At 36.4% G+C, this 72,089-nt stretch overlaps 4 protein-coding genes, 1 non-coding gene and 1 pseudogene across 13 annotated transcripts; 1 reads left to right on the top strand and 5 right to left on the bottom strand.

Annotated features, from left to right (window-relative positions):
• Window positions 1-26,271: 26,271 nt before the first annotated feature.
• LOC127809238 (E3 ubiquitin-protein ligase EL5-like) lies at window positions 26,272-26,739 on the bottom strand. The gene has a single exon (XM_052348022.1). It carries the CDS (start codon window positions 26,737-26,739, stop codon window positions 26,272-26,274), a length of 468 nt encoding a protein of 155 aa, XP_052203982.1.
• A 9,207-nt stretch (window positions 26,740-35,946) lies between these two features.
• Window positions 35,947-50,034, bottom strand: LOC127813041 (homeobox-DDT domain protein RLT1). The gene is made up of 7 exons (XM_052353738.1): window positions 49,455-50,034; window positions 42,220-42,324; window positions 41,464-42,120; window positions 40,632-40,711; window positions 36,692-37,144; window positions 36,439-36,533; window positions 35,947-36,237 (listed from the first exon to the last, which is right to left on the bottom strand). Exons 1-7 carry the CDS (start codon window positions 49,459-49,461, stop codon window positions 36,168-36,170), a joined length of 1,467 nt encoding a protein of 488 aa, XP_052209698.1. The 5' UTR covers window positions 49,462-50,034; the 3' UTR covers window positions 35,947-36,167.
• Window positions 50,035-50,968: 934 nt separating this feature from the next.
• LOC127809164 (acetylajmalan esterase-like) lies at window positions 50,969-53,710 on the bottom strand (annotated as a pseudogene).
• LOC127789144 (uncharacterized) lies at window positions 53,515-58,795 on the top strand. 9 transcript variants are annotated; one of them, XM_052318008.1, is made up of 4 exons: window positions 53,515-53,799; window positions 55,029-56,697; window positions 56,988-57,096; window positions 58,336-58,795. In XM_052318008.1, the coding sequence occupies exons 2-3, from the start codon at window positions 55,309-55,311 to the stop codon at window positions 57,069-57,071; spliced, it is 1,473 nt and encodes a 490-aa protein (XP_052173968.1). In that variant the 5' UTR covers window positions 53,515-53,799; window positions 55,029-55,308; the 3' UTR covers window positions 57,072-57,096; window positions 58,336-58,795. The 9 variants fall into 9 exon arrangements, with proteins under 9 accessions (XP_052173968.1, XP_052173960.1, XP_052173951.1 ...); XM_052318000.1 differs by having other exon boundaries at window positions 57,473-58,795; XM_052317991.1 differs by having other exon boundaries at window positions 55,029-56,785.
• A 252-nt stretch (window positions 58,796-59,047) lies between these two features.
• TRNAR-ACG (transfer RNA arginine (anticodon ACG)) lies at window positions 59,048-59,120 on the bottom strand. Its single transcript has one exon. It is a non-coding gene; the product is annotated as a tRNA-Arg (tRNA).
• Window positions 59,121-62,942: 3,822 nt separating this feature from the next.
• On the bottom strand, window positions 62,943-66,395 carry LOC127793482 (mitochondrial fission 1 protein A). Its single transcript, XM_052324310.1, has 5 exons — window positions 66,163-66,395; window positions 64,138-64,276; window positions 63,774-63,895; window positions 63,340-63,403; window positions 62,943-63,232 (listed from the first exon to the last, which is right to left on the bottom strand). The coding sequence occupies exons 1-5, from the start codon at window positions 66,253-66,255 to the stop codon at window positions 63,147-63,149; spliced, it is 504 nt and encodes a 167-aa protein (XP_052180270.1). The 5' UTR covers window positions 66,256-66,395; the 3' UTR covers window positions 62,943-63,146.
• Between the last annotated feature and the right edge of the window lie 5,694 nt (window positions 66,396-72,089).

The following is a 72,089-nucleotide window of genomic DNA, read 5'->3' as shown; positions in this document are numbered from 1 at the left end:
TTTCTTTAAGCGCTGTTCTAGATAGATTTTTGAGAGATTTGAATATCTTGTTTTGTATCTTTCCTAGTGAGTTATGCTAGAAGAACTAGCTTGAAGCTAGTTGGTGTAAAGGATTGTGAATAACACCACACCAAGATGGGGGGTGAATTGGGTGTTTATAATTTTTAAAATTTTGTAAAGGTTTGCAAGACAAATATGAAAGTAATGAATTATAAGTAAGAAAATATAAATCAAAGTATGCAAGAGACACAAAGAATTTAGAGTGGTTCAGCTCAACCTAGCCTACATTCACTATACCTCCCCATTAGAAATTCCAATCCACTATAATATCTTAGATTACAAACCACAACCTTTTACACCAACTAGGTCCAAGCTAGTTCTTCTAGCACAACCCATTAGGAAAGATACATAACAAGATATTCAAATCTCTAAACACTCTCTAAAATCTATCTAGAACAAGTTTTAAAGAAATCTTTAAAATGAATAAAGACGGTCTTGATAGAAAAATGAGAGTAAAAAATGAAATATAAGAAGCATATTGAAAACTTGAAAGCCCAATCTCAATCCATCATTTTCAAGCTTCAAATCTTCCTCTCTATATAGGTTTTGTTGTCCTTTCTTGAAAATATAGCTATTAGAGACAAATCTAACTTGGAAAAATCAAATACAGTTAGTCATTGAAATTTTTTGATAGAAATGAATAGTGATGGCACCAATGGCCAAAAGGGGAGTGAATTGGGATATTTAAAATTTGCTTGAAAAATCTGATTTTTTTTTTTAATGAAAGAATAATGCAAGTGAGGAAAAGAGAAATGATTGGAATGATTAAAAAAATAAAGAAAGTATGCATAAGAGAATACACGGATATATAGTGGTTTGCCTTAACCAAACCTAGTCCACTACCTTAGTTTCTCACTAAGAATTTTGAAATCAATCCACTAAAAATATCCCTTATTTGAACCAAGTAGGTCCTCTAGTTCAAAAACTAGGTATACAATCCTCCTACACAAAGTAGGCCCTCTAACTCTTACTAGGAAATACAATAAATGTGAAAAAAGAGATTCTAAGAGTTTTTGCCTTTTAGTTATAAATTCTCTCAATAAGAGAAACAAGGCTTGAAGAAATATAACAATACAATACAAGGCTTTACAAGAGAAAAAAAAAATTAAGCACAATAAATGTTTTTGAGCACTTGTGAGCTTGGTAGGTGTAACGACCCGCTCTCACTTACGGGTGCCACTGGTAAATAATCGACCAGATTACTCACCTATCAAACCACAACTGAAGGGTTGGACTATGTTTCAACAGGAAACGCCCTAGGTGGGAACTAGGCTTTGTCCTTCCCTTCGCTCCACTCAAGAATCGGTCCTAACTCAAATAAGAAAAATCCAGCGGACTGAGATCCGAAACCTGAGTGAGCTTCACCTCTCTTCAGCTCGCCCCATAGCAAGCCAGAGGTGACCCAGGCACAAAGCTAGCATACAAACACTTCGCTGAGTATTGGGGATTTATGAGAACATACCTCGTTGATCTTTACTCGATCCGAACTTGGCTTCAATAACCCAAGCCATATATATAATGAACAATTTCAAAATCATTTATCATTCTACGATGATTACAACAATTAGATACAACCAACTCTCAACAAGTATACGTTTACTCAAAAGGGTATACACACATCACACTACATGACTACGTACAAGAGGTAATAAAATACAAAACTCGGGCAACACAGCTAGTTGCCACAACAGCCTCCTGGCGCCATCCCTGCTTGTATCCGGACTTGCATCATCTACACATGAGGTAAAACCTCATGAGTCATAAAGACTCAGTAAGGGTGCAATGCATGTAAATATGAGTATAATCATGTTTATGTATGCCAAATGCATGCAAATGAGGCTAGGCTCACACATCCTCACAACCCACTAAGGTTTGAGGCATCAACCTATCAGCCCCCACCACTAGTCCTCCATATGGCCACAGGTCCACTAGTTCTTGCATCACGCAAGATATAACCACTACATGCCAATGCAACATAAAAACATTATCAAACACATTTACCAACTTGCAAGGCCACCTCCACATGGGGCCGTCCCTTACCTGGCTCGAAGCTTCATCTCCGCCTCGGCACGAATTCCAGCTTGAATCTCAAGTTCTTCTAGGATCACCGTCCCTCCGGTCGAACCTAGATGCAACCACACACAAAATCCCAACTCCATTAACCTCCGGCATTAAACCAATGCCCTCAACTACGCCGCACATCACCAAAATCATCCATTAACTAATTTCAAATAACCCCAACACAGGGTTAAATCCAACTAATATTACATAATTCATTATCTCACATAATGAAAATAATTAAATTAATTTACCTCAATTAATTTAAAAGAAATAATTAATTACCTCATTCAATTGGAAGGAAAAATCGGCCAATCGCCCACGCCGACGTTGCTTCCCGAGCTACCATCACATGCCCGAAATCCCATTCTCGAGCTTCCGGTATGCTCTACGAGCCTCAATATAATTTCCAGGACTTTTCCCCAATTTTCTGGAATTTTTGGGATTTTTCATCTATTTTTCAGAATTTCCATTTTTCTTTTTCTTTTCTATTTTTTTTTTCTCCTTCCCCTTTCTTCTTCCCGCGCGCGCTGGCCCTGTTCATCGTCTTCTTCATCATCCCCCGCGCGCGCACAGCGCTTGCCCGAGCCGCCTGACGCTGCCGTTTGCTCCACCAGCCGCTACTCACGAAGCCAGCAACCGCCCCAGCTCAGCCGCGTAGGGCGGCCTCCACCGCAGCCACCATCGCGACCCCCCCCGCGAGCACGCTGCAAGTGTTGAGGCCGCCATTGCCGTCCTCCGAAGCTCGACCCAGCCATCATGGCCGGCCAAACGGCCTCTTGCTGCTGCTAGTCGCGACCCACTGGCCGCTCCACGCATCGCCGCAAGCCATCGTCGCTCGCTGGACCGCCTCTTCAGCCACCTCAGTTGCTGATTGCTGCTTCGACACTACGGCCATGGCGGAACCAGCCACTGCCCGCTGCTTGCCCTTGCTTCTAGCCGAAGCTCGGCGCTTCAGGCCGCTTCCAACCGGCCACCACTCCCTCGCGATCTCGCTCCATCGCCATCGCTGCACTCGGCCATTGCAACTGCAACGCAAGGCTGCTACCGCCATGGCCAAGTTCAGCTAGCGAGCTTTCTCTCTCTCTCTCTCTCTCTCCCACATCATCTCTCCCTCACAATCTCTCGCAATGCCTCGGCATCTCCCTTCCTCTCCTCACGAGCTCTCTACTCCTTCTCTGATTTTCAAAATTTCAGAGGAAACGCACTGTTGAAAGCTTGCTCAGCAAGCTCGCGCGCCTATTATATATATACCTCTATATCACACCTTAATCCCCCTATTTTCTCATAATCTCACTTAAATAATTTGGGTAATTACAATTTAAAGAATTATTATTGCACTTGACCCCTCCAAAGCTTTAAATAATTACTCTTAAGCCACCCAAAATCTTGATTTATTCGAAATTAATAACCGACCGCTACTTGGGAATACCGACCTCGTCCCTGCGCCTGCATGGGACCTTTATTCGATCCGAAAACACTTAAGGGTTGCCTTACATTGAAAATCGAACCACCCCTAGGGTTCCCTCAGCTTCCCGAAAGTCCCCTGCGACCATTCGGTATTGACACCCACTCGGGCTTATACAAATTTATTCCGAAAATTATTCCCGATCAAACCGCTTCCAGCGTCATTAATCTCATCTCGAGACGCTCATCAATCTCTTTCCCTTTTTCCCTGGACATCCAAGTCCCGAGGCACTCTCGGCTGCAAATTCGACAATTTTATTAATTAATTTCCCAAGGTTGACCCTTGGTCTTCCTGGACCACCCGAGGTCCTTTCAAAATAACCAAAAATTATTTATTTTCAACACCATGTAATACCGGGTATTACAGTAGGTAAACTCTTCTAAGAGCTTTAAATGATCCACCAGCCATGTATTTATAGTTGTGGATGCTAGCTTCCAAAAATTCGATCGTTTGAGATAGTTGGGAAGCACCTAATGCATCCAAAACTAGTTGTTGTGAGTTTCTGCAAAAAAGACAACTGACAGATGCAAAGCATTGATCGACAAATTAGTGCATAAATTAAAAAATGAGTCAATAGAAAAATAGGTTAGTCGACAGATACATCATAGATATAAAATAGAAATGAATTGACATACATTCTATTTGTCAAAAAATCCTAGATGATTAGTAGATAGATTAGGCAAATATTTGTAGATTAAGATCAGCATGCATTCTGTTGGTCAACAGATCAAGAGAGATCAGTCAACAGGTAGAGGCAAAAATAGCTTACGTGGATGACAGATGCATGTCAATGAGCATGCTGTCAGTCGACAGATTACAAGATATCAGTCGACAGACAAAATCCAGGATTGCCTATTAGTCGACAGATATAAGCCAATCAGGCGACATATCCTACTATTTTTGCTTTAGCTTTAATTTTCAATATTTTGAGATTTATTTGAATGTTAATACTTTATTTTTCCAATATCCTAAAACATGAATAACATATGTTTTGGAAAAGACTTTTGATATACTTTGACCAACATTTTGTCAAAACAAATAACTTAGGAACATGAATGATTTGGGGTAAAGAGTGAAAATTCATTTAATTTGGTGAATTTGAAATTGATTTTTGTTTGAAAGACATTTGAAATTGTAAACTTATTTTTGCATCATCAAAACCAAAATCAAAATATCATTTTTGTTACAAAACCAGTCTACAAAATTTTAAAAATTATAAACACCCAATTTACCCAAGATGGAGGGTGGGTGGTGCTATTCTATTGCACAAACCCAATAATCTTGAGATTTTACAAAGTATTGGTGACTAAAAGAGGTAAAGTGATCGACTAACTTAGTGCACAATGATATCCTTAGCATTTTGTTTAGATTTGGTTGACTAAAACAGGGTCACTGGTAAACAAATCTTTAGTTTGAGAGTTTTTGAAACTTTTAAAGAAAAACACTCTATGTTTAGTGTTGGTCGACCATCTGAGCAACCAGATCTTTAATTGTTAATTGTGGAATGTTATTCTAGATATTGGCAAAATCCTTCAATAAATTAAGGTTTGCAATATATTAAGATGATTTTGTTAGGGATGCATTTTGACAAAATCTAAAAATAATTATTTTGTTATCACAAAAAAATATGAATTGTACCCATGCAGCCAACAACAACTTTTGAAAGTTGTACCAAACACTTAATTAGGGTCTTTTGTTGATTGCGATTTTTTTGTGATTGTCATAAATAGAAGCCATCTAAAAAGCCCATACCAAACGAAACCTACACATCATATAAAACCCTATAAAATTAATAGACTTATGATGTTAATTTGATGAGTTGAGAAAATTCTAATGTAACACATAAAGCTAGTAGTTTAATTGGTGGTATAAGTTTGAAAAATTTACTTTTTTTCTTTAGTGTGTGGGTTTGAATCCTAATCTTAGCCCTTAGGAGTGCTTAGGTCATTCTATATATCTAGAGATATATGTAATACCCCGAGAGCCTAAGATTAGGTCTAGTATAGATATCGAGGATAATAAGGAATGAAACAACACCAGTTAAATACCTTTTGGGCTGAATATAGGCAAAGAACTCCCGGATTAAGCATGCTTGAGCTAAGGAAGCTTAAGGATGGGTGACCCTTGGGAAGTTCGAGTAGGCCCGTCAAGGTAAGTTGTTCTGGTCCTTCTTATCGCTCGATGCAGAATGTTACAAGTGCTATCAGAGCTGACCCTTAGATAAGGTGGTCTGATGAGGGCGAGGAGTGGCTCCGGGGCATGAGGGCCTGAACAAGGAGCGGCTCCTGGCAGGCTTTTAGGATGGCAGCCCCCAAAGGGGAGAAGATTTGAGACCAGTTGTAAGGTCACATAACGAGAATGTTATGTGTTCAAGGGGGGAGAATGTAATACCCCGAGAGCTCGATGTCAAGTCTAGTATAGATATCGATAATAGTAAGGAAAGAAACAACACCAGCTAGATACCTTTTGGGCTGAATGTAGGTAAAGACCTCTTGGGTTAAGGGTGTTTGAGCTAGGAAAACTTAAGGATGGGTGACCCCTGGGAAGTTCACGTAGGCCCATCAAGATAAGTTGTTTCGATCCTTCTTATCGCTCGAAGCGAAATGTTACAATATAAGTGGGAGGACCAAATTATACGTTACTAATGAGGTTTTAGTTGGCATGAGGTGAGGCTAGTTAGGTATATCAAAGTAAAAGATAATATATATATTTTTTCTATTTGTGTTATAACAAGGTAATCTTAGACCATGTTTGGGAGATATTTAGTAAATAGGACATGGAAATGATATAAAAGTGATTATAAAGAAAATAAGTGAATTGGAATGGAAAATCTAGAAAGTAAAGAGAGTATGGAAATCGATAAAATAAGAAATTATTAAATATCAAATGACAAATATACTCTTAAATCGTATTAGTCCATTGGGCAATAGGCCCGTAGCTTGGTATTGAGCCTGACCCCTTGATTAAAAGTTATCACAAGAAGCTCGGATAGCCTTTCCATATAAGCCAAGATCCTTATGCTAGTAACAAATCCTATCAACTCTGAACAACTCGCATGCTGATCCTCATAAGCCCGTAATCTCCATCAAATCTGAGATCCTCAAGGATGATCCTTATCACTACCACGCATCTCGGCCCTCTATCCTCTCATGACGATCGGCGACACATAAGGCACTTTCATCTCTATATAAACCAGCTTGACCATGGGTCAAGGTATGTTCTTTCCAACCCTTTCTCATACTCTGTTACTTTGAACCCTCATTGAATTGAGCGTCGGAGTGCTTGCAGGTGCTAGCCACCCTCGCCAAATCACGACATTCCGTCGCCATTGCAGTTAATTTTGCTAACCCCGTTGGGCTGGAAGGAACATTTGGCTACCATCGTGGGGCCCGATAAAACTTACCTACCCCACACATTGACTCCCTATAATCTTCTATACAAACTATCCATGGTCAAAACCAAAAGCCACAACAACATAGCCCCAAACCAGGAGATTCCAAACACCACCGTCAACCATTAGCTAGAGAATTCGACAACCATGGAGGCCTTCCTCCAAACCATTCGATAGCTTCAAGACCAAGTTGTCAAGTTAACCCACAACCAACAACGCGACTAACACAATAAGCGAGTTGACGATGACGTAAAGGTTAGTCATCACCAGCAGCTTCAGGCCACCCATACCCCTGCTCCTCTTTCGTTAACATCCTTGTACACTCCAAGTCACCATTTCTCAGAGTTCATCATGTCCATGCCCCTATACCAGAAGGATTCCGCTTCCCTGGCATGTTGGAGCTGAACGATGGAACCTCCGACCTCCAGGAGCATTTGACTATGTTCAACTCTTTGATGTTGTTAAGTGGAGGAACTGATCTGATTATGTGTCGCACTTTCCCTAGCATCCTGAAGAAGTTTACCTTGCTATGGTTCTCCACCCTAGAGCCTAGCTCCATCCATGAATTTTTTGAGCTCACCACACGTTTCCTCACTCACTTCTCCACCAGTCGAACTCATCATAAAACCTTAGCCAGCTTAATTAACTTGAAGCAAAGAGAGAACGAACCACTCTAAGCTTTCATGCACTGATTTAAGCATGAGGCCATCCAAATTAGGGATCCCAATCCAGTCGTCTCCCTGCACGCCGTCATGGCAGGGCTCAAGCCCAAGCCCTTCGCCGACTCTCTAGCTCGGAATCCACCCGCCGACCTTGATGAACTCCAAGTGCGAGCAGTGGGCTACATAAATATGGAAGAAGTGTCGGCTACTAGATGTAGTAACTCCCACCCACAGGTCCAGGCACATTCGAATCAGCGACCGAGGCCATCCACCAAGCATCACTGCCACATTGAGAGAGACATCAGTCGCAAAAGAAAGAATAGAGATCAAGCCAAGGGGCGAAGGGAGACAGCCAGGGGTCTCGAGCCACCTTATCTGGGCTATGATGCTTATACCTCGCTAACGACAAGGAGAGACTAGATTTTCCAAGAAATTTACAATTCAAGAATAATTCCACTTCCTGAGGTAAGAGCCCGGCCTAACCCCAGCCCCAATGTGGACACCAACAAGCGCTATGATTACCATTGCATGTTTAGCCACACAATTGAAGAATGTACCATCCTCAAGGACCAGATTGAGAAGCTAGTCAGGGGCCACCTCCTTTGGTATGTTTATAGGAGGCAGAACCAGATTAGAGAATCACGTGATGATTGACACCTGAGGAGAAGCCGTAGCCCACAAATAAGACCTAGGGTTAAAGGAAGTCAGGAATCCAGGGCGACCGACCTGCAACAGATACATAGGGTTAGCAACACAAATTTCAAGGGATTCACAAGCGGATGAGATTCCAATTCTGCAAGAAGGTGACACCTAAGAGCGATGATGACTGTTAGAAGCACCAAACACCAGCTGAGAATGATGGCTTGACACTCAGTAATCTCCTTCACCAATGAAGATTATGCAGGGATCGACCAGAACTTAGATGATCCCATGGTAATATCTGTGGTCGTGACCAACTTTGTCATTAAGAAGGTCTTGGTGAACCAGGGGAGCTCGGCCGACTTACTGTACTTGTTAACTTTGAAGAAGTTGCGGATACCAGAAGAGGACTTGAGGTCATTTAACAGAAACCTAATCGGTTTCTCAGGGGAGTAGGTGAACGTAAAAGGGTACATTAAGCTGCTAACTTGGTAGTGTTACAACGACAGCTTGAGAGTTTAGCAATCCCTGTCTGGCAAGGAAAGCCGCGACAACCAAATCACTGCCACCAGTAGCTGGTCTGTAGATCACAACATAAACATCGTCGAGCTAGATCCACGGAGTGAGCTCCATGACAATCGACCATAAGCCACAAAAGAGCTAATTCCCGTGAGTTTAGGGCCCTACTCGAAGCAGATGACTAGGATCGAAATTGCACTTCCTTATGACCTCAATGAGCACTTGACCGCATTGCTTCAAAGGAATGCCAACCTTTTTTCTAGGACACCCGTAGACATGCCGGGTATTAACCCATTCTTAATCTTTCACAAGTTGGCCATAGATTCCAATGCGAGACCGGTCATGCAAAGGAAAAGAAAATTGGGTAAGGAAAGGTGATAAGTTATAGCTAAAGGGACATTAAAGCTCATCCAGGCCGGATTCATAAGAGAAGTGCATTATAGCACCTAACTATCAAATGTGGTGATGGTGAAGAAATTCTTAGGAAAATGAAGGATGTGTGTGGACTTCACCGACCTAAACAAGGCATGTCCAAAGGATTCTTACCCCTTACCAAATATTGATCAGCTTGTGGACAGAGACTCAAGGTATAGATATCTCAGCTTTATGGATGCCTACTTAGGGTATAATCATATTCGAATGCACTCAGATGATGAAGAAAAGACAGCTTTCATCACCGAGGACGAGAATTTTTGCTATAGGGTTATGTCATTTGGATTAAAGAACGCAGAGGCTACATACTAGCGGCTGATGAACAAGGTATTTGTTGATCAAATTTGACGCAACATCGAAGTGTACGTTGATGATATAGTGGCCAAGACGTCAATAAATGAATATCATTACTTGGATTTGGTTGAGATCTTCGAGCAAATTTGATGACACAACATGACGTTGAATCCAAAAAAGTGTGTTTTTGGTGTGCAGGCTGGAAAGTTCCTCAGATTCATGCTCACCAGTTGGGGGATAAAAGCTAACCTCGATAAATACCGAGCTATCCTCGAGATGTACAACCCTAGCAATGTGAAAGAAGTCCAACGGCTAACAAGTTGGATAGCTTCTCTCTCTTGCTTTCTCTCAAACTCAGTAAACTGAGTTCAATTGCTCTTCTAGTGTTTAAAGAAGCCAGCTGAGTTCCAATGGACGAAGCAGTGTGAGGACATTTTCTAAGAGCTGAAACACCAGTCTTTCTATCCTTTCTAGGCCAGAGCCTGGCGAAGAGCTTTTGCTTTACCTCTCTGTCTTCGAAGGCGCGCTCATCTCGGTATTATTAAGGGAAAACGGGAAGATACAACGACCAAACTATTTTGTTAGCAAAGTTTTACAGGGACGTAAAATCCGATATCAGAAGATAGATAAGCTAGCTCTAGCCCTAGTTATCAAAGCCTGGAAGCTCAGACCTTATTTCCAGAGTCACCAAATCATAATGCTAACTGATCAACCAATCAGGTAGGTGCTCCAGAAGCTTGAGCTTTCAGACAGAATGATCACATGGTCGGTGAAACTTTTTGAGTTCGGCATACAGTACCAATCCCATAAACACATTAAATTCGAGAACGAATAATGGAGACCATTGCTCTGATCTGGCTAAGGTCTTGGAGCAAAACTGACGACACAACATGAGGCTAAATCCAAAAAATGCATTTTTGGTGTGTAGGCTAGAAAGTTCCTTAGATTCATGCTCACCAGTCAAGGGATAGAAGCTAACCTCGACAAATGTCGAGCTATCCTCGAGATGCTCAGCCCCAGCAATGTGAAAGAAGTCCAATGACTAATAGGTCGGATAACTGCTTTCTCCCGCTTTCTCTCGAAGTCAACAGACTATGCTCAACCCTTCTTCCAGTGTTTAAAGAAGCCAGCCGAGTTCTAGTGGATGGAGCAATGTGAGGCCATTTTCCAAGACCTGAAAAACTTCCTAACCACCCCTTGTATCCTCTCCAGGCCAAAGCCTAGTGAAGAGCTTTTTCTTTACCTCTCCATCTCCGAAGGCACGCTCAGCTTGGTATTAGTAAGGGAAGATGGGAATATACAATGGACAATCTATTTCGTCAGCAAAGTTTTGCAAGGACTTGACATCCGATATCAGAAGATAAAGAAGCTAGCCTTAGCCCTAGTTATCGCAACCCAAAAGCTCAGACCTTATTCTTAGAGTCACCAAATCAGAGAGCTAATCGATCAACCAATCAGGCAGATGCTCCAAAAACTCAAGCTTTATGGCAGAGTGATCACGTGGTCTGTGGAATTTTTCAAGTTCAGCATACAGTACCAACCCCATAAACACATTAAATCCCAGGAAAGCGGGGCAAGAATAATCTTAGAGGGGCTAGATAGGCTTTTGATCGAACAGTCCCTCCTATTCAACTTTAGGGAGAGCGACAACCAAGTCGAATATGAAGCCCTCATCAGCGGGCTAGCTTGACCAAAGAAGTTGAAGCCACTAGGCTAATCACAAGGAGTGATTCACAATTGGTGGCTAATCAAGTTAAAGGTGAATTTCAGGTAAAAGATCCCTAGCTCAGCAAGTATCTCGACAAAGTTAGGATTCTATCCGAAGCCTTTAAATCTTTTGACATTGAATATGTTCTAAGAGAGCAAAATTCAAGAGCAGACTTGCTCTCAAAGCTCACTAGCACCAAGGCTCCAGGAAACAACCGGTTGGTCATACAGGAAACTTTGAATTCGCCAACTGTTGACTTAGAAGTATGCACCGTGGAGGCAGATCCCATCTTCTGGGGAATCCCCATCATTCGGTTCTTAAAGGAAGTGGTCCTACTCGATGACTTGGAGGAGGCCAAGAAGTTAAGGAGGATGGCTAGCCTTTACACCATGATCGGGGATCAACTGTACAAAAGAAGCTTTACCATGCCACTTCTCAAGTGCATGGATGGGAGGAAAGCGGCTTATGTGACGATTGAAGTCCACGAGGGGGTCTGCGAAAGCCACATTGGGGGTCAGTCCCTAGTAGAAAAAATATTACGGGCTAGGTACTATTGGCCAACCATGCGCAATGAGTGCCTGGAATACGTAAAAGATTCGAGAAGTGCCAAAAGTATGCGAATGCGCATCACTCCTCATTAGAAGAACTCTACAGCCTCGACATATCTTGGCCCTTCTACAAGTTGGGAATTAACCTGCTCGGACTTTCCCGTTGGCCCCTAGCCAGCTCAAGTTCATTGTGGTAGCCATCGATTACTTCACCAAGTGAATTGAAGTTGAGCCCCTAACAAAAATTACGGCGAAAAAAAGTCAAAAAATTTGTCTGAAAAAATGTTATCTACAGATATGGTCTACCCTGGTAAATCATTTCTAACAACGGCACTAAATTCACCAACACAAAATTTTAAGAATTTTATAAGGAGCTCGGCATTCATCAGACCTTCACATCAGTTGAGCATCCCTAGAAAAATGGGCAGGCCGAAGCTGCCAACAAGGTCATCTTTGCCAAGCTCAAAAAGCGATTAAATCAAGAGAATGGGGCATAGCCAGAAGAGCTCCCTATCATGCTATGGTCATACCGTACCACAATACAAACATTAATGATGGAGACCCCTTTTAGGCTCACCTACGGGTCGGAAGCAATGATTTTGGTGGAAGTTGGGGAGCCGAGCCCCCAAAGGCAGCACTTCCAAGAAGATACCAATGGAGATGAGCAAAGAATCGATCTGGATCTCCTCCAAGAGGTACAAGAGCTAGCTCATATTTGAGAACAAGCAGCTAAGCAAAGAGAAATCTGAAGGTATAATTTTGGGGTTAGTCCCTGGAGTTTTGGGGAAGGAGATCTAGTCTCAAGTAAGGTAGAGATCGCAACTCGACAACGAAGCTTACCACCTCGCTAAGCTCTGAGGACAACCCTTGCCAAGGTCATGGAACGTGGCCAACCTAAAGAAGTATTACAGCTAAGTAATGATCTCATGATCATCCTCATGAATTACTTACGATTCAAAATGAATTTATGTTACGATCTGATTTCTGTTTCTTATCTAAATTCAATTTATTCTTTAATTTTGCAATTGTTGCTTTAGTTCTATTCTACGCTGAGGTTTTTCTTATCAATGAAGTTAGATGCTCCATTACATGCAATGTTATACAGCTCTACGCCAAGGTTCTCTTATCAATGAAGGTTTTCCTATTAATAAAGTCGGATGTTATTTGGTTCTACGCCGAGGTTCTCTTAAATATCTAATGTTTAGAAGATCGATTTTTTTACTCTTAAGCCATGCCCTGCTCAGCCAGGCTTGGTCAGTCTGCCCATCTACCCCCGGGCCAGTCCTGGCAGGGGTACCTCGGGTCGTCTCGGCCTCTTAAGTCGTGCCCTGCCCAGCGAGGCTTGATCAGTCCGCCCACCTGTACCTGGGTTAGTCCCAACAGGCGGACCTCAGGTCATCCTGGCCTCCTAAGTAGTGCCCTGCCCAGCCAAGCTCGGTCAGTCCACCCACCTGTGCTCGAGCCTATCTCGGTGAGCAGATCTAGGGTCATCCCGGCCTCCACAAATTACTTTGAAACAAACACTTTCCTGACCATATGATGGAAGTAAAAAGAAGGCAACAACAAATATACTACGCACAATCGAATCAACATACAAAATCAATCACAACTCAACACTTACACTAAACAATGCAAAAAATCAAGGAATGATCACTACGTTTCCCGACTTAACCTTGGAAGGAAACAAAAAGCAATAAAGCAAATACAGTAAACAAATAGACAAGGCAGAAGATCAAAGAAATATATTTTATTGCATTAAAGTCAAAATTATAGAAAAATGTCGACATATACTATGAATTTACAAAAAGAAAGAAGAGAAAGGAGTCAGGGTCCAAAAAGTCTGGGGTGGGATCGGCCATGGGCTCGACAATCACTCCAGAAGTGATCTCAAAGGTAGTCCCGAGCTCACCAGGATGGTCGGCTTCCTCCATAAGCCGGTCCCCCTCGGCCCCCAATGCCTCCATCGAAGCTTCAACTTGGCCAGCTAGATCTACCAAAGGCAAATCAACAAGCTAACTAGCCACCACTTCTTTGAAGGCGCCACAGGTCAAAAAGTCAACCTCAGGGAAAAGAACCTAAGCTTGGGACAAGGCCTTCACAAAAACCTCTAAGAATTGCTCAACAGCCTCGTCCTTCAAATTCATAACCTTGGTTCGTGTCATGGCTACCTGAGTCCTCAGCTTGGCAGCCTTAAGCTTTGTTTGGTCAGTTTAGAGGACGACATTGGCAAGGTTGGTCGTCAGCTTCACCACCTTCTCGGCCCCTTCCAAGGCAGCGATTTTGGCAGCTTGGGCTTCTCCCTTTAACACTGCTAGTTCCTTCAAACTGCGCTCCTGCTGCTGATGGTACTTCTTGAAGCAATCGTCAGCCCGAACAGCTAATTCCTCTGCTTAGGCCACCCGCTTTGGTAGCTTGTCCATCTCAGCGTCCATATTCCTTCTCAACCATTCCATCACCTCCTCACGAGCTCGACTTAGTTGCTTTGATTAGGACTGGAACTCTATCTCTAGTGTCCGGTAGGCGTTGGTGAGACGAAGGGACTGCATCTTAGACCAACGGCACATCCTCGTAACCCCAAATTCCAGCTCCTTTTTTCTGGTCGAATTCGAGGTAGAGGCATTTTTCAACAAAGGCCCCGGACTGGAACTCCTTAATCTAGAGGCTCCTTGGATTAGCCTCATTGACTTTGCAACCCCACAAGCTTAGCCTCGACAAGGTTTGTCCAGAGCCCGACAGCTGATCAATGGTCGAGCTTGATTCCTCTTCTCGAGCAGTCCTCAGTCTCTTCCACTACAAAGGGGCCTTCTCAACATTGGCTTGTTCCTTGGATAGTCAAGAACTCCCGCCTTTCGAAGAAGCAAGTTGAGACGGAGAAGCCAGGGTGGGACCCCTAGACACCATGGAGGCTTTGGATGCTCGGGAATTATTCTTTGAAACAGGGGCCTTCTCGACAACCTGTGAGTTGACCCCGAGCTTGGCTCGACCCCCTTGCGTAACGTCCGTTACCTTACCTCATCGGCAGTCATTTTGGGGGCCATCTCGTCTGAAATCGAAAATAAACAGGGTAAGCAACAACAAACAGAGTAAACAACAAGAATTAGTTAGAAAATGAGGGCACGATAAAACCAACCCATATACGCGGCCAGACCCTCTGGGTCATTCCCATATTTGACGAGAGCCGAGCTCTCCAACACCGAGCAATCCGAAAGAAGATCCATCATTAGCTGGTCCTCTAAACTTAAACATTGTATTCTACTCTCGTGATGGAACTCGGCTCCTTACTCTAGCATAAGGGGAACTTGGCGACTGCTTGATCGTCCAAAAAGAAGGCGAGCATATCCTACAGAGAGGTTACTTTGAAGTAGTCGGCCTTGAAGTTCTTATATGAGCTATCAAAGGCCTTCAGCAACTTCTTTCTTAGAAGCCCATTCAAAGAGACACAACTACCCTGGCTGACGCCCTTCAACTGGAAGAAAGAAAAGAAGACTCGCGTGCTCACCCCCTGACCTAGGAAGCTGTATAACATTTCGAAGGCTTTCAAAAATGCCCAATTGTTCAGGTATAGCTGGGTTGGGGTGACATTTAACATCGCCAACACCGACTTTGAAACTTAGTGAATGAAAGTCAAAGACAAAGACGTGTAAAGAATGTCTTGTACACAAAAATCGAACCTGAGTCTGCGACCATGAAGACCCATTCCTTTTCCCCACAGGGTCGACACTCAAATAAACCCTCGTCTTCTTCAACCACTAACAAATGAATTCGTGACCTCAAAACAACAACACTATCCGAGGAGTTGTATAAAGAAGTGACTTTGGACACATCCTTACTCACCCAGCTATAGTAACCACTTGCGCCGGAAAGTGGGTTTGAAGATGGCCTGACCATGGATGAAGCACTTATATTATCCCCAAGAGAACAAGAGAAAACAGAGCAGTCAGAAGTCGTCCCTAACTTTTCTATTTCGATTTATATTTCAACTACCCTGCTCTACACACCAAATCACTCCCCTATGCTCAACTGCAAAGCCCGATGACCAAGTGTTGAATTCCTTGTTAAGAGCTCTCTTACGACAGTCATAGAATTGCTCCCTTCCCTAGATTCACTCTCCAGACTTGTCACAACACTCGATAAACCAACAAAAAATAGTAAAAGAAAGTGGAAGATTGAAAAATCGAAAGAATCAGTTGCACAAAGTTACTTATGGAAATGAGCAAGTCTATAGAAGAAGACAAAAGGGAGTTTAAAAGTAGGAAGAATGTGAGAACTCTTGGAAAACTAGGATTTGAAAATCGATCGCAAGTGCAAAAGTGAGAAGCGGGAAAACGGCCTACAGGTGCCTTTATATAGATATCGCACGATGCATCCAACGACCAGGGATCAAACATCACCAAACACCCACAAAGATCATGCCACCTATCATGTGCATTAAACACCTTAGGTTAAAATGCTTAAACAACTCCATGTCTGCTCATGGCATCACATCTTCTGGAATGGACGCCCTAGATTTCAAAATCGCGTGTGTTACTTGTCAGAACCTCGAAAAACACCCCCCATAACCACCATGTTCTGCAACACCAAGCTCGACCTTAGCAAGCTCAGTCTTAATAAGCTTGATCCCAGTAAGCTCGGTCTTAGGTCAAGGCAAACTAAAGCGTACCACCACTTCAGCTATGTTTCTAACTTGAATCCTCGCCCAAGCAAACATCTGACCTGGGGGACTCTGGACCGTACTAGTCCATTGGGTCTTGGGCCTACAGCTTGGCACCGAGCCTAGCCCCTTAATTAAAACTTAGCCTAAGAAGCTCAGATAGACTTTCCATATAAGCCGAGATCTTTGCACCAGTAACGGATCCTATCAACTCCGAGCAACTCGCACACTAATCCTCATTAGCCCATAATCTCCATCAAATCTGAGACCTTCAAGGATGATCCCTATCACTACTGTGCATCTCGACCCTCTATCCTCCCATGACTGCCGACGGCACGTAAGGCACTTTCATCTCTATATAAACCAGCCTGATCACGGGCCAAGGTATGTTTTTTTCAATCCTTTCTCATACTCTGTTACTTTGAACCCTTACTGACTTAAGCGTCATAGTGCTTATAGGTGCCAGCCACCCTCGCTAGATCGCGACATTTCGTCGCCATTGCAACTAATCTTGCCATCCCCATTGGGCCGAAAGGAACAATTCTCATAATAGATTATTAAAAAGATATATTTGAATTTATGTCAATTAGTCTTATCCATATACGACATAAAAAGTTTTCCATCACTTTAAGTCCATCCATTCACCCAATTTAGGAGACAAAACGTTGGAGCTTTTGAGGCGATTTGGTGAAAACCTTCTCTATCCGATTATTTTCCATGAGCATTGTTATATTGCCTAACGCGGGCTTCCAGGAGGGAGGGGGCGTGTGGGTCCCACCCCCATGGGTCCCATATTCACCCTCTTAATTTGCCCATATCGGATAAATGTTATATTGTCCGACGCGACCAACATAACAACGTCGTACATTCTATTCCATTATTAATATTCCTCCCAAACAATGGAAACCTCATTTTTTCTAATTCCAATCCATTCCACACCTTTTTTTTGCCAAACATACCCTTAAGTTGGATTCCCTAACAATGCAATCTTAACTTTGAACCCAATACAATTATGCGAGAGAGCGAGCAAGAGAGAGAGAGAGCTATAGTGTGGCTTGTATCTACAGTAACAACTTTACTACAATACTAAGGTGAGCAATCAATTGATTTTCAACCAATTCATTTACCAAATTAAATTATGTGATACTATAATTGAAAATGAAATTGAATATTAGAAATACCAATTTAATTGTTTTAGCCAAATTAACATAAATGATTGAATATTTTTTGAAATAATTGATTATTTGTTAAGCTGGCAATTTTAGGTATGTTTTTAAAAATGAAACCTATCATCACCATGGATTGGCAAATAATTAATTGATGGATCATTGAGCCAATCTAACTTCAACTCTATTAATTTTTCAATGTCACAATTAATAAAATCATTTTGAAACACAAATTAGCTTACTCAAGCTCACATATGAGTAAAAAAAACTACTATAAAAGATAGGTTCACAACATACCTAACAATAGCATTGAGGAGGAAAAGGTCAAGCTAGTCACTAAAGGTCTTTTCAGTCGTAGTAATGCTAGTCTCTCCTTTATCGACGACAGTAAGCCGGTTAATGTCTTAGGAAGAATAAGCTATTCTTATACAAGATCTGGTCTTCTTTTTTATTCTGCAAATCGGATGTTTACTAGAATAAGCCCATTCTCCCTTCGTTCAGTATTTTCCATTCCCAGCCGCTTCGCTTCCAAGCCCTACCTTTCTAAAAAGCAATCTCCCGCATGCCCTGCCTTCTTTTCTTTCAAGAAAGAAATCAAGGTAGCTTGGCTTAGTAGCATAGTTGTTAGAAAGTAACTAGTCTCCAGTCATTGGGAGTTAAACCAGTTGGAAGTGAATCAGTACAATAGCAATTCAGTTAAAAACAGAAGTTTGAAAAGAGAGCTTTTCCTTTTTTAAGTACTTCCTTAATGGCCTGATCAAAATCAAACCCTAACAATAAAAAAACCTTAACTTCCAATTCCTAACAATAAAAATCAAATAACATGAATGAAGAAAGTTGGTTCAAGAGAATCAAAGAAAAACCTCGACAACTGAAAAATAATGTAAGCAAGACCCTCGTAATCAATTGAAGAAAATCTATGGTCTATTATTTGTTGTGTGCGTGTGTTTGAGAGAGAGAGGGAGAGAGAGAGAGAGAGAGAGGGAGAGATTGTGTTCAATAAACCCTAATATATATATATATATATTGTTACCCACAAAATGCCAAAGAGGATGGGTGAATTGGGCTTTTAAAATTTTAAGAAAACTCCATAGATTTTATAGAATGAAAATATTTTTAATAAGAAGTTAATCTTTTTAATATGATTGCAAGATGAATAAAGTAAACAAGATCAATTAAAGGTCAATCACAACACAAGAAGTTTTTATAGATGTTCAGCTTACTAAAGCCTACTCCTCTCTCCTCAAGGTAAAGGTTTGAAGATTTTACTAAGTATTAGAGAAATTTTCCTAGCCATTGTCAGGAGCTAGAGAACCTAATATAAATCCCCTTTCACAATAAGTATAAACTTGAGACAAGTAAATAAACCCTTATTCAAGTAAGATACAAACTACACACACAATGTTAAATACAACTTTGACTTAGAACCCTTTTATAACTACAAATATGAAGGAAGAGCACTATCCAAGTTGTACACCACACTTGAATTCTAGAGAGCTTCTTGAACACCTTATTCTTTCTCATAACTTTTAGAGTAATGAGTACGTTTAAATGTTGGTGGTTGAGGGCCTTAAATACTCCAAATAAATGAGAAAACAATCACTAGATGCAACATCTCCCTTGGTCAATTTTGAAATTGAAATCACTCCATGTTGTATCAAACTACAAATAGGAGTCATTTGTCTCTTTTCACTTCAACTTTTAAGTATGAGAATTTGATGAGGTTCGTGTGTCTAATGCGGAGGAAAGACATCCATTTTCTTAGTACAATCCGTATTCAAGTGCATATATTTATTGTGAGTTATAGGTGGGCCTACATCAGAATTTAACTCAAAAACGGTTAGTCAACAAATAGTTATTCAGTTATAATTAATGCTCAACATGTATAAAGTCGGTATAAATCTGTAGGATAAATTTTTAGTACTCACAGATAAAGCCAAGTCAAGCATTAAACAAAAAAAATACTACAGGATATAAGACGAACGTATTTGCATCATTTTCATAGTGGTTATTTGAAATATGTACGTTAAAAAGAATTTGTAAGTTCAAGGAGAAACATTAGAAAGGAACATGAAGGAAGACAGATCTGAAATCTTAAACAAATTCTTTCAGCTAAAAAATAAGAGGTAGGCTGTCATAATACATATTTGTGTAAGACATTAATGACATGGAAAAAGCTACAATCATGTCTTTTGTTAAAAGATAAAAATTGTTTGTCTTTAAGGGAAAAGAGAAAAAAATCATTAAAATGGCTAAAATAGTGAAGGTTAAAAGAAGAAAAACAACAGCCAAAAGATAAAGAATGAAAACTTTTTGAGATGATAGCATTTGGTCAGCTAAATCACAGTTTTGTCAACTAAACAATTTTCTTGGATAAGCCAAAACAATAATTATTTTAGATGACTTTGGTCGACTAACATATAGCATATGGTCTACTAGATAGCCATTGATAAACCTCACTTTAGGCTACTGGAAGACTTTCGTTGACCAGACACTAGCCTTTGATCAACTAAAATTTAATATTAAAAAATATAAATAACTTACTGTCCAATATTGATTTATCAAAGTTAACATTTTAGTCGACTATAAATATGACATTTATGTGTCTTGTGATTCGAAACAAAATTGATCAACTAATATGAGCAAAGTAGTCGACTAGAGAACTCCATAGTGACATTTTTTGCATTATGTTGAGATTTAGTCAACCAAACCAGACTAGTTGACTAGACTTTATTATATTACAAGATTTAAAACTCTTATTCAAACCCAAGCATTTTGTCTAGAGTTGGTTGATCAAAAGGATACATATGGTCAATCAAAAGGACATATTTGGTCGACCATCCTAGCAATCAACAACATTAAATGGTTTAGGCTGATAAATTTTAATGAATTTAACTAGAGGTACATTTTGAAAAAAAATATATATTTTGTTATCATCAAAATGAATTGTACCCTTAAGGCTATATATATATATATATATATGTATATATATGTAGGGTAATGGGGTATTTATACCTTAGGACTATATATTTTGTAAATATGGGATAAAGAAGAATATTTTTGTAAAATTAACAAATATTTTGGTGTATTAAGTTTGTAACCAAATTTTAATTCTAAAACCAAATCTAAAATAAAAAATTTAAATTTTAAAATATGAAAACCAAACATAACCATAAAATCTAACCAAATTAACTCTTTGTAACTTCATTTTTTCTTGATAATGCTCACCTTATACAATACAAAGGTTTCTACTTTGCTCAATTTTGGTTCTTCCTTCTTCTTTCTTCACATTATTTTTCTTCTTATCTCTTTCTTGATTCGTCAAACCCGAAAAAAAAAATGCACTAGACACATGCCAAACCCATAAAGAAAATCTATATTCAGGTTTAACTCCCCCCCCCCCCCCCCCCCTTTTGTTTGTATCCATGTTTTATTCCATTATAGGTACAAACTTGGATTTAGTATTCTCTTTCTTCCTATTTTCTTCTAGATTTGGTGAACTCAATTTTCATTTGTATTTTTTTCTTATTTCTTTTCTAGTTTTAAGGCAATATGGAAGGGATGGGGAGGTCATGTTCCCTATGAGGAAGGTAGGTTTTGAATTCCGTACCTCAATTGATCACACCAAAAAATCAAGAGAAAGAGAATATAAAAACTTGACGTGATTTGGTCTCAACAAATTTACATCCAAGATTCGTAAAAATAGGATAAATTCACTCAATATAGTTTCTGAACGAAAAACTACAATTCTTTACAATCCTTTAGGTAACTGGTCATTTACTATCAAATGATTCTGGTTATTGGATCATGCATGCTCACTTTGTCTACCTGAGATACGTGCATATTAATGAGCAAGTACTCAAATGTGATTAGGGTTACTAAAATGAGATCATTCATACATCTAATTAGTTTGAATTTGTGAAGTTATACCTAACAATTGAATTTCCTCCATTGACTCGAATTCCCTAACACTTTGGTCTTATCAGAAAATTGGGTTCTCTTCATACTTTTCTAAATCCTTTTTTGAGTCATAATTTTTTGTCTTCAAAGATAATGAATACCCATTTACACTCGATGTTCTTTACATTAGTTTTCCATTTCATAACCAAGTTGTTCTTCATTTATACTCTATGTCATTTCTCAATACCAATATATTTGTATTAATGAGAGCCTAGCTCCCTTAGCGAAATAATGCTGGCATCGAAAGCGATAACATTTACCAAATTACGTCCACATGGAACAAGATGAGTATTTTGGAGTGTGAGTAGTCTAGAATCTTGACCTAATTGTAATTAGATTAGAAGTCATGTATTTATCATGATTTATAAATATTTGTTTCCTAATCAAAGTAGGACTATGATTAAAGGGTGAACTCTTTCATATAAATACATGCTGATGCATGGCATATGAGACACTCAGAAATGCATATTCTCTCTAACTAGCTATTTGAGGCCAACCACCACTAAATGTTTTAGAACTTGAGATGTGGATGTCAAAGGGGACTCTAGTAGCCCTCCTCTAATGTTCGTAATCGTTTGGGGTTGTTAAGCAAGAAGATTCGCTTTTGCTTCAGGTTCTTGAATTACAAACACATTAATTTGATGATGTTGAAAACTGACCACCAATATATTTAATAAGAAAGGGATCATACCAAATGACAAAAATTCCAATCAGATTGCAAAGATGTTGGTAAGCTACAAAAAAGAAGCTATGAGATTGCCGTGAAGTTGATTGAGAAAGACACTCCAATACCTAAGCTAAACGAGTAGTGAGAAGAGGGACTAGGTGTCTAGAAATAGTTTAAGGTTGAGAATGAGTTGAATGCTTGCCCTAGAGAGGAGATTCTCTTTTTTTTTTTTATAACTATTTTATAGTTATGTAGATCATCCTTAGGTTAGAATTGAGTCTCTTTGTTCGTTAAAATCTAGGAATCGTAATCCCAAACAAATTATGAGAATTAATATTTTCCTTACAGAATATCTTTCTAAGATTTAGGAGAACACGTCTATCCTGAGTTTATAAAGATTTGAACTAATCACTAGATTTTACTCACAAGTATTCAAAAATTTCTTTATTCAAGTTGTGAAAGATCCTTTGTAGAGTACAAAGGCCGATCAAGGCTTGTTCTATGGGGCAAGTCTCAGTAGGGCTTGACCCATGAGCCGATTCATTCTCAAGTATCATCAACATATCTCACACTAGAAACGTTTTTTGAAAGCTTCACTATGCAGCTTTAAGGGGGCATCTCTAACGCCTTCAATGTTTAGCTTTAGTTTTTCCCAAATTAATGTAGCCATATTAATCCCCCGATCAGTTTGTAAAGTATCAAATATAACTTATCTTTATAAATATGCATGAATGCAACTGAATTTGTCACCCGGATATTTTCAACAAATTAAATCACATATCCCAATATTTGTTCAATTTGCTAAACGTCTCCATCATCAACTAAGCTAGTCAAATTTGCTGGGAAATCATAATCAATCTTCATCCTTCATTCTTTGTTGTAGTTGTTTTAACCTCTCCAAGTCTTCTATCAAATTTGAATTATGACTTCTCCTCATATCTTAACTCCTCCCTTGGAGGTACACTTGGATATATCTCATCATTCTTTCATTCTTGTATAAAATTATTATTATATCATCTAAAGATGCCAACAGGAGCAATGTATATTCTTTTTATCTTCAAGTTTTTCCCCTATTTTTAGCAATAGACACACTAAGTGAATGCATTGATATAATACTGTAAATTATCTCATTCTTCCATTATGAGCAAGTAAAAATATATCTTCATGTTATTGTTATCAATATGGTTCTGCACATGTTGATTGTCCCCCAAAAAAAAGCTTGCACAAAATCGTCTTTGTTCCATTCTGATTAAGATGTTGGTCCACAAAACAGTATTGAATAATATCATAATGGTACTGGCAGTGGCAACAAGACCATTCTTACATTCAGAAATCTTTTGAAAGGTACCATCATCCTAGACATAAAGGCTTGCTATAGAAACTGGTTATGCAAATTGTTTTGGCTTCACAAAATCTTATTATGTTATAGTATATAAATATATATACATATCTTCATAATGTTGTGTTTGTGGAAACACACTTATCAAACATGTTTTAACTATTTTATTTATGGGTTTAGAAACAGAAAGCATAAAGGTGGTCTTATAGTCATCAAATAAACTACCCTCATAACTATAAAAGAATTTTTATAATCAAATAAATTACCCGTTTAACTTTAAAGGATATTTAAGATCCCTTAAAATGTTAGATGCACTCCATTGCTCCATGCTTGTATTTTTACTAAATTTACACTCAACATACTCTATTTTTAATCTACTTAATTAATTATTCTAAGGTTTTTCTGTTGCCCAAAAAAATAACCCAAGGGAGACGAATTGAGTTTTATAAGATTTAAAAATTTTCTTTCAAAGTTGAGTTTAATATGTGATTTGTTGATGGATAGATAATAGCAAGCAATGAAACAATTAAATACAAACACAAAAGATTTTATAGAGATTAAAATTTAAGATTCTAATAAAAAGAATGAGAATAATCTTAGTTTTTATACAGGAGCAAATAAGAACCCTAACAAAGCGAGACCACCTCACATGCAAGTGAATTAATACAAACAGATTTACAACCCTTTTACATCAAAACAAAGAAGGATTTGCAACGGCAGTGCTTCACACTTTAATGTTTTAAGAAGCCTTGAACACCTTGGTTTTGAATGCACAAAGAGCTGAATAAGTTAGTCCAAATGATTGGTAGATGAGCTGCTTTTGCAGCTTTGGTTCTAACTGTTGGAGGTAAAACAGATAACTTTTGTTGAATTTGAAACATTCTAAATCCCTATACAAAAACAACTTTGTAGGGGAAGATAAAGATCATATAGTCTTAACTTCATACAGAATGAAATCAAATAATTAATAACTGACCATCCATGTTTAATGACATGCAAAAAAGGAGAAAGAACAGTTTGGTGGTCTGCTAGGACTTCGCCACAAAATAGAAATGAATTTAAACATTTGATATGCGAAAAATATAAATAAGGTTGAAGCCATATTAACTACTTTCATAAGTACATGGAAAGGGTACAACTATAGAGTAGGTTATGACTTGCAGAAATGAAAAGAAAAAGAACATATGAGGTCATAATAATGTTTTAAACTATTTGTGGCTACTTTGGTGAAAGGCCTAATTGCCTTAGTAACACCTCACAAGTTTGTCTTTTAGGTCAAAGGAGGAAATCATAAAGAAAAAATCATGTAAAAATAGTTTATAGATGTTTAGAATGAGATATGAGATATGAGAATAGCAAATAATACAATTTCTAAACTTAAAAATTTATTTTTGACAGAATTTGGTCGACCAATCCGGCCTTTCAGAATCAATTCTAGACGACATTAGTTGACCAATCAAGCCTCTTTGTAAAAATTGGTGATTGTTCCCTTGAAGTTAACATTTTCCTTTTCATACTTTAAATTTAAATTCCATTTCTTCTTTTATTTTATTTATGAATATTTTTACCTATATACCTAACTAGAGATTGTCCATAAGATGACTTGGCTAAACTTGTCTTTAATTAACCCCCAAGGGATTTTACCTTTGATTTTATTAATATGTTTTATCTCTCGTAAAAATTAAGAGTAATATTATATTGAACCTAATCACAATATAAATTGCTACTCACATATATAATTTCTTGTCTAAAACCAAGATATATGTTGTTTACCAAATGATATATCATTAGAATACACGTAACCAAAATGCAATTAAACCAAAATTATTAAAGATTCCCATTTTTAACCATATTATATATTCTACTACTCCTCAAGCTCTCCCTTTTCAATGAACCAGCTATATCGACATATATATATTTCATAACATAAAATACACTTATTTATATGGATGATGTTTGTGCTCAGCAACAAAAAAATAAATAAATAAATACATTTGAGAAGGACTATATACATTTTACAAAATGTCTTGTATGCAAGTATGAGATGAAGGTACTTCAACAACTTTAAATGTTACACATCATCTTTAAATTACAATTTCAAAATACTTTCACTAGAAGAAAAAAAAAGGCTTTTTTCAAGTAATTTTAGCCTAAAAAAATGTTGAAATTTTTTCCCAATGTTTATAAATCTGAAGAACCATTCTTGACACCAACTTTTACTAGAGTTTCTTGCAAATGTCACAATAAATGCCTAGTCTGGTCGATTATTCCTATCTAAGTGAATACTGATTATATATGTGGCCGAATATATGTAGCCAGGCTTGCCCATATTTTGTGAGATATAAGAAGATTAATATTACTGAAAAAATAAAATTGGGGCCAAAAAATACCCCGAAAGTGACAACCCAAAAGTTCAATAGAAATCTGAACTGCCATGATGACCTAACCAAAGCTACTGCTATAAAACCAACCTCTCAAAGCACAAATTAACCAATACACCTCCAAGGAGATTGCCCCACTGCTAACATTTATATAATACAATTCCACCCTAGTTTCTAATAATTAGTTTGATTATAATTTTGTTTCTTAATTCTAATTAAAATTCTCCAATTGTCTGTAATCATGCATGATCGATCTTATAACCATTATAACTTGAAATAATTATCACATAATCAAAAATTATGATCTCTTTAACTTATCGAAAAAATTTCAACAATTGACTACATGCAGAGCCCTACACAGAGGGCAAACGCCCTTTTGCTTAAGCCACTTGAAGATGCAGTAGCCATGAAACTTGTGCATGCAATTGGCCATGGCTTTGACATCCTCATCCCCCACCTCCATCTCCTCCTGGCACACCCCGCACACCTCCCCTCCTCCCTCCTCTACCGACGCCTTCCTCAACCCTGCCACCACCGGATCCACCGTCGCGGCCATAATCGTCGCCAGCTCCTTCGACACCCCAAGCGACGCCTCCACCATCGCCGTCTTGAAGTCCCCGTTGGTGGCCCTCGCCTGCCGAAGAGCCAGCTCCGCCGTCATCCCTTCCAGCCTCGCCAGCTCCCGCTCCTCGCGGCCCAGCTCCGCCGAGCCTCTTCTTCCCTGATCGCCGCCTCCGCCGCTTTTCAGTCTGTCCAGTATCTCGGCCATTGATTTGGCTATCTGAAACTCATCCATCGGGTCGATCTCCAGCGATAAACTCAACGATTAACTTTGATACTTTGCAACGCGCATACATATATATATATATATATATATAGACATGCGGCGGGCGCGGGAGGCCGTATGGCGGTGGCCAGAGACTGCCTTGGAGGGAAACAAATATCGTTATAATAATGTATATATATAATCCTAAATATGAAAAAACAATAACTTTAATACTTACATTTAATTGCTTTAATTAATGAATTCATTATTAATAGTTTTGTTCCCTTATAAAACATTCGCGGAAGTTAAATTAATAATTAAAAAATCTCTTAAAATTATTTTAATGAGATTTTTCTAATATATAATTTACACATATTTTGTCATAACATGAAACACGTTGGCGTCTGAAAACTGATGGCGGGGTCAAAGGTAACATATGAAAGACAAGACCGCGTTTGGTCATCGTTCGCGTTGACTAAGATACCCTAAAGTCAAAATATTCGCATAGGGATGCCAATTTTCTCTTCTGGAATCAATTAGGGTTAATATGAAGCCATTTTTTTGTGAATATCACAATCTTCGGTGCATTACTGCATTATGGGTATAAAAGAATTACTAAAAATTCATACCCACAAAAAATACACCCATTTCAACTATGTTAAAATAAAGAATAAATTATAATAATTATTTTTAAAATTTATCTTAATTATAAAAATTATCACCGCATTGAATTTGAGAGAGCTCGAGAAAGGGTTTCATATATTTATAGGATTCATCTACAATAAATCGAGATGTTTTTGGCATAGAGAGGAGGAGAGAATGAGTATTAGTGTAATTTTATTAAAGGTCTAGGAGAAAATGATTTTTGAGATAGAGTGTTACCAAAAATATATGAAACATTTGTAATTTGTTTTTAGAAAAATCGTAAGAAATGAACTTCGTTAATGATTATAAAAATTTATGAGGTACTATTATAATTATTCAAAATTCTGATGGTTGGGTCATTTAGGAAAAAAATTTATGTGGTGACTAATTTTGAAAATTATTTTATGAGAAAATGTTGTAAAAAAAAAAATTAGATTCAAGATAAATTCGATTAATAATTGAGTATTAGCAAGAGATATAAGAAAAATAGACTTTGAAAGTTTATTTAATACAGTGAGTAAGTGTAAAATTAAATTAAAGTTGATTATTAAATAAGTTAATTGTGTCAATCTTGTCACCTAATGCATATTTTTGTGTAGTCCGTTTAATCTATTTAATCCACAATAAACAAATATAAAATAATTAAAATTATATACAAATAAGATATAACTTTGATGTTTTTACATTAGATTTGTAAATTGTTAATTTTGTTGCATATTTTTTATGTTAAATTATGTTATGTTATTTTTTATGCTAAAATTTTAATTTTTTTACAAATTAGTTTCATAAAGGTTACTTTAGACATGTAGTATTGTCATATTATTAATCTTATTATGATGCTTCGCTAAATAAGTTAAATAGGCTGTGTAATGTTACACATATAATATAATATATAGGTTGTGTTAGTATTTAAGTTTTTTGACATATTTAATAATTATGTTAGCTTGTTTCTTTGTTATACTCACAATTTTTGACATAACACAAACAAGTGTTTCATGTTATTCTCATGTAAAATGATTTAGAAACTAATACATGTTTTGGGTGAGATTAGTCCCTTGAATAGGTCTAGACACCTACTATTTCAAGAAGATTTAGACTTTAGGCATATTATTAGCATTACATATTGGTTTGGTTGTTGAGTGCATAGTTAATTAGCTCTTTGTTTTATATAAATATTAAGGAGATATGTTGGGGCTATGCATGTGAGATTTAAAGACAAGAATATCCAAGTTAGAGATTATATGTTGACATTAATTAGGGGTTGTTATCAATTCAAGGTGGGGACATTCATGGTCTAAGACTCTAAGTGACCTTGAAAATGTGAAAAATGTGGTCATGGGATGCATGTCATGTTTTATGTGTTTAAATTTACTGAATTTGTAAATCTCATAAACACATCTCTATCATTTTCAAATGTTAAAATACAGGGTTAGGTGCAATGAATGGATGTAAAAACTATTTTGTGGGGGCCTTTAGAAGTGTTATATTTTGTTTTGGAAGGTTATGCAAGAGAGTAAGAATAACAGGTCAACTATTGTGTTGCAAGAAGGAGCACAGGTGTCGCCCGACCACCGCACAGGCTAGTTGTCAAAACTCTTTGTTCGTGACAATCAAAGTGAGTTATCGAACCGCGAACAAGGTTGATAACATCTTGTGAAGGATGACAAAGGGAACTAATTCCTCTACAACGAAACAATAATGCGAAAAAACCTAAAGGAGCAGATAAAAGACAAGGAGTTGCAAACATTGTAATGGAGCAGCTTGACAATATTAGAAGTGGAAGTATAGGTACCCATATTTTTCCACCACAACATGCATTTTATAAATATTCTATTCCTAAAATAGAAAGTTCAAAACAATTGAGATTTTTTTGAAAATTGGACGCAATTACTAATTTATGATATGGCATGTACAAAATGAAAACTTCATTTTCGATTCTACGATAACTTTTATGAAAGTCTTTCATTTGTTTCTCTTTGATGGAAATTTTATTTTCCCAAAGTGTATCGTAATTTTTGGCCTAATTCATCTTTTAATGATCGATTCAATCTCTGACCAAAAAGATATATCTTGGTTATATTTCATCTCTTCAACAAGTTTAGTAATGAGCATAACGACAATAATGTTTTGTTGGAGAGAAGAACCTATGATTAGTTTTTCGAGAAATTTTCAAACGAACAATTTCAACGAATAGTGTTGAAATTCTATTTTAGTTAAGGAAAATATTAAGTTTTAAACACTAAGAATGATTTGATAAACAAATATTATTTCATATTTTCAACAAATTTAGTAATAAGTATAATAGCCCTATCATTATGTTGAAGAGAAGAACCTATGATTAGCTTTTTGAGAAATTTTCAAACGAACAATTTCAACAAATACCATTGAAATTCCATTTTAGTTAAGGAAAATATTGAGTTTTAAATATTAAGAATGATTTGAAAAACAATTATTATGATTCAAATGAAAACTTATCTAATAAGGTTATTCAAAAAAATAATTATTATAATATTTGTCTCACATATAAGTCATATGACAAGGTGAAAAATGTGGTTTTGGGAATGCATGTTATTTTTTATGTGCTTAAATTTACTGAGTTTGTAAATTTCATAAACACATCTCTATCATTTTAAAATGTTAAAAAGAGGGTCAGGTGCAATGAATGGACATAAAAACTATTTTTGGAGGTCCTTTAGAAGTGTTATATTTTGTTTTGGGAGGTTATGCAAGAGAGTAAGAATAACGGGTTAACTGTTGTGTTGCAGGACGATGCACGAGTGCTGCACGGGCTAGTTGTCAAAACTCTTTGTCCGTGACAATCAAAGTGAGTTATTGAATTGTGGGCAAGATTGATAACATCTTGTGAAGGATGGCAATGGGAGCGAGTTCCTCTACAATGGAACAATAGTGAGAGAAAACCAAAAAGAGCGGATAAAAGACAAGGAGGTGCAAACATCGTAGCAGAACAGCTCGGCGGTAGAAGTGGAAATGTACGTATGTAATACCCAGGAAATTATTTGAGGTTATAAACGGCATTTAATAAAGGGCATAAATGGAATTTGCGAAAAAATGAGGCTATAGGGTACACTGACACAGCTTTAGGCTACCGAATTGGATGAAGGGAGTACCCCAGACCCTAGATAACCAAGGAAAATGGTATAGTATCAACAAATAATTCGAATTATGATTTTTAGTGATGAAAGAAGTGGGATTGAGAACAATTTTCTGTACAGCTATAGACCAGGCTGAGAAAATTGAATCGACGTAGGAGACATCCAAAAAATCAACGGAGCCTGTCAAGGACCTATATTTTATGTATAAAACAACCCTTAAGAGATTTCGGGTTGAAACAAATAGATTTAAGGTCAAAACAATCAACCGAGCCTAAGTGCAATTTTCTAAATTTGCCTGAGGGATGTCAAAACAATAATTTTTTAGGAATTTCAAGGGTCAAATGAATAATGTAGGTCTTGTGGGCCTTAATGGTGGTATTGGATAGTTTAGGGGTGTTGAGAAAAGGGCAGAAAAGTCATTTGAAGAAAACATGAGGCTAAAGTGCAATTTAGCAAAAATTGCACAGTGTGAACGCAAGGAGGATTTCGGCCGCCGCAAATCACCGCACGTGGAGGCCAAATCCGGCGATGGGACGGCCAAGGGTGACCTGGGGGAGGTAGTGACCGGTGCTAGGAGACTTGGGGACCAAGTTGTGGCCGGTGATTGGCCGGATTTTGGCCGATTTTCGAGTATAAAAAGAAGGCCGAGGGTTTTGGTTTTTGGCATCAAGATCGACCGTGATTTTGAATGATTTCGAGAGAGTGAATAAGGGGGTTTTCATCCTTGTGTCAAAGAAAAGAGAATGGGATCATTTGCGGGAATTTTGGGTGAGTTTTATGGCCGATTTAAACTCGGCCGAAAGGGTGGTGGACCGCCACTGGCTGCCTGCAACTGCCCGTTAAGGGGCTTTTCTGGTGTCCTTTCGGCCCGAAAATGGCACCACATGGATCAACTTTGAGAGGGCTTTCAGGGGGTACCATCGGATCTGGAATCGGAGTCGTCGCCGGCGGCTGGAAAATTGGAGAAGATGGTGGCACGTGGGCTGCACGCGCCACATACCAACCGCACCTACGGGCTGAGCACGTGAGGGCACGTGACAGGGTCAAAATCGATATTTTCAATTCTAGTATTTTTAATTATTTATTTTAGGATTTATCATGTTGAAATATTTTGAAAAATATTTGAGGAGATAATTATTTTGGAATTATCAAGATGAAAATTGGGAGAAAAATAGTGAAAATTTTGAGGAAAATAGATTTTTAATGCTTCCTTAATTGAATATGGTGTTTAGGGAATATTGTGGCTCGAGGTTGGGTATAAATTCGAAAGTGTGTGATTTGGCACACAAATTGAGGTCTGCACGAGGATCGAGGCGATCCGAATATGTTCGAGGTGAGTGGTCTGACTCTAGTTGTACCCTTGTTTTGGATATGTCTTTGTGTAAATGTAATGAGTTCAGGTGAACTAGTGACACGGTAGGGCACTCGAGACTAGAACTCGGGATGCTATGCTTACGCGTTTTGTTCGTGTATATATGGCATCATTTGCATATTGATCATGTGGTATATTGCATCAACTATTTTTACTTGCAAAAGAGTTGGTGCATGGCATGTGATTTTCATGTCATCGGGGCATTGATTTTTGTGTCGTTGTTGGGTCCGTATGGGACGAGATGGGGTCTACTTGAGAATGGGGCAAGATTAATCCAGGAGAACGAGTGACACGGTAAGGCACTCGAGAGATTAAGTATGTCGTGGCAAGGTCAACCCCAACGATGTGTGGAATGGATTTTCCAAGGGAGCTTGAGTATGTCAGGGAGATTTCTCAAGTTAGACGTGTTGTATGTTGTCGTTTTTGTCTGTATATGCCATGCTCGTATGTTTTTCATGCATTATGTAAACTATTTCATGTTGTCACTTAGATGTTTTGTCATCTAACCTGAGTTATGCCCCTGGAACATTCAATATTCCAGCCAGGGACTGTTGCGAGGGCAAGGACATGACTGGATGAAGGTCAATGGTGCTTAGATTGATAGTCATTGTAACATTTTGGAGTTTTAGTATGTATTTCAGCTTGTGTTTGAATAGTTGTACGATAACGTTGTTATCATTGGGTCATCTGTATTACGTATTTTGTTATGGAAATACTATGTAAGAACCTCGGTGTTTGATGTTAATGTATTCGTTGTGTTATGATATGTATCGTTTAGTTGTTAAGATTAATGATCTTGTTAAGTTAAATGGGCAAGACTGGGGTTTTCGAGATCTTGTGTGTGCATGTGAAGGTTGTTCATGAAGCACCGCACGTGATGATGTTATGAAAAAAAAAAAAAAGATTCCCAAAAATACCCTTATAGTGACACGCCCGACAAGGCAGGGTGTTTCAACGTATCCATAGTTTTCCACCATGATATGCATTCTATAAATATTCTATTCTAAAAATAGAAAGTTCGAAACAATTGAGATTTTTTTGAAAATTGGATGCAGTTACTAATTCATAATCTGGCATGTCCAAAATAACAACTTCATTTTTTATTTTACGATAATTTTAATTTTTATGAAAATCTTTCATTTGTTTTTCTTCAATAAAAATTTTATTTTCCTAGAGTATATCCTAATTTTTGGCTTAATTTGTCTTCTAATGATCGATTCAATCTTTGACCAAAAAGATATATCTTGATTCTATTTCATCTTTTCAACAAATTTAGTAATAAGTATAACAACCCTATTATTCTGCTGAAGAGAAAAACCTATGATTAACTTTTCAAGAAATTTTCAAACAAACAATTTCAACGAACAATAAAGGAAAATATTGAGTTTTAAATACTAAGAACGATTTGATAAATAATTATTATTTTATCTCTTTAATAGGTTTAGTAATAAGCATAACGGCTCTATCATTCTGCTGGAAAGAATAACCTATGATTAACTTTTAAGAAATTTCCAAACGAACAATTTCAGCGAATACCATTGAAATTCTATTTTAATTAAGAAAAATATTGAGTTTTAAATACTAAGAATCATTTGATAAATAATTATTATTTTATCTCTTCAACAAGTTTAGTAATAAGGATAACGGTCATATCGTTCTGCTGGAGAGAATAACCTATAATTAGATTAGCTTTTTGAGAAATTTCTAAACAAACAATTTCAATGAATACCATTGAAATTCCATTTCAGTTGAGGAAAATATATATTGAGTTTTAAATATTAAGAATGATTTGATAGACAATTATGATTCCATTTCTTTAACAAGTTTAATAATAAGCATAACGACCCTATCGTTCCATTGGAAAGAAGAACCTGTGATTAGTTTTTCAAAAAAAATTCAAATGAACAATTTCAATGAATACAGTTGAAATTCTATTTTAGTTAAGGAAAATATTAAGTTTTAAATATTAAGAATAATTTGATAAACAATTATTATTTCATTTCTTTAACAAATTTAGTGATACGCATAATGGCCTTATCGTTTTGCTGGAGAGAATAAGGCTATGATTAGTTTTTTGGGAAATTTCCAAACAAACAATTTCAACAAATGCCATTGAAATTCTATTTCGGTTAAGAAAAATATTGAGTTTTAAATACTAAGAATGATTTGATAAACAATTATTATTTCATCTCTTCAACAAGTTTAATAATAAGCATAATAGCCCTCTTGTTCTACTAGAAAGAAGAATCTATGAGTAGTTTTTCGAAAAATTTTCTAACGAACAATTTCAACGAATACCATTGAAATTCTATTTTAATTAAAGAAAATATTGAGTTTTAAATACTATGAGTGGTTTGATAAGTAGTTATTATTTTATCTCTTCAACAAGTTTAATAATAAGCATAATGGTCTTATCATTCTACTAGGGAGAAGAACATATAACTAGTTTTTCGAAAAAAATTTAAACGAACAATTTCAACGGAACACCATTAAAATTTCACTTCTATTAAGGAAAATATTGAGTTTTAAATATTAAGAATGATTTGATAAAAGTTATTGTGTTTCAAATAAAAACTTATCTAATATGATTATTCAAAAGAAATAATAATTATAATACTTGTCTCACATATAAGTCATATGAGAAGGTGACCAATTGTAAAAGTCATGAAATTAATGATTTTGTTGCGCGATTTAGTTTATATGTCAAAATATAAGAACTGAACATTATTAATTATTAAAAAAATCCATATTTTTCTCATTTATTAATGGAGATAAATGGACAGGTTCAGGTTCAGAAAGGGACATTACAAAACTAAACTATCCAATCACTGCCTTTGGACACAATTTTGATAAAAGCTCACATAATTCTTAGTTATAACATACCCATAATAAGGGTGCATCATATCAAAATCATGCTTAGAATATAACATATGAGCTTATATTAGGATTTTCACCTAAATAATGAGAATACACTAAGATAATGTTTATTAATTAAAATATAAGATATGAAAAAGTATTTCAAATTTTTGTCCTTTTCAAGGTGTTTGTTAAATTTTTTGACGACCGTTTGAAAAAAAAAATCATGTGACTTTTTTTTGGATATTTTTTAGATATATTTATTTTTCATTTTTTCTCAAAATAAATATATCTTGAATCTTACAGATAAAAAAATAACACATATGTCTTCCAATGCATTCCAAAAAATTTAATAAAAATCTTAAAATGATTTTCAAACTTATTTTGGTAATTTCATATTTTAAATTAAAAAACATTCAAATCTTATTTTGATACAATTTTATCTTATTCATTTTAACAAACATTACTTAAATATTGAAATTTTCTCTATTTCCTTTGAAATAACAAGTATTTTTCAAATTAGATGTTTCAAATCATGAATAGATCACTTTGGGAGTGATAATCATTCATTCATTCATTTCCTAAACCTAAAATTATTTCCAAGTGGAGTTTACATGTAATATTGCCCCAAACATCATACAATTTACTTTATGTATACTAATATGACAATCATATATGATATGTCTTTATATAGATGATAGATGGGACATGTGAGATATTAACATGAAAATCAAAATTAACTGCATTCCACTATTCAAATGAAAATCAAATTAGATAATCACCTGTAATTAATCAACACAACTTTATGTCAACTACTTTTACAGTAATACACATATTGAAAGATATACCAAAATGAGAGATGAGATGATTGATATTTGCTTCATTTTTATTTTTGTTTTTGTTTTAGATGAATATGCCCCTCCAAAAATCCAAATTATAAATTAATGATATGGAAATTTTATATTTCGCCTAATAAATATTAACTTAAAAAAAATTTAACCACAACACAACAACAAGCCGCTCCCATCACTAATTAGCCACATCATTTTTTTGGTACAAAAATCTCCATAAATATAATATTTGGTGAATTTCCTTCACAAGAAGGCCCCACCCATCACTGCCCATCATGCAATTGAAATCTACAACCTAACAATTTCTTTCAGTTTTTGGCTTCTTTTCTGTTTTTCCTCTTTCCACCTCACAGAGGTTGCCTCTGAAAGAAAAATGCTGCTATGTACAGACAGACAGAGAGACAGGTAAGCGCTGAAGGGTAAGGGGACTAGTCAAGAGTAAACAAATTGGTTGCAGCAATTTACAGAAACATCAATCTGTGTGTTGCTTGCTACTCACAATCCTCCCACCAAAAGAGCTTCCCCCTCCACTCCTGCATTTTAATTGCAAAACACAATTTTTCCACAAACTGTACAACCAAATAGGGTTCTTCATTTTTGTCTCCCTTGCTGGCTGCTTTCTCAGTCATCTGATGAACAAGTCTCTGCGGTTTCATCCTCGCTGAAACTCGACGGCATCTCCGCTGCAGATCTGAAGAATATACCCACAAATGTCAGCAAGCAAGAGATCGGGTAGGAAGGATACGGTGGTTTATATATGATAATAAGAAAAACCCGAGTGGTGTTCTTGGATCGAATGGTAAACTACAACCAACCATAAGAAGGGAATTGAAGCAAAGGAGGAGGGAATGTAGCACTTAAAGACTGAGGGATAGATAATTACACTACTAACCTTTTCTTGTGATTTGTCCATGGTGCTGTCTCCGCCATCGATGCTTTCCCTGCAAACTGTTTCTTTGGAAACCCATCCTGCTCCCTCTTAGCAACCTGCAAATACAAAAATGTGAACTCTAATATGAACTGTTGATTTGACCAAATTGCAATGCTCGTTTATTACTCTCCCTCCTCCTCCATGGAATATATCTTGGAGCTACAAACTCGTAAAAACAGTTTAGATTTAGCTTAAAATAAAGGTTAGATTAGACCTTGGTCATCCTTTTAGAAAGCCTTCCATCCTCCATCTTAAGAGAATTGCTCCGCTTGTATGTTATATCTGGATATTTAGATTCCCCTGGACTTGCATCTTCAGATTTGAACCATAAAGGCTCTCTTTGTCCACCAGTAACTTTCTGGCTATAGGGACGCAGATGGTGGCTAGAAACAGAATCCAAAGTCCTTCCTTGAACATCATGTTTAGCCCTCATCCTACCAGGCCTGCTGCCATCATAAACTGACCTTTCCCGAGGAAAACCTTCATCAATTCCTATTGGTAAATTCCATCCAGGAGGATAATTACTATGGTTCTGTAAAAGAGGCTTTGGGCTAGATTGGTGGGTGAAACAATTTTCACGATAATCAGACCCAGGCATAACCCTAAAGCTAGTCACATGAAAATCCGAGTCATGTGAGATCATCTTGGAATTGTGTCCTTCACACCTCTGTCAGGAAAAGAAAAATAGCATATAACCAAATCTGTAATAGATTAAAAACAGGGAGAAAGATAGAATGATGATAATGACATGACTGAAAGTAAATTACAATGTAAATTGTGTTCAGCACTTCAGTAGAGTTGTTAAACCGCCAAAACTTGTACATCCAATTATGTGTTTGAGCAACTATATTTCCGCCCCATTCTTTGTAGCATACTTTCCTCATTTCCTTCTTTTTTCTTCCACGGATTGTTGTTAAAAATTACTTACAGGATCTCTGGAATAAATTACAACCATGCCAACGACAGACAAGGCTTAATCAGATCCTTCCTCCAGAACTGTATTGCAGATCAATACTACCTATATAATTTGCAAGTGAGCCAAAAAGACAAGGTTCATATCTTTTTCGGCCTTTTACCAAAATCATACCTCAGAATGATGTCTGGCCAGGTTCCATCCCAAGTTAGCAAATTATTTCCATTTCATTGATACTCAAAGTAGAGGAGCTTTAATCCATAAAACTAAAAGCAGACTACAGGAGGAAATATATACAATCTTTATGCTAAGGATTTCCATGAGTACTTCTTTTGACAATATTACTAACATTATTTTCCCCAAGAGTAAAATTCCAATGAAATAAACTGCAGCAAACATTAGCCAGACGGCAACACCATCACCAGACCAAGCCTTAATCATACTAGGTGGGGTCGACTACATTGAATTCTAGCTTGCAATCTTGTGCCCACCTCCCCACCAAAAAAATAAAAAAGAAAGAAAGAAAAGAAGAGAAAACTGCAGGCTTTGCCTAATACCATTTTAAAAAGTTGTAACAAGCTTTCTGATAACTTGTATTTCATTACAATGGCATGGGAATGCATACAGGCACGTTAGATGACATGATCATTTTAGTATTTATGCCATCGACATTGGCTCTATTCCATATCCTACCCAACATTATTTCCATTATAGTCCCCCGACAGTCCATTAAAGGAGAAATACGAGAAAAGATATGGCATAATCCAGCCCTTGTCCTAATAGTAGAACAAAATCAACTCAAGGAGTCTGCTTCCCTGTAAAAGAACAAATAATTTGTTGATTGGGACAGCTCAAAGTGAGCAACTGGAGGGTGGTGATTGAATTCCTAAATTTGGACCAAAAGATTCAGGCTTCATACCAGAATGCACGGGGGGGTTCTAAAGTTTGCAAGCTGAAATATAACAGAAAAGTATGGTTAAAATATTAAAGTAGGTGATGCATTTGGATTTGGATAATGTTTGATTTGTGAGCCTTTAACTAGAATGACAGTAGAACAGAAGCAGCAGAAAACAGAAAACAGAAAATAAATATATCACAAAGAAAAGAGAGAAAAGGAGCTTCTCAAACATGCTAAGTAGAGAAGCCTTAAAGACTGCTGGACTTTCTAAATGCTCTGTGGTGAACATGTTGGACTCACAATTCATGAACATATAATATATATATATATATATACACCCAATAAAAGATACCATAGTAGACTCCAATTATATTCTCAGAACAAAAAACTGTAAATGAAATTCTAGTCAGGTAACCAATAATAACAAATGATATTGAATGTGCAAAACCTTTTACAACTTATACACCAAAATAAGTTAAACCAGGTCAAAATACATGTCCAATTGTATACACATACACAACTTACTGAAAATTTCCTTCAACCCTAATAGAACGTGTTAAGACCATTGACTTTTGTATATTCTTGATTACGTCAGGAATTACAACAAATTCAGGGACAGAACTTGAAGCAGTACCAAGACTGCATGGGGTTACCTTTACAGTGTCTTACTGCTTAAGAACTTCAGAATTCAAATCTTATACGGTTTCTATTTAATTAGGCAAGGTACAAATTTTTGGGATTTATTAATAAAATAAGGTGGGAAGGTCATGGTTTTGAGTTGTAAAAATAACCTCTTTGGAAAAAAAATGCATGGGGAAGGCTATGTAAAATTACAACTCTCCCCCATCCCTTGAAAAGCAGGGAGCCTTGTGCACTGAGGATGCCTTGATAAGATAAGGTGTCCCATTTCTATGGAACAAGAAAACTTTGTTTGAAGGTGTAATTTTTAAGCATTTTAAGAAATTTTGTCCAACACTGATACGAAGGCAAATTCTTAAGATATAAAGTAATGTTAATTATAATAACAATTGTAGTTATAGACATAGGAGTTACAAAAATAATTTGATGATGGTAATACGCTACTACTTTACTGCACCCAACCACAATTACCTACAACAACAACATATCCAGCCTTTATCCCATTATGTGGGGTCGATTACATGAATTCTAGACCACAATTACCTAAATGCAACAAATACTTAAATGTAATCTTCCAAAGCTTCTACCTGTTTAATCAAGCAAACTTAGCCTAATAATGTGCTACTTTCTCTACTCCACTTATTTACACTATCATTAAAGTAGTCAGAAGAGGAGTTTGGCAAGGCCAAAATTCATAAGCCCTTTCACTCTACTAAAATTACTCTTATGATACAACAACATATCAAGCCTTAATCCCACTAGGTGAGGTCACATAGTAAATTATAAAAAAAAAAAAACTAGTATTTTAACTCTTCCTTGACTTACATGGTATGCATAGTAGCAAAAACAATATGTAAAAATAACTGTCACCTCCACTTTTTACACTACCTGCCTATTAGAATCCCACTCAATGACTATAATACGTATTTTAACAATGAAATTGAAGGAGAAACCTCCCAGTTGATGGTTGGCCAAAACGAGTTATTCACACCAAGATGCCAATATTCAAGTAGATCTAATTTGCCAGACTCTCTAGCCACAAGCAGCAGATGTACATCCACTATTCACGATCTTGATCTGTCAGCCTTCACTTTTTCTTCTTTCATAACCAGTTAAATTCACTCTTTCTATGCACAAACATACTCATGTATGCTTACGAATTTGTATGTGCCCATAAGTTTTGTTACTATAGCAGACAAATACGAATTTTAAACTGATTATGACTTTGATTTCAGAGGTTTAGTTTAGCACTCAATATTTCACCAGATCAATTTTTGATAATACAGAATATTACAATTGGCCTTTTTACTAACATAATGATAATGCAAATTTCAACAGTCAATTAATACTTTCTCTATTATTACTTATTTATCAAAGTTGAGAAACCCAAAGATGCACTAAAAGGTGATTACCACACTTTATTTAATTTTATAAATTACAAACAATAAGTTTATTTGAGAGAACAAAATTATAAAATTCTCACATGCACAGTGCGTGTGCAAGCCTACCCTAGTTCCATGATATGGAAATGCAATGCATTAGGACATGATATCAAGCATGTGCCAGGTAATTCAACTATCCAAGCCAGATCTTTAAATCTTCAAGAAGAAACATATCTGGATAAGACAACTCCTTTTCAAAATAACTATAGAGCACCAAAATTTGCAAAAAACTGAAGAAAATATAGTAAGTCCGTCCTCTTACCACACCAGACTTAGGCTTGATATGGGTTCTGGGAGCATCTGGTGAATGTTGTAGATCTTGATCACCAAGGTGGTAAGGTTCTGCCAAGGAGTTCGCAACAAAGTAGGTAAAGGACCCGAAAATAATATCTAAAATTCAGAACTATCAGACTTGCAGGACTAAGACAAAAAAATATACCCAAAGAATTTAGGAGTAAGAAACAGAAAAAAAGATAAAAAGATAAAGAAAAGAAGGGGAAAAATAAACTTTAAGTAGCTCAAACAAAAGAGAGCACAAGACCTCATGTAAAACTGGTAATAATTTATGAAATCATAAGAAATTGCAATTTAGATGCCAGGAAATGGTTACAAAATTCATCTAAATAAGTTGGTAAATAAACAGATTGCATCCAGTAAGAGAGAAGCATGTAAAATAAAATACTACACCTAATTGAAAGACAAGAACCCAAAATATTCTATTAAGTGGAACTGGAATTCATTTTAAAAACCAAATCACAACAAATACACATCTTGAAATCGGGTAAACTACACAGAAAGTTTGCCAATTGCATATGATTACTAGAGTGTGTTTCTTTGCTTAGCATAATCTGAAAGTCAATTGGTTCCACATTTAAAGTGTCCTATTGTTTCAATATTCAAACAGCCACCAATACATAGTTACATACACTTAAAACCAGTGTAAGATTACATACACTTAAAACCAGTGTAAGACTCAAAATTTTTAACTGAGCATAAGATCCCAAGGAGTGCGGGCACCTAAGAGAAGATATCATATATATTTATATTGTTTATTTTGGCAATGTAATTTTATTATAATGATTATAATGATGTACCATTGTCTGGATCAGTAATTGAAGACTCAAATGCATCAGGTGGAAGCGGGTCAAATTCAACACCAAGTGGTGGACCATCCTCCAGATAATGACTCCCCAGCTGCCTCTTAACAGCAATAATAGCCGGATGTTCAACCTGACCCTTCACTTTTAGATATCCTGAGGGCCCAGTTCTGGTTCTTGTGCCCATCAAATTAATTGGCACAATATTTTCATTAGATTTTAGGTAAGCTGAAGTAGCCATATCAAGATGAGCCTCATTTTGATGATGAGGCCTATGTTGTAAAGGCAAGCTCCTTTCTGAAGATGTACCATCTGCATCACTAAAATTTCCATCTTGACGATGCCCATGGTCATATGCAAGGTCAGTAGGTGAATTATCTTGGCCACTAAACCTTCTACTTTCTACCTCCCTAGGATCACAATGCCTGTTATCCCCTTGTTTGGTGCTGCCACAAGAATCTTGTCTATGCCCACTGCCATGATCCTGTATAATACCACTTGAATGATCATGTCTTCCACTTGCAAATGCTTCACCATATAATGATTTCTTGTCCTTCAACCTTCGATGGCAAAACCACCCAGAAACTTGCTTTTCTGTCAATCCTAAGGACTCTGCCAGTTGTGATTTCTTTTTCTCTGAGGGATATCTGTGTTCTGAAGAAAACCAAGAAATGTATTTTTCATATTAATTTCAGGTAGGAACACAAGTAATTTGGCTATACACCAAGATGTGGCAAGAAAAAGAATGCATACCGCTGTAAAATTGCTCTAAAGCCTTGACCTGAGATGGTGTTTTGAGCCTTCTTTTCTTGTTTTTCTCTGGAGGTCTATTATCTTCAGAATGAACTTCAAATGACTCTGAAATATGAGTAACAGGAGGTACATGATGGTTAGTGTACAAACAATGCATGGCAAGTTAGCCTGTTGATGTCAACACAATTACAATGTTGTTCTGGAAGGGAATTTTGGTTTCATACTTATGACTAAATAACATACTAGCAGAACTGAAAATGTCACATTACTTCCAAAAACAACAGTTATACATATAGAAATAATGAAATATTTGTAACCTCACCGGTGGCGGCAATTGCATTAAGTAGCACAACTAACAAAAACTAGAAAAATTTGTGAAGTCTATGTTTAACAAATGAAAGCCTCCCTGTCAAGTTTGGATGTTTGTTGAGGCCAAAATTCCTCCTAGAAGGAACTATAGCCAGCAGCAGAGCACCAACATTGGCTTGTCTGTAATTAGATAAATCCATTCTTAACAAGTATGATTTGCATTAACTTAGTAATTGACCAACTATTCTACCAAATATAAATTTGTCAGACAACAGAAGCCCTCCAGTTCCCTGAAAAATCACCGTTAAGTAATACATCAAAGTTCAGCTGTGCATTTCACTCAAATAGGTAGCGATAGCTCAGCAGTTAATTTGTCTACACTGGGTAAAAGTGTGCCCATAAAGAAATGAAAAGATCAAGAGTTTTTGCCCAACACTACCAAAAGGATTCTAGAAAAGATAAACCTATAAGGATACCCATCTTCATTAGTTTATCTTCTTCTTTTTCTTTTTTTTGTAAGGGGGGAGGGGGTCGAGAATGGGGAAAGGAAGAATCTAGGGTGTCTAAAAGAAAATTGAAAGCACCTTAGGACATCCATGGACTTCCAGCTTTTCTATCCACAACATAAACCAAACTTATAACAATGTTACTCCATGTTACTTTTTAAGCATATACTTCTCATTTAAGATACAGAATGGATCATCTGAAAATTTTTTAGAAAATATATATACTTATACAACAAGATATTAAGCTTTTACCACACTGTAGGGCTGGCTATATGAATTCCAGCTCAAAAATTACTTCTACCTATGGTCTTATCTTTTCTAAGGCCCTTATAGATCATACATATCACACCGAAGTGTCTCCCACCAAGCTTTTCTTGGTTTTCCTCTACCTCCATTGCTAGATACTTGTTCCATTCTAACCACTCCCTTCACAAGAGCCTACGTTGGTTGTCTTCTTACATGAGCAAACCATTTCAATGGTATCTCACACATTTTATTTTCAATAGGAGCCACTTCGACTTATTGCAAATAACCTCATTTCTAATAATTGTAGTACGGCCTCAAGCCTTTAGGTCTTGCTTCCCCTTCAATACTTCTAGAAATAATGGGAGTGATGTAATTAAACTAACAGGTGTCACGACCCCAAGGAATCCCCAGGGATATAATAGTCATATGAATTATATATTTCTTATTTTGATTGTATTGATGTTATACCTATTAGTATATCCAATTGTAAGCCTATAAAAAGGTTTGAGTAATTAGAGAATGGGAAGTTTTTTAATGATAATTGAATTCCATTTTCCCTCTCTCAATTTTCCTCCATTCTCTCTCTCTCTCTCGCTCTCGCTCTCTCTCTGTGTAAATCTTCTCCAATTCTTGCTATTTCTTCCTCTCTTTCAGTCTAATCTCCCTCCATTTCTTCCAAATTTCCTTCCTAAACCCTAGGGTCGTAACATTTGGTATCAGAGCCAACGATTCTCAATTATGATTTCAATCGATTATGAAAAGGCAGAGGTGATTTCCAGTGCTTTAGGCGAGTAAAATTCAACCGATAATTGAAGCAGATTCAAGCAAGAAGGATAGGCGCCAATGATTCTTGGCGAATTGTAGGTGAAGCTAGTTCCGTAATTGGATCTAACTTGAATTTTGAAGGTGACGATCCTCAGTTGTTGAATTGGTTCTAGACGATTCAAGAAGCGAGACATTGGAGGTGTTGGACGGTGATTGGGTGAAGTGGATAGTGATTAGTTGTTGGTATCAGGACTCAGCGACATTAAGAGTAGATGGCTCGAAATTGGAAGGCGATCGTTGAATCACTTCGACTCTAGTGATGATTCGAAATTAAACGTTGTTGTTCCAACGATTCGGAAATTGAAGCGTATTGGAGGGACGCTTGGCGATAAGGAACGTGACTAGAAGAGACATGGCATGGAAGCAGACCAGGCAAGTCCTTCGATTAACTTTTGGTGGACTTGAAGGCGCGGAATAGGTCGGGCGAGCGTGGAACCCCAACGATTTCAATTGAGATTTCAGTGAGTAAAGAAGGTTGTCGATTACAAATTAGTTGCAAGTGACGAAGCCGAGCGAAGCAATTTCGGCTCGGAATTGAAGACAACGCAGGTCGAGAGAGTTCCGACAGTGATCAACGAATTCCGATTGATTTCTAGCAACCACAGAAACCAATCGTATCCTTAGAAAGACTACAGCAGAGCAGGATCATGACAACTTAGCTGCAACAGATCCGATGGTCCTCGACAGATCAACAAGGGTCAAAATTGCAGGCAACGCAAGGCGAGCGACTCTCGGAACCGGTCTAGGTCATTGCATGTGACAGAGGTGGGGAGGAAGGCACGATCGGAAACGGTTCATAAATGAATTCCGCAAGCGACGATTCTCAATTGCCTCGATTTTGATTGTGATTCTCAACTTAGTTTTAGAAGTTGAGAGAGAGGTGAGTTCTAGGCAAATTCTAACTTGATTCCGGCATATTTTATGGGCTACAACAAAATCGACCAACGTAGGAGGCAAATTTGGAGCTGAACCAAGTTCGGAAATAGTAGGCAAAGTAGATTCTTAGAAGGCAGAATTGTAGCAGCTGATTCTCGGCTACTGCATCGTTACTCAAGCTTTGCGGCTCGGAGTTGGGATGGTCAAACCACCGCAGGTGACGATATGGATTGGACAGTGATTCTTGAAATTTTGACAAATTCAAGAAGTTAAACGAAGAAGAATTGGACCTCAAGATTGGTCTCGGTGGCAATTAAGGTGGTTATTAATAGTGTACGATCTGATTTTGAATGAGACTCTGGAAGCCGATCGATTCTTCATTGTTGCATTTCAGATCCAATGATTATTGAACGTTGTTCAGCAACAACTGAACTTTGGAGGTTTTTTCTAAATCAGAGATTAAGGAAGATTGTACAGAACAACGATCTATGGAAGATCGATTTTATGAGGTTATTGATCAATTTAAGAGGTGGAATTCTGAAGCTAGGAAATCTAAGGTAATGCAAGAGGCAATAACCCACAGCCGAGAGGATAGTGCGGCCAACAAAGCAAACATGCATTGGGATCTAGCTGCCTCTCAAGAAAGAGTGCAAAGAGACTTGGAGAGGCATCGAAAGATGATAGAGCAACATGGACAGCGGATCAACAACATGTTCAACATGCTGTCTACGCTACCTCAATTCCAACTATCACTAGATTTTCCTCCCCAAGCAGTCGCTAATCCAATTCTGCCCAAACATGGCAGCGTCCCTATGACCTATGGCTTGCAAGAGGCAGAGGAACTACCGGCCTTGAAATCGAAAATTTAGGTAAGAGGTTCATCTTCCCTCACTCCCCATCACACCCCAATGCCTAGAGAAGGGAAGGCCAGGGGGATTGATATTGCTGGAAATTTACATGATCAATTTGGGAAGAAGAAAACATGACTAAGGTGACTAAGGAGTTCAACAATGTAAGGTAGGAGGGATCAGTGGCAAATTATTGGGTTAAATTTGAGGAGCTAAGGCCCCTAATGTGGAGTGCTCAACCAACCCTGACGGAACACTATTTTGTATCAAGATTTGTTAGTGGGGTGAAGGACAAACTGAGGTTAATGGTCATTGGTCAAAATGATGATGCCTACAACTGTGAAAGAGGCGGTCGAGAAAGCAAGGTTGCAGGAAGTCGCCTTGGAAGCCATCTTTAGGAAGCATGGGTTGCAGCCTAACGAATCTACGAAGAGTAGCAAATAGATTGAAGGAGCCTCTAAGGCTGCAAATTATGACCAGCAAGAATCTGACGAAAATTTGGAGCTGAATCGGCCAGTTGTAACTGAAAACTCCAGCAATGAAGAGAGATCGGACATAGATATTAGCGAAAATCACAGCTTATATTTGTAGGAAGCTGATGGAGTAGCATCGGAAGATGAGGATGACATTGCAAATGGGTTCCATGCCAATGACGAAAGACAGCCATGCAACAAGGACTTGGACCAAAGGAAGAACCAAGAGGCTGAGGACTTGCACAATCCTGTAGCTGTTGTGAGTGACAATGTTGTTGTTACTTCAAAGGGTGTAGATCAGTTACAGGTGCTAACTCTAGTAGAAAAGGAGCAACTGAAATTGACTAAACAAGAAAACAGCCATGGGGTTCAAAAGAGGAGGGAAAAGGAGGTTGTTGCCACACGGTTCAGGAGTTCAGATATTGGAGAAGGGATAATTGACATGGAGGTCCTGAAAGTCTCTATTGAAGATAAGGAAGGAGAAAAGGTTGTGAAGATGGGAGAGGATGAGACTACACCAACCTCGAAGTTTGAAGATTACAATAGTTAGGGAATTGGTGCTTTAATCAAAGTGAATGCCCATTGGAGTACAATTCAAGGTTGGTTAGAGATTAACGGAGGCTACTTGTTCTTGGAAGAAATTTTTGTTGAGGGGAACAATACTCTTGCTGTTTTGTTTATTCCTTTTTCAATTGGAGAGCTACAACATCAAATCAAATTTTGGCCTCCAGCGAAGTTGGAATTCCTTTCTATGATTATGGTTGCAGCAATAATGGATCAATTGGAACCATTCTCAATGGAAATCAAGATGAGGGGTATGGCTGGACTTGCTGTTACAACAAGTCATAGTACTGAAAAAAAAGACACAGAAAGGCAAAAAAAAAAAAAAGATAAGAGATAAGAACGAGAACATGCGAAGAAGAAACTAGGTTGTTAAAGTTGGAATTGGCTAAAGAACAGAGTCAGCAGCTGCCAATTCTTGGGGACAATAATTGTTTAAAAATGAGGGGATTGTCACGACCACAAGGAATCCCCAAGGATATAATAGTCATATGAATTATAGGTTTCTTATTTTGATTGTATTGGTGTTATAGCTGTTAGCATGCTGTTAATATATCCAATTGTGAGCCTATAAATAGGCTTGAGTAGTTAGAGAATGGGAAGTTTTGAATGATAATTGAATTCCATTTTCCCTCTCTCAATTTTCCTCCATTCTTTCTCTCTCTCGCTCTGTAAATCTTCTCCAATTCTTGCTATTTCTTCCTCTTTCAGTCTAATCTCCCTCCATTTCTTCCAAATTTCCTTCAGCCAAACCCTAGGGTCATAACAACAGGTTCCACTTAACTCATCAGAGGACAACAGTAACATAACAGCTTCATCAATAGAAGTGTTTATAAAGGACATGACATGATGAGCCACCAGCCCCTGCCAAAGTTGTAATATCTCCTCAAACAAAGTGCCTCTTGCTAAATAATGAAATAATTTAATGTATCCTTACAATAGAGCACTTGAATATTAGAGGCTGATCAAAACAATTTCATGCTTTCCAGTTCCATGTAAGAGCAAGAAGAACTCACGAATGATATTATTTCTTAGTTCACCAATGAATGACTAATTATAAGTGCTACCACCCTTGTTTCATTATTTCAACAAAAAATCCATACACCCTTCCCAGTCAAAGTATAAGCAAAAGAAGCCTGTCTATGATGGCCCTTTCTCATTTGGAGACAACTGTACTAGACCCAGAATTCACAATCAATCACATGAGGGAAAGGGCTAAGAAAGAGTTTCAAGTATTGAAGAGCAAAGGAGTCTTTTGACGACCTCCTCTTCGCAGCTACTATAGCATGGGAACATAGAAGGACTTGTTTTCTTATTTGGCACATAATAGGTTTATGTCAGCTACATTTGTTCCTTTGATTAGACTCTATGAAGTATAGAGATCAGATCCAAAGAAGGGTTGAAGCTTATCCCCTAGAGTGCACATGGCACATCTGAAGGAGTATAGCGCTAAGAAGCTTGAGGATAGTGTTTTCCATACTGAAACAATTTTTGCATACATGCCACATCTGAAAGAGTGTATCACTCAGAAGCTTGATGACGGTGTTCAACATACAATCCATTTTGTTACATTTTGGATGTCAAGGCATTTCCTAAATCTCTTGCTCTGACAAATCTACAAGAGATCAGAGATATTACTTTGAAGTGGGATATATGTTTTCCATAGGTGGCTTCCTTTTTTTCCTGAAAAGTTTACATGTTCTTACCTCCAAAGAAAAAAAAAAAGAATCAAACTATCTAACAAGTTAGCAGGTCTTCTAAAAATAATGTTTACCTTTCTAAACACCATCTCATACTTGTAGGCTTGGGAACAGACCAACTTACATTTATGTTTTTAAGAAGATTGTGGGAGAACAAAGTCATACGTACTAACAACACAGTTTATTCTTACTATTTCTGTTTTGCTAACTAGGTCCAGCACTGTTTCATAGAGCTCCTACCTCATTAAAATTTAAGTTAGCATCTTTCAAAGCAATCACACTGCAATTTTCCTATAATTCAAATGCTTAAGAACTAAATGAACAAGGATACAGTTATGCATCTACAAGGTCACCGGGATCTATACAATTATTGAATTACAAAGAAAGTAGGATTCCATACCCAACCACTGAACAACACAAAATCATCCCATTGTGGGTAGACCAATAGATCATTTCATCATTGACAAATCTTCATTCATTACCAAAAATTTTGTTAACTTGTCAGTAAATAAAAACACACAAAAAATCAAATTGGAGGCTGAAATAGACTGATTTCGGGCATAGATCAACTAATTACATTGTTGTGATGTCCAAGCATTTGCCAAATGAATCGACTAATGAAAACGGTGAAGAACAACGCTCCCCCCCACGCCCCCCCCCCCCCCCCCCCCAAAAAAAAAAAAAAAAAAAAAAAACTAAAAGACAACCCTGAATTTCAGGCAATTCTTGCGGCACAAAAACGAAATCAACAGTCAACGAAAACCCACATCAACAATACGAGAAAGAACAGAATATCATTGTCCATGCAAAGGCAGATTCAGACCAAAAACCAACAGCAATTGACTTCAGTGACCGCGATCTGCGGTGACAGGAAGGAAACTTGGAAAATACCTTCCATCGTCGAGTGATTTCCGGGTCTTTGGCTCTTCTCCCTTGCGGTTACGGGTTTCTCCCCAATTGACTCAGAATCCTATAATCTCCGCCGCTTCAACAGAGCGAGAGAATATGCTTCGATAGATGCATGGATTTCTACTCAAACACGGCATTACCCTTCCCTTTCCCTCACATAATCTCCCAATTGGCAAACCCCATAAAGAGGAGAGAGAGAGAGAGAGAGCATTAAAGGGCGAAGGTGGAATATAAAGAGGGGGGCAAAGGGAGATTGTGGTTTTTGTATTTGTTTGTTGCCATAAACAGATTGGTTGATTTCTTCTTTAGTTTTCCTCTGTATGTATCAAATCCAAACCTTTTTCACTAAAATGGTAATGGTAATGGTGCCTTGCCTTCATTGCATTGTTTGTGAAGCTTTTTGGCTATTGGCAGCGAAAACATGGCTATTTCGACGCCCGGTTACATGCTCAAATGCACGCAAATGCTTGTACCTTACTGTTGCAAAAGCCGCACTTCGGCAGCACATGACATGGGGCCGAACTGCAGCTCTTCTGGGTATCTCCGACCTCATTACATTTACAAGGAATTTCTGTAATCTCTCTTTCATTCATTCATTTTGGGCTTTTAACATTCTCTCACGACGTGGCATATTTATATTTTTATTTTATATAAATATAGACCCAATCACCTTTCCTCTTTTTTTTTCCTCCCAATAATATATATATGTATGTATAATGTATGTAGTACCAATGAGAATACTTTTTTCATTTCTTTTTATTTGAAGGAATTTGTAAAATATAATTATAATGATTATTATATATACATACAAACACCGACGGTGAAAATTATAATGCTGTCACTGACAAGTATTGCGTCTATCCTACACAAAGAATTTATTATTATTATATAATAAAACAAACAAAAATTCAAACATTTATTTATATTATATAATAGAAAAAAAAGATTACGTGGGCTAGCCTAATAACTAGACCCATCACCCTATCAAGAGTTAGCTACCTCCTTCCCACAACTTGGATCTCATTTTTTAATACCGTAAATGAGTCGAGTTATTTGATATTTATCATAATAAGAGTTCGTTCATATTCAGTTCGTGTAAAATTATATCATGTTAAATTTTTAAATTTAAATTTAAAATTATCCCATATTCAAATTAACAAACTAATAAATAATTTGACTAAGGATAGTTTTACTTTTTAAGTAAATGTTCAAAAATGCTCTCTTTGATCTTTATACCGATGAGTTTTTTTTCTATTTTATTATATAATTATTTATTGTTATTAGATGTTATAATATATTTAAAATAAAAATAAAATAAAATTAAAACCATTTAAAATTTTGCAAGATGTAAACAAGACTAGAATTGTGATAATTCTCAACTTTTATTAATAGTACTAGAAAAAAAATGAAAAATTTAATGAATTTAGCGTTGTCACGCCTTATTTCTATCATATTCTAACTAATTCGAAATTCGTCTAAATAAAGTAACAATGAAATTAGGGTAAGATGTCTTGGATAAGCCTTCCAGCCATAATTAAATAAGCATGTTGAGTTAAATGCACCCCGTCCCAACTGATGAATTCGTGTGGGTTTGAACAAACAGGCACCTCAGGAGCTCCACAATTCTTGGACAAGTTGAAATTATATTCACCTTCAATGTCACAACATGTTTTTTGAAAAGATGTGTCGTTAAATCCTATTGTCAAAATAAAATGAATATAATTAGTTAGCTATCTTACAAGTAATCTATAATTCATATTGGTGGTGAAGGGATACTAACCAATATATGGGGCCTCATTGAAAAGCCATTCAAAAGCATTATAGTAATCTCCATATACAATGACACTGTTAGGAAATTCATGTTTTAACTCTTCAATGGCTTTCTTTAAGTGATTATTGTGATAGATTGACAAGTCATTGAGTTGTTTCAAACAATGATGCTTGTCATATGCTGTCGTGTCATTGGTCTCAAAAGCAGTGAGATAGATTGGGAAACAGTCTATTGAAAAATTACCAGGAACCACTACTCGAACAGCCCCATATTGAATGACAGTCTATACACATAAAAAAAGAAAAGACAATTATATTCAAAGAGATTAATAAAGAATGATTTGGATAAACTTTAGAAAAAATAAAAATATAATATGTTTTAAGAAAGGTTCTTACTCTAACAGCGTTAGTAATGGCTTTTATGACATCAGATACAATATCTTGAATCTCTTCACTAGTTTTACCTCCCAATAAAGCATAATTATAATCATTACCTCCAATTTCTCTAACCATGAAAAGAGAACTCTTAAGCATCTCCAAACAATCTGTTAATAGAGATCATTAATGCATAAAAAAAAAACTCTCGATACAACAATTCAATAATTTTTATATTAATAATAAGGTATAATTTAGTGAAGCCACTAACCTCTTTAGTTATGACAAGTAGAGTTAAAATGTGCAGACATCCAACCAAGTTGCACATCAAGTGAACTATTCATAACCATAGTTGAAATATTTTTCTTGGCTAGAAATTTCACGGGCAATGCTGTAGAGCTTGCAACTGCAAAATTTACTCCATGTCCAAAGTCTCCACTTGTATTCATGTATGGGTCTAGGAGGGGTAAACCCGTCGCCATCGCTGTAAAAATTTTAGAGTATATAATTTGAATAATGAATTAAGTAAAATAAAATTAAGTGCAAGGGAAAAAAATTTGCATACCCAAATAGTCGATCATCAACAATCCATTCGAGCAACGCCCAGTTGCATTCTTGAAATAAGTTTTCCCATAAGGAAGCTTAGCAAACGATGTTCTAGCACCAATTGTACTCTTACGAATTAAATTACCTGTATCGAATATTGAATCTCCTAATTGGTATATTCGATCAAAGTGACACATTGACAATGGATTAGCATAAACTGGATAAGAAGGAAGAAACACGAAGAACAAGAATATCAATAATAGGAAAGAAGAAACAAATGATGGAAAATTGGCTGCCATAGCTCAAGAGAATTAAAGAAGAATAAAGAAGTTTTGTTGTTGGAATAATGTGACTAAAGGCTTTACCAAAGGGTTTATTTATAGAGAATTATTTGAAATCCAAATTATACTAGAAGTATATATATATATTTTTTTCAATTTTAATTAGTTTAAATTATAATCCAAATTATACTATAATTACTCATATCTTCAATTTTAGTTATTTACGTTATAATCTAAGTATGTATAAGTTAATGTGGGGCTTATTTTTCTAATTGTAATTGGAGTTGGAGAAGTTTAAAGTTTAAAAAAATAATAAATGCATATATATATATATAAATAATATATATTTGGTCTCGTAACTCAGCCCAAGCCATCTAAGGGCTCAACTTGGCTTGAGCTTGCGGGCTCTTGGGCTAAGTTGATTGGGCTCAGTCAAATTTTAATTTTATAAATAAATAAAATTATAAATAATTCAATTTTAAATTTAAATTATTGATATTTAATTTAATAACTATAATACTTAAAAAATTATATAAAAAATACCACAAATTTACAATGAGAATCAATAAATTCCAAATAATTTATATTTCATATATAGTTTTACACTTTTTTTTGTAAGAAAATTTATATCTTATATACAAAAAGACATAGTCACATTAAAAAAATTATAAATATATAAATAAATATCTATCTCATACACAAATATTGGAATTTGAATTCAAAATATGAAATAATTTTTAAATATTTATAAAATCTAATCAACGCCAGAAGGTTTGATTGCTGGAAATCAATTCAAATTGCTGCCACTCCACTCTAAGTGGTTCAATAATTTTTGTTATTTTATAAAAAATGAGAAAAATAAATTTAGCATTTAATTTTAAATTCAATTCATAAAGTAATAAAGATTGAATAAAATAGCTTAACTTGATTTTATTTGCAAATACGTTATTTTTGAATGGACGAAAAAGTTCCATCTCTAGAGACGGAATTAGAGACGGAAAATATCCGTCTCTAAGCCCCGCGCGGGTTTTCTTCTCCCCCTGTCGATTTCTGAAGCATAGTCTAGAATCTCTGCCGCCTCCATCATTCGTCCTCCTTGCCATCGACGCCTTGCCGCCTCCTCCTTCTCGGCCATTCGTCTCCCTCGCTGTCGACGCCATCCTTCTCCGCCATTCTGGCCGCCTCCGCCATCCGTCTCCCTCTCCGTCGACGCCTCCTTCTCGCCATTGTCACTGCCTCCGCCGCCTTCGCCGCCGCCTCCACCATCCGTCTGTGCCGCTGTTCTATTTTCTTCTAAGTGGGCCGCAGTTCCTCTAATGATTCTGTCATCTAGTAAAAAGACTCCCCCATCAACGGTAGTTACTCTACCTTAATAGAATAGCTTATTCAGTCTTACAAATTTGATATACCATAATAGAAGGATGTTGTGGAGATTCCTTTGCCATAGAGTTGGTGGTTGATTGAGGATTGAAGATTGAACATGTTTTCATTCCTTTGAACATGTTGATTGTTATATTGTTGTGTTTAAAATTTTTATTTATTTTGTTATTTATCTTTTTGTTTGTGATAAGGATGTCTATGTTTGTTTGAATAATATTGTTGTATCTGTTTTGAGAATTTATGATTATATTTGTTATATTTTTTTGTTATGTAAAAATAAGTTTTAATGACTTTAATTAAAAAAAAAAGTTTCTGGCAAGCTCGAGTTCGAACAGAATTTTGAGCTTGAGCTCGACTTTTTCTCTTCCATTCTTAACATCTCTGTTAATGTTCCTGCTCTTGTTAAGTTAATAGAGCGGCTCCAGCAGAACTGAAAACTTGGATGCTGAGTCAGTCAATAGAGCAGGAATCCTAGATCAGAAGAAAGACCAGCCAAAACCCCAGAAATCATTCTGATAGTGGAAAGTATTTTTCCCGTCTCCTTCTTGTAATTGCAGATTACAGTCGGTTGGTGTTGGTTTGTAGACTGAAACTGTCATTGCATGCAAAGTAATCTTCTGTTCTTTCTCATTTTATTGATCTTATTTTCACGCCACAAGAGTTATCTCAACTGAATGGGTGTCTTTCAGTTTAGGGTTTTTTTAGTTGTCTTGTACAATGATTGGATTAAATTAATCCTGAATCTTGAGAAAGTCACAAATGAAATAGGGATAATAGGCAAGGGTAACCATATTAAAGGACATTTCAAGTTGACAAAATAAGATGGGATTAATTCTAAACCATCGTGATAATGGATGTCATGACACTAAATGCCACCATGAACTTGATTCTTACTGAAACAATCTGATAGAAGGTTGGAGCTACTGTTGGTGTTGTTGCCATATATTTACTTCAGCAGGAACAAGTCTCTCTAAACAAACAACCTTCTATATTATGTACAAAGACAAATTTATTTTACTTTGTTATCTGTAATCGTATATGTCTGTCTCTGAACTCTTATTGATGCTTACATATATACACAAATATGTACATAAGCATGCAATATCTAAGCATTACTGTCTATATCTATCTGCATCTGAGTTATATGCTTCCATTTTCCATACAGAGATAATTGTTTTATCTTGTTTCCGTTTTTTTGGTTTAGACTATAAAAGAAACAAAGACAGAGGAAAAGGAGCAAGAGAAAAAAGTTTGATCTGAACAAAAGAAAGCAAGTCCAGCTGCAAGAAAACAGTGGACAACTACATTAAACTGCAGAGCTGTATCAGGTGTAATTTAGGCCCTCCAATCCATTTCTGCAGCTTCATAACAGGAAGAGGAATCTCTTAATCTGCAGGAGACCTGGGGAGGCACTTCCTAAGCACCGATGTTGCCATCTAATAAAAAACATGCTTAACTGATAGATCCCCAACTGACTTTCAAATATGATTGAAGCAACAAGGTATGAAGCTGGGAGCCCAATTGAGGTCTCCCTTAGAGAAGCTTTTAATCTCCTTGAACCTCAACTTAGACCCCCATTTCCACTCAAAATTCTGACACAATCAGAATATTTAAACCTTAATAAGGCTATTCTTTATGGAATTTTATGTGAACCCCATATGGCCAATGTTCATATTAAGCACTTGCATGGAAAAGTAATAGATGGTTACAGTTTTTTCACAAACACCCTTACAGAGGTGGTTAATGATTTGTATAAAAAACTTATTGATTCAGCAAAACATCAGTTGATTTGGGTGACTACTGAAATGGTCTGTGTTTCAGCTATGGGAATTGATGGATTGTTGGTAGCTCTGCTGAGGCAAATTGTTGCTGGGGATTTTAGTGAAGGAAATTTGTGGTTGTGTTCGAAGTTGGTCAGCCTGTTTTTGGCCAAATGGGATTCTTTATTGGAAGAAGAGCCATTAGTATTAACAAGTGCTCTCTATACATTTCTACGGTTGTTGAATGATCATTATAGGTTGTCTGGCAATTCAAGATTTGAGGTGTTGAAGCAAATGGAGATTGATTTTTGTGTTAGAATGTTGAGGGAACAGTTTCATTTGAGTTTCAAAATAGGTAGGGATCTCATTCGTATCCTACAAGACTTGGTTTATGTTCCTGAATTTCAACCTGTATGGAAGGACTTGCTGTTCAATCCTGGTGAGTTCAAAACAAATGAGTTTCATGACATTTCACAGCTTTACCTGTCAAGGACTTCAAGTAGGTATTTTCTTCTCCGGATCACTCCGGAAATGGAGACCCAATTGCGGTTTATGCTTACACATGTGAAGTTGGGCAGTCAGAAGAGGTACCAAGCTTGGTTTGCAAAGAAGTTTCTTTCTACACCAGAGAGAGAGACTCTTGTAATTGACATTGTACGGTTTATTTGTTGTTCACACCATCCACCAAATGAAATTATCCAGTCAGCTGTTATCCCTAGATGGGCTATTATAGGTTGGTTACTAAAATCTTGTAGGAAAAATCATGTTGAAGCCCGTGTGAAGCTGGCTCTATTCTATGATTGGCTTTTCTATGATGAAAAAGTGGACAATATCATGAATATTGAGCCTGCAATCTTACTTATGGTGAATTCAATTCCTAAGTATGTCGACATGACTCAAACTCTTCTTGAGTTTTTATACATTCTTATGGACAACTATGATGTTGGAAGGAGTAATCTAATTAATCATGGGGTCTTGTCAGCTTTCTGTGTCCTTGTCGGAAAAGGAGTAGTTCACTCGCTAGATGTTTTGACTAATTGTGATGCACTTTCTCCCTTTCTCAAACAGAGGCTTGTGGTGTTATTATCTGGCTTGAATGCAAACGTTCCAAAGGTATTGCAGCCTGCCCATACTGTGCAATCCTTGAATTCGCCTGAGCCATCCAGTCTGCAATATCAATTATCATCTAATGGTGTTCCTGGTACCATGTGATAAACTCACTACTTGTTAATGTTGCATGACTAGCAAAATTAAAGTTACTACTTCAGAGAATTTGGTGGGTAGTAGATCATATTTTTGATTAATTTTGTCTTGTTACTGGTAATCTGCATGTTAAACGATAATCGACTATGTTGGGCTTACAATAATTTTTGTATGTTTTAATCTGTTTTTCATATTTTCAGGTCTATGACCAGTGGCAGATGTTACGACTAGGCTTTTCATTTTTCAATTGTGATCTCCATTATCCTGGACTATGTAGCCCTTGATAACTGGCAACTATGCTGATCTCAGGTAATTTATTTCTTTAATTTGGTCTTTTGACTAATTCACCTGCTCATTTAGAATACCACAACTTTTATTATATCAGGTGAGGAATGTTTATGACAATATTTTGCAGATCCTAGTTTGGCAGCAACCCAAACTAGTATGCTGTCTCTATTTCGTCACATAATTTCCTTTCAGCTTCCTCTTTGCCTCTAATTTTCTGTAGACCTAGCTTTAAACAGAACACTCTCATCTTTCATGTTGCCCAACTTTTCTCTTGTTCAATTATGAGCCTTTGAGATGTTGTATATTAATGCATAGTCTTCATTTGATGTAATGCAATTTTCTGACTTTGTGTGTTAATTGAATTATATCTGAGTTAACCTATATCAATATGAAACAGCTAAGTTAGCGAGCAGATTATGGAGTGCCAAGACAACATGTTGGACCTGGAGGGCTACTGCTTGTAGTTACTATTGTCAAGGATTTCATATGCAGGGAAATCGCCACCTCAACATGAAATCATATTACAGAATCAAAAGTGAATTCCTCATCCACTAGTTCATCTCTCTCATTGTCAACTTTGGCTCTATCCATAACCCTCTGTTCATTTTTTGCAATGTATTTGAGTCAAATCTGAAAAATGCCTGGCATGAAGAAGGGCACTCTAAACTGGTTCCGGAATAGATACTTGTCAGGACACCTATCAATGGACTTCAGTTGATGCTTCATAGGAGCAGCGTTTGAATTGGATACCTTTTGTCTACACCTTGACATGGAGGCATTCATGGTTGGGCAGCACCTTGCTCTTAGCCCATGTATAGGCGTGAAGGAAGGGCATGCCAAGGCAAGATACAGGTTGATGTGTTGGGCAACACCAGCCACTATACCCTTGCTAGACATAGGTGGTGGAGAACCCCCCCCCCCCCCCCAGCCAACACACCCTATTGATAGGTATAGGATGGGATGATATAACTTTTTGCCTTACGATGGCATCATCTCACAGCCTCCCTTCACATCTATGAACGGATTGAACCGCAAGTTCCCACCCAGCCATGCATGCCTCTATGTCAAGGGCCTGACACCTAAGAAGCACATGTGCTTCTAAAAATGTTGTACTGTTGCAGACATCAGCACTCAGAAAACACTTATCTGGACACCGTTTAGTTATGTTATTTTTTAACCTTTTTTCTGGCTTTGGACACACTCCAAGTGTATGAAGTTTGATTTGTCTCCCTGAACATGTTTTTGGCCTTGTGGTGGCAGTACCACTGGAATGAAGATGATGGACGGAGCTTCTTGCGGTTTATGCAAATGGAAGTGAATACCGGTAATTGTGATATGTAATTCATACTCAAACTTGATGATGATGATGCAAATTCATAAGAGCAAGGCTAGTTGTAACTGGTAAAGAGAGAGAGCATTTTGAAGTCAACACAAACCAGAGCTAGGAGCACGAATGTTCTTTGCTGGCCCCTAGTCGGTGTTCGTCCAGATTGTCCGACACTTTTTTTTAATCACACAAAACTACCCGTGCCGATGAATGCAACTGTAAGGGTATTGCCTTGTATGTATCTAGTAAGCTAGCTAGCTAGCTGGCTGGCTCCTCTTGTCTTCATTGTAATGTCTTAAAGGAGGGACAGATATTGGATGGGTACCCATTCAGTTTGTATGGTATTAATTTCCCTCCCTGGTGTTATATGATATGATGAACATTATCTTTGGATATCTAATATCTACATCTTACTGGTTTTAACGTTGAAGTGCAATTACCAAATGAAATGTCAATTCAGATGCAGATATATGGCGTCTCAGTTGATATTTAATCGAATTAATTACTACTGATGATGCTACAGTGAATCTTTTCTACTTGCAAAATAAAAAGAAAATGGAAGTAAGGAGGGAAATTACTTTGATGGCAAAATAATAATAATAAAAAATATTTATGCTCCAAGAGCGCTTCGCCTTCTTGCTTCTGCGACTCCACTGGGGATCGAACCCAGAATCTCTGGTTCCGTAGACCAGCGCCTTATCCATTGGGCCATGGAGTCCTATGTTCGTTCGTCTGCAATACTTATCTCAAAACAATGTCAAGTTTGGACTTGGCAACACATTTTTTCCATTTTGACTCTTAATTGATTAATTGACTTAATTTTTTATTTTCGTATTTATCAAACAATGAATATATTATATATATCTATCAAATATTTATCATTTTAATTATTCAAACACGTGTTTTTTTAAGTTCATGTTTCAAGTCTATATTACTAAGAAATATTAAGAATGAATATTTGTTTTTTACTCAATTGGTGTGGAATATGACATGTTATTCTACAAGTAACTAACTTGGTCGATTATTGGGATTGATGTCTCTGTCTGCAATTTGTGGATAATTTCAATGAGACATTTTATTCTTTTAATTCTCAATAACCCTAAATTATAATTTAGGGTTTAGGATTTAAATAATTTAGGGTTATTTATTAGAGCAATGCATATGTCCCTGCCCCATTAATTTCAAATAATACAATAGTGGCATTTGAAGCTTTACACAGCTTAAAACGTAGGCGCAGGAGCAAAATTGCGGCATTGGTGCTTAATTTAGATATGAGTAAAGCCTAGGACAGGGTAGAATGAGAGTTTCTTCGACAAGTGATGACTAAGTTGGGATTTAACAATATGTCTATTGATCGAATTATGAGATATGTTTTGACTATTGCTAAGTTTCAGCTATTACTTATTAGTTATTCATTATACTTCTTAGTTTACTCCATTTTGAGGAGGCCTTCAATAGGGTTCCCTTTTATCCCTATATATCTCTTTATTATTATTATTATTATTATTATTATTATGTGTATTGAATCTTTGTCGATGAGATTGTCTAAATTTCAAGTCAATGGTACTTTATCAGGTCTTAAATTAAATAAGGAGGGCTCCAACAATTTCTTACTTGGTTTTCATCAATAATAATTTTGTCTTTATTTGTGTGGATGAGCAATCCATTTCTAGGTTGAAGGGAATTTTCTGAAATTATTGTGTTACCTCGAGTAAGTTGATTAGTTTTGAAAAGTCCACGATGTTCTTTACAAAGCGTTTAAAGCAACAACCCTTTAATGCCCTAGAGGACAAAGTATGAGATTAATGGTTGGCAAGGAAAGCTTCTATCTATGGGTGGGAGGAAAGTTGTTATCAAGGCAGTTGCTTGGGTAATTCCAATGTGTGTGATGTCTTGCTTCTTGTATCTTTATGTAGGGAGATGGAAGCCATGGTTAGCAGGTATTGATGGTGTCAGGGAAACCTTTGAAAATCTATTTGTTGGAAAAGTTGGGATTTCGTTGGCTGCATAAGTTCAATAAGGTTATTGCTTGCCAAACAAGGGTGGTGAATTCTTTGTCATTTGGATTCTCTTGTGGCACAAATTCTAAAAGGCTAGTATTTTCTTGATTGCTTGTTTATGGAGGCTTCTAGGTAGAAAGGCTCTCTACCTTGGTACATGTTGGAGAATTGGAGATGGTAGACAAATGTCAATTTGTTATGATGGAGAATTGGAGATGGTAGGCAAATGTCAATTTGTTATGACGCATAATTATCTCATCTAAATACTTTTAAGGTGATAATGTCGCAAATGTGATAATGTCACAAATGCGGAATTATAACTTTATGAGAATGGGCAATTCCCCTTTCCCCCTTAATTTCTAAAATTGCCCATCATTATCTTTTATTTTGTGTATAAATTATTATATTCTATAATATTTGTTCCCCCAAGATAAAAAAGATGGGGGCAATTAAGTAATTCCAATTATGATGGGAGAGAGAACTAAAAAAAAAAATTGTAATGTATTAAAAACAAATTTAGTATACAAGCTTAGACTTCTGTGCTCCCAACTAAGGTTCAAGCTCCGCCATTGTAATGTCACATTTTTTTTTGTCAAAGGATGCATGTGTAAGTGTGCTTCTTGACCCCCACCTTTGATAATAATGGCACGATTATATTTGACATTATTTGGAATTATTATTTTTGTGCGGTCTTTCGCTGTTCGTACCCTCAATTTTGGTAGAAGATGTTATATTTGACATCACTTTCATATCATTGATGCTCATTAGGTTTAATCACTTCTAATATGTCCTAAAATATATATAATTTTAGTAATTTTGGTTAGTTTATATTATAATCGAAAATCGACTAGAATTATGTATATTTTTAATTTTGATTATTTTATATTATAATCCAAGTATGTATAAGTTAGTATAGTGCTTATTTTTCTAATTGTAAATGGATTTAGAGAAGTTTTAAGTTTAAAAAGAATAATAACTATATATATATAAACAATATATATTTGTGATACTTTTTAAAGAATTTTATAGTAAATATCTATAAATTTATCTCGAAACAAAAAAATAAAATTTTACTTAATAAATATAAATCTTAAAGATTGAAGCTTGAAAAATATGAATAAAATGAGCGAGAAAATGAGTAAAAATAAAGGATTGTGATAAAAAAAAATTATTTAATATATAACAATGCTTCAGAAGCTTTTGTATGACATGGGCTAATATCTATATTATAATACTTTATATATATTATAAGTAATAACTAAAAAAGATACAATCTAAAATAAAATATCACAAAAACATTTTATGTAAATAATAATAATACTTTATATTTATTAAAATAATTAGTGAAAATACCCAACATTATAAATTAAAAAAAGATAAATTTCACAAACTATCCCTAAGGTTTAATGAAAATGTATAAATCACCCCTATATTTTTGAAAGTAGCACACACCTTATTTGACTTTCTAAACCATATACTACTTAACCCCCTCATCATTAAATAAATATTGTTATCTTTATTGAAATTTCCTAAATACCCCTTAAAAAATATCCCTCTTCTAATTTTACAAGATTTTTTGTACCATAGGCATTTAAAATTGATGGTTACAAGGTTTAAGGGCAAGGTTGGGCCTTAAATTAGGCATGTACCATAGGCCCAACACAACTAGAACTTCTTTATGTTTACTTATTTTCTAGCTTATTATATTCATATTTTTCAAGCTTCAATCTTTGAAGATTTATATTTATTAAGTAAAATTTTATCTTTTACTTTTTGAGATAAACTTATAGATATTTACTATGAAATTCTTAAAAAGTATCTCAAATATATATTGTTTATGTATATATATATAGTTATTATTATTCTTTTTAAACTTGAAACTTCTCCAAATCTAATTACAAATAGGAAAATAAGCTCTATATTAACCTAAACATACTTGGATTATAATGTAAAATAACTAGAATTAAAAATATACATAATTTTAGTAGAATTTGGATTGTAATTTAAACTAACCAAAATTGAAAAATATATATATATATAATTCTAGTAGAATTTGAATTTCAGATAATTTTCTATAAATAAATCATTTAGTGGAGTCTTTTAATGACATTATTCTAACAAAAACTTTTCTGTTCTCTTTTTTTCTTGAGCTAGGCAGCCAGTTTTCAATCATTTGTATCCTCTTTTCTACTAGTAATATTTGTGTCCTTCACGTTTCTTCGTCTTTATCCAGTTCATGCTAATCCACTGTTAATTCATAACTGATGCCAATTTTAATTTTTAATTGTACTTTTAATTTGCCAGGAGAAATTTATCTAGTAAAGCATTAGTCAGCTCAATCAATGGACCAAAAGCCCCCTATGGGCTTCAACAAAACTGCATGCTCTGAAAATAAAAAATAATTCAATACATGTATCATAAATCAATACATTGATTTACGATTAATATCACATCTATCTGTGATAATAAGATACCACACTTGAATTAACAGGTGACCAAATGTGGAGAGAGAGAGAGAGAGAGAGAGAGAGCATGCCGGGTGTTCTAGCAAGTAAGCATTATGCATTATTATCAAATCTTCTTCACATCATATATGGTATGAACACAAGGCAAAAAAAAGAACCAAGACAGCCAGCTAATTAGAACCAACGAACATCTAGATACACGCTCGGAGAAAGACAAGAGATACACGTCGTGTATATATATGTATAGGAGGAACAGTAACCCCCGACGGATGGTTGTCATCAGTTCTTCCGGGTCAGGGCCGCCGCAACACCGCCAGCCAACAGTCCTACGGCAGTTGCCGCGATGCCTATTCCAATCACTCCATCTGCATTCAGCAAACAAATTGAAGTTGGGGCCACATCTAGGCACTTGTTTATTTCATTCAGTTTTGACACAAATTAGAAAGAAAGAAAAACCGGAGCTGGTCATTACCTTTTGTAATCCGATCTTCAATTGTCTTCTTTAGCCTCAGGGCCTGCCGCCAATCAGGAGCAATCTACATATTCAATCCAGTTTGTCAAGAACAAACTTCACAAACAAAATTAGGAGAAATAATAGAATGTGCATAATCCATAATATTATTCTATTATATATATATATATATAGTTTGTTAGTTAGTTAGTTGAAGAATGATTTTATTCTGGAAGATACACTGCAAATCAGTATGTTGTGGTAACTAAAAGACCACATGTATCACAGAAATCCAACATGTCTCGCAGCATAGGTTGAACATCTCATCAACTTAAGGGCAAACAAGATAGTGGAGATGTAGTTAATATAAATTGCAGTGTCGCAATAACACTTAAAAAATTATTGGATGCTGACACACGATCCTAAATTAATATATGAGAATACAGATACCATACCTGCAGACATCGTTCAACAAGCTGCCTGCTCCTTGAATACTCGCCACTTCTATAATATCCAACAGCCAGAAGATAAAGCTTCTCTCTCATCACCAGAGGGCTGCTAATGCCTGTCAGAGAAGCTGCCAACAAGAAAATTTTCAAGTCTCAAGGTAAATAGTTGAGAGAAATACACACACAGTGTTCACAGCAAAAGAAAAAAAGAAGCAAACTAGGTAAAATGAAGGAATAAATAACAATAGACAAAAGCAAAAACAGACACCAGGGCTCAACTGCACCCCAGCAAGTTACTATAGGTTATAAAACCAAAAATCCAAATCACACACACACGCAGGGATACTAAATTCCATGTGTTGCCTTTCACCTTCAAGCATAGCTATGCCACGCTGCACATCTTCTGGTCGTCTTGAGTGAACAAGTGCCCATGATAACCTCATAATACATTCACTTTTTAGTTCATCAGACGAACCTTTCTCTGCCTCAGCAACCTCACGCTCACAACCCTGCAAATATATTAGGTAAGTGCCAAAGAAGAATAGAAGTAGCATAAAATAACTCATGTGATAAAAAGGGCCTCAAGACAAAAATTTTGTTTTTTTTGTTGGGGGGCGGGGGGTATTTGTTAAAAGAGTTCAATCCACTAATTGAAGTAGAGAAAGTTACTCCTGGAGAGTGGTTGAACAGCTTTTATTTTTATTTTTTATATCTTGAAGGAGGCGATCGAATAGAGCAATGGTCAATAGCATCACTGTTAAAATAATGCATAGAACTTCTCTCTCTCTCTGATATCCTATTAAATTGATAAAAAATTAATGATAGTTCCCTGTAAGTTGTAACTGATATCATGTAAATCCATCGATAAAGGTTTCATCCAAGGGGGCGTAAGCACACACCCTTGCATCTGTGCACATGCATCATAATCTCTAGGTAAACGATATCACCAAAAGTGGTTCCAGTTTCATGAGGAGACACATGGACAGCGGACCATAATGTCCTACAAGTTCCTCCTCTTACAGATACATTTGCAAATTCCAATATCAGACTAAAGTAAATCATCACTGATAAAACATTTGGAACATCCAACTACCACCATCCTCCCCAAACAACCCCTGCATACCAGCCTCCTAATATCAAAAGCCACCACCGAAGCATGTCCTCCTTGCTAAGCATGATACCATTCAGCTCAAGGATTAAACTCAATTACAGAACATAGGTAGGCAGCAGGGCTGGGAAGTGTGTGTTTGATCTAAATGGAGATGAGTGTTAGGGGCTAGAGGTAAGTGTTTGTCAAGAACTGGTAATACTCCCAATCATAAAGACAGACCACAAACTTGACGTTTGCCATACTTCTTGTAGCAAGATCATCTCACCACCCTTGCAGCACCATGGAACTGCTAATGCTGCCTACCCAGCTTTGAAGAAGTTAGTATTGCCCCCCGGGGGGGGGGGGGGGGGGGGGGGGGAATAATAATAATAACAATAACAATAATGAACGTCAAGGTGATGATGTATCTTTATCTCAACTAGTTACCTAAATTACTGTTACTGGGATATCGCTCTTGTCTTGACCCATACAAGGTTAGAATTATCTAAATGTAGCAAATTAACATAGATCCCAGCAATTCTAGAACGAACCTACCTCTTGCTAGCCCAAAGATGTAAAGGAAAAAGTCTGGCAGCAACTGAAGCCCACAACAAGCATCAAACCAGATCCCACATTAATGCCGCTACTAATCTAAAAAAATGCTGAAAATATCATTCTGCACCTTTACAATCCCTTTCCACAACCAAGCCCCACAAGGGGACCTAATAAAGCCCATAGACCAACCCCCTCTAACAGTGCCATACTTACCCACAAGGACCTACTTCCAAAGACTTTACCCTAAACCTCCACAAGCATTTCCTGAAAACCTCACACACAATAAATGATAATAACTCCAGTCTCAATTAATAAAGGATACTTGAATCAAAAACTAGGCCTGCTCTTCAAGCTACACAATTATAAATGATAATAACTCTATTTCCAATTAATAAATGACAATAGAAACATGAACTAGATACGCTTTCAAGCTCGTAAGGTTAATGCTTCACATCACCGGCACCAAGGACCATACAAATCCATCACAAAGACGATACATAAAGAGCACATCCATCCAAGGGAACGGATTCATGTTGATAACACGTACCCAGATCCCCAAAAGCCATTTGAAAGACTGATATCTAAATTGAACATTCATATCGAACCATGCTGAAATAGTCGAACGAATAAATAACCATTTGAAAGATTGATACCTAACATGAAGAGAATCTCACTCAGGAAACCCTAATTATTTTAGATCAAACATAGCAAGGAAACCCAATAATAGAATCGAAGAAACAGAGAAATTACAGCGATGATGTCGGCGTCGCACCAAGGGATCTGATCCCCGCCGGAGAAGAAGTTGCCGACCGATCCAAAGAATTTCCCGATCGCTGCTTCCATTGCACTTCTTACGACCACCACCAAAAACCCGCAAGAGCAAAAGCAAAAGGATTGTGAGAGCAAAGCAAATACGATCTTTCTAAACGGACTCCACCCTGCAAATGCAATTACACTCACGTGCCTAAACCAATAGGCGGTGAACGTTGGCGGGTTCGGGCCGGACTTATAGGCTTGTAGCGCGTATGTATAAATATCATGTCAAGGCATGGTCCGCGTGGGGACGGGTCTAAGATTTGTTTTCTAAATCTTACCCATTAAGAATGAAAATAATTATTGAATTAAATTGCAAATCGACATATTATTTAATTATAGAAATATATTTAAAATTTTGAATATATATATAAACTTAAAATATATAAATATATTTTAACTTAAAATTATTTTAAAACTATCTTACTTTTACATTTTATAAAAGAACTTATATGGGTCCAGTAAACCCATGAAACAAAAAAAAAAAAAAAAAAAGAAAGAATTTTTTTATTAACTACTAATGCTGAAAGCTCACAAGTCATTGGTGGTGAATGTCATCGTTAGTGAATCCAGAATTATTAGAAGAAAAACTTTCCAATCATCTTATTTATTAATGTCAGTCAAACATATATAGTAGTAGTTTCTATAGTTAGTTTATTAAATTATAGGATTGATTGAGACAGTAATGCTTCATATGGTTAGTTTACTAAATTATATGACTGATTGTGAGAGAATTATAAAGAAAAGTAAAAAATCATAAACATAGCAACTTCTTAAAAATAGAATTATCTTAATAGGATTTCCATGAAATTGGTATTATTCAGGGATTTTTTTTTGAAATCCAACATTCCATCTCAAATTGGTGATAAATATATATCATTCTCATCTTGCTTATAATTGATTTGAATCCTAGTCTTAGCACAAGTTTCATAAGGACATATGCTTATTGAGATTTCATAGGATCATAAGAGAGACTGATACCTCTATTTTCAATATCTTTTTTGATGGAATTCTAATAAATCTTTATATGTTTCATTTGGTCACGTTAAAATATATTATTTATAGTATTGATGGCTAACTTGTTGTCATTGTATAATTTCATTGGAGCAAATATAGGCATTTGGAAGTCCTTCATTAATCTCTCAAGCCAAATTACCTCGCATATTCCTTGAGTAATAGTTCAAGATTTTGCTTTTGCACTACTACGAGCTATCATAGATTGTTTCTTGCTTCTCTATGTAATTAGATTGCCCCATAAGTTTATGTAATAGCCGAAGGTGGAGCTACTGTCTTCAAACTCAATCTGCATCTACAAATCCCACAATTCCTTTGTTTTTGCCTTTGTTGAATAAACCTTTACCTAATATCCCTTTAAGATACCTAAGAATATGACATGCAACATTAAGGTGTCTTTGAGTAGGAGAATACATAAATTGACTTGCCACACTCATAGCAAATGCAATATCACAACGAGTGAGGGATAGGTAGATTAGTTTTCCTACTAAATCTTGATAAATCCCTTTGTCCATTAGGGGTTACTTCATTTTCTTCTTTCCACTTCTAGTTTTTTTTTCCCTAATGGTGTGTTGGTTGATCTACTCCTAAGTTTTCTTGTCTTCTTTAAAGGTCCAAATTGTACTTTCTCTCAAAAATAAAGATATCATCTTTACTTCTAGCCACCTTTATCCCTAGGAAATATCTCTGATTCCCTAGGTCTTTAACCTTAAAGTAAACCCTCAACTGTCTCTTGAGATTCTCTATTTCTTAACTATTATCTCTTGTGATTATAATGTCATCTACATATACGATCAGGATTGTTTTCTTTCCATTTGTTGTATGTTTTGTAAATAATGTGTGATCAACTTACCTATGTTTGTAGTCAAGTTGGTTCAGAATGGTGCTAAATCTCTTGAATCATACCCTTGGGGACCTTTTAAGGCCATACAAGCATTTCTTCAAATTACACATCACACATTTCCCTTCTTGTCATCTGTCTCAAACATAGGAGGTATTCTCATGTAGATTTCTTCTTCTAGTTCACCTTTTAGAAACACATTCTTGTCATCCAATTAGTATAGCTCCTAGTCCAAATTAACAGTGAGTGATAGCAAGACTCGTATTGAATTTAATTTGGCAACTAGAGCAAAAATCTCCTTGTAATCTATCCAATAAGTCTGTGTGAAGCCTTGGGCTACTAATTTAGTTTTGTACCTCTTAATGCTTCCATCTAACTTGTATTTAACTCTGAATGCCCACTTACTTCCAATTGCCTTCTTACTTTTGGGTGACTACATAATGTCCCACGTGATGTTTTATACTAGTACCTTCATTTCTTCCATAACTGTTGCATTTTACCTTGAGTATTGTAGGGTACATTGTATATCTCTAGGAATCTTTATCTCATCCATGCTAGCAATGAATGCCCTGAATTGTGATGACAATTTCGAATATGTCAAATGATTAAAGATATGATACTTAACACATGATCTCATCTATTTTCGAAAAAACTATCAAAATGTATATATCATCAACCTCCACGTGTACCTCTATGTGTTCCTCTACCACTGTTAGAACGAGAGGTGATATTCTTCTTCAAGACATTGTTTTTCATATTGATATTTTCAAATTCATTCATCAAATCATTGAATGCATCATGCAATTCATCAAGAGTAAAACTTAAAATTAAATCACTAGAATGGGAAGGATTCTCTTCTATGTTGGTCATAAGACATAGATTGACCACTTCGTCCACTTGAGATTTGCCACTAGAGGATGAATCATATGTTTTCTTCTTGAACTTCTTTCCATACCTCTTAAATGATGGACACTCGGATATGATATGCCCGTACTTTTGACATCCATAACATTTAACTGCATTTCTATATTTCTCCCCCTCAAGCTTATCTTTCTTCTTCCTTAGGTTTCTTCTTTCTAATTCTTTCAACATTTTTCTACTAAGAAACTTTTTGAATTTCCTAGTAATTATCATCAAATCATCATCATCATCATCTTTATCATCATCATCATCATCATCATCACTAGATGAGTGTGAAACTTTGAACAGAAGATTCTTATCTCTATTTATCTCATCATTATCTCTCTTTAACATGATCTCGTGAGTCATGAGAGATCCAACCAAATCATCAAAAGATAAGTTATCTAAGTCTTTAGCTTCTGTTATGGCAGTGACTTTGGATTCCCACGATCTAGGTAAACTTCTTAGAATTTTTCTAACTCTTTCTCCATTTGTAAATGTTTTACCTAAGGCCTCTAAATTTGTGACAATATTATTAAACCTAGTAAACATCTCATTAATAGGTTCCCAAGATTTCATAGAAAAAAGTTCATACTCATGAATTAGTAGATTTACCTTTGATTCCTTGACTTGACTGGTGCCTTCATGAGTGACCTCTAATTTGTCCCAAATCTCCTTAGCCGTTTTGCATGTTGAGACTCGGTTAAACTCTTCGACACAAAGAGCACAAAACAAAGTGTTCATGGCTCTTGCATTTATCTCCATATCTCTTCTTTCCTTTACTGTCCAAGTCTCCATATTTTCCATATTGGCCAACGTAACCCCTTTAATGCACTTGGCCCCATATTTAACAATCAACCCTGCTAACAATTATGAGGCCTTTTAGAGTAAACCAAGATTAGTTTTTTAGAAAACTCTTCTTCGTTTTAATCGGTCATACTGGTTTGGGCAGAGATGGTGGCTGCTTTGGTTTCGGGCTCGGGGTTGCCATATGAGATGAGAGGTAGGAAGTGACATGGGAAGAGAGATAATGGACTCCCAATGACTCTCTTCACCTAATGTCTTCCCCTGAAGAGAGATATTGGGATAAAAGGGTTGATATTCAATGAATGATACATCACATGATCTCATCCCTTTTCGAAAAACTATCGAAATGTATATATCATCAACCTCCACAGGTACCTTTATGTGTTCCTCTACCACAATGTCATTTAATGCACTTGGCCCTATATTTAACAATCAACCTTGCTAAGAATTATGAGGCCTTCTAGAGTAAACCAAGATTAGTTTTTTAGAAAACTGTTCTTCGTCTTGATCGGTCACACTGGTTTGGGCAAAGATGGTGGCTGTTTTGGTTTCGGGCTCTGGATGCCATAGGAGATAGGAGATAGGAGATAGGAAGTGATATGGGAAGAGAGATAATGGACTCCCAATGACTCTCTTCACTTGATGTCTTCTCTTGAAGAAAGATATTGGGATAAAAATGTTGATATTCAAGGAATGATACATCACATGAAATAAAAAATTTATGGGATAACAGATAATAACGTTTGTATGCTTGTTAAGTGGGGGAATAGTGAACAAACACGCATTTGATGGCTTTAGGCTGAAGTTTGGTGTGGGTAAGATGATAATTATGGACAAAAACAATACAACTAAAGATTTTTAGTGAAAGAGAATTAAGGATTCTAGTGTGAGGGAAAAATCAAGTAAGGTACTCAAAGAGGTTCAAAATGTAAGAACAATGGAAGGAAGGCTATTAGTGAGATAAGAGGCTGTAAGTATTACTTCCTCCCAATACAAGTTTGGAATAACACTGGTAAACAACATGGAGTGAGCAATTTCAAGAAGGTGACGATTTTTTCGTTTGGCCAACTCATTTTGTTAAGAGTTGTAAGGACAAGAGCTTTGGTCAAATATTCTTTATTTGGCTAGATTATGATTGAATTCATTTGAAAAATACTCTCGGTCATTGTTGGAATGAAGAACATGGATTGAGGATTGAAATACAATGAAAACCATTTTATGGAATTTTCTGAAAACTGCATTAGCTTTAGATTTTTCTTTCAAGAGGAATACCCAATAAGGCCTTGTATGATCATCTAGAAAGGTGATAAACCAATGAGTGTTGGTTAGGCTTGGTGTTCGTGCTAGTCCCCAAATGTCACTGTGTATCAAATGGAATGGTTTGGAATGCTTGTAAGGACAAATGGGGTGGGTATTTTGAGATGGTTTAGCAAGAATACAATACTTACAATAAAAAGAATTTCATTCTTTATTGATAAAAATGTGAGAGGACAATGCTTTAAGGTAGTTAAAAGTAGGATGCCCTAAATGCTTATATCATAACATAATTTTAAAATATAAAATAGCAGAAAAAAATGATTTATTAAGTAACCTAGATCTAGAGGGATTACAAGGTCTTGGAATGTAATAAAAGCCATTATTCTATTCAACATTGCCAATTGTCCTCCCTAGGGAGGCATGTCTTGAAATTCACAATGAGATGAAAAAAATGTCACCATATAATTTATGTCTTTGGTTAACTTATTAACAGAGAATAAATTGTATTTTAGTTTCGGCACATGTAAAATAGATTTCAAAATTAACTCTACCAAACGAATTGATCAGTCCTATAGCCAAAGACATCGCATCGTCAACCATTGAAACATTTATATCACGATCACATGCCTCATATGTTGATAAGGCATCCAATGATCCTGTCATATGATCTGAGGCACCTGTATTCATAATCTACGAGTTTGCAGTAAATTTCTAAGAGAATAAGGATTGTTTTGTATTACCTTGTTTAGGAAAGGATGTTGTTCGTTTAGGAACTTCTATAAAATCAAATATTTTTTACATCTTTGTCTAATTTAGTTGATGATACAAGAGTTTTAGCTAGTCTATTGACAAATTCAGATTATTAGACTTCCCAATTTCTGAATCTGCAATGTAAGCGAATTTATTTGATTTCCTTTGACTTTGAAGTTTCTAGTTAACTAGTTTACCATGGATATGCCAACATGTCTCTTTTGTATGATATAACTTGTTGCAGTGATCACACTACTGTTTATCTTTTTATAGCTCGCCACGTAGTGATGAAGTA

This window comes from Diospyros lotus, chromosome 1 (assembly GCF_014633365.1).
Source record: "Diospyros lotus cultivar Yz01 chromosome 1, ASM1463336v1, whole genome shotgun sequence".
Taxonomy (NCBI): domain Eukaryota; kingdom Viridiplantae; phylum Streptophyta; class Magnoliopsida; order Ericales; family Ebenaceae; genus Diospyros; species Diospyros lotus.
The sequence above is the reverse complement of the archived record's forward strand: the minus strand, read 5'-3'. Positions and strand labels throughout refer to the sequence as shown.

Coding starts and splice junctions, on each gene's coding strand:
- LOC127793482 (XM_052324310.1), bottom strand. CDS start 66,255: ATGGAAGCAGCGATCGGGAAATTCTTTGGATCGGTCGGCAACTTCTTC. Junction 64,277..66,162: donor GCGACGCCGACATCATCGCT/GTAATTTCTCTG, acceptor ATATATTTGCAG/GGTTGTGAGCGTGAGGTTGC. Junction 63,404..63,773: donor TTGTTGAACGATGTCTGCAG/GTATGGTATCTG, acceptor TTGAATATGTAG/ATTGCTCCTGATTGGCGGCA.
- LOC127809238 (XM_052348022.1), bottom strand. CDS start 26,739: ATGGATGAGTTTCAGATAGCCAAATCAATGGCCGAGATACTGGACAGA.
- LOC127789144 (XM_052317976.1), top strand. CDS start 55,309: ATGATTGAAGCAACAAGGTATGAAGCTGGGAGCCCAATTGAGGTCTCC.
- LOC127813041 (XM_052353738.1), bottom strand. Junction 40,712..41,463: donor AATTACTGATCCAGACAATG/GTACATCATTAT, acceptor ACTCCTTGGCAG/AACCTTACCACCTTGGTGAT. Junction 37,145..40,631: donor TCAAGCCTAAGTCTGGTGTG/GTAAGAGGACGG, acceptor TTTTCCTGACAG/AGGTGTGAAGGACACAATTC.